Source organism: Malus sylvestris, chromosome 12 (assembly GCF_916048215.2).
Source record: "Malus sylvestris chromosome 12, drMalSylv7.2, whole genome shotgun sequence".
Classification (NCBI taxonomy): Eukaryota; Viridiplantae; Streptophyta; class Magnoliopsida; order Rosales; family Rosaceae; genus Malus; species Malus sylvestris.
Window position 1 is genome coordinate 15307688 of NC_062271.1, and position 64638 is coordinate 15372325.

Sequence of the window (64638 nt, forward strand, 5' to 3'; positions counted from 1 at the left end):
AACATCAAGCTGGTGTAGACTTTGGTGCCTAGAAATCTTTCAAAAACACTTCAGTTGCTACCAAAAATAATGGTGCATGTACCTCCATAGGTCTACGAGTTAATAAAGTACAACTTAAAAAGTGTTTCCTTTGTCAATCCACTAAGCATTTAAGGAAAAATTAGCCTGCATTCAAAATCTGGTTGGTTAAGAAAGGTAATACTAAAATTGATGTTTTTCTCACAGTAGAGTCTAACATGGTTTTTATTCCACAAAATTCATGGTGGTTTGACACTGGTTGTTCAATCCATATAACTAATTCATTGCAGGGATTTCAAAACCAGAAGGGACAAGTAAGGAAGTCTACAATGTGTTTGTTGGAAATGGGAATAAAGTTGTAGTTTAAGCTATTGGCAGAATTATGTTGAGACTGTCATCTAGATTTGTTTTAATTTTGAACAATGTATTTTATGTTCCTTCGATAAGAAGGAACCTGCTTTCTGTTACTCAGTTTGTCAAGGATGGATTTTCATATGTTGGTGATGTTAATAAAATTCAGTTTTTTATTCAAAACCAGCATGACAATCCAATTGGTTATGCATTCCCAAATGGAGATATTTGGCAAATCCAATGCATATATTATGAAGAGTGTCTCAATCTTGAACATTCAATCTCGAAACGTATGCTTGTTAATGAAAAATCTTCAATGTTATGGCATAGAAGGCTAGGGCATATATCAAAAGAGAGAATGTTGAGACTAATTAAGAATGGCATATTGTCAAATATCAATTTTGATGACTTTGAGGAATGCATAGATTGCTATAAGGGAAAAACTAACAAAAGAAAAGCTACAAGAAGCAATGATCTCTTAGAGATCATTCATACAGATGTGTGTGGTCAATTCCCAACGAAGACAATCTGTGGAAATTCATACTTTGCTCTCTTTATTGATGATTTCTCAAGATACACTTGTATTTGGTTTCAGAAAAAAACTCAAGTTTTAAACTGTTTTAAAGTTTTCAAAATAAAGTGGATAGACAATTGGGAAAACATATCAAGGTTATAAGATTCGATTATGGAGGAGAGTTTTATGGCAAGTACACTAAAAGTGGACAGCATATGGGTCCATTTGCCTTGTATCCACAACATGGCATTGTAGCACAATACACTACCCCAAGAACTGATAGGAGCATATTTATGTGACTTAGTTAGCTTTTTTTCTTGCGTTTTCATAGTTAGTTTGTGTTTATTATAGTAATTTAAGCTATTTTCGTGTGTTTGTAGGTCCAAATGGTTAAAGTAGCAAGAAAGTGCATTTTGGAGCATTTTGGAGCAGTTTTGGGCATAAAATGGATATCACATGCTTGGAGCCAAATGGATGGACAAATTTGAAGACCAAAGATGGCTAGGAATCTGATAAGGAGATGAAGAAATTAAATTCAAGACAAAGAAGATAAGGAATAAGCTCAAAAGAGGAAACATTATCCACAACCTTATCCAACCTTATCTTATCCAAACCAATCTTATCTTATCCTATCATATCCTAATCTTATCATGCCTTAAATCTAGCTGCAAGGGGACCTAAATATCTATTTCTAGAAGCTATTTCTAGAAGCATTCCCTTCTATAAGTCCCAAATCAGCCACAAAACACATTGTTTCTAGAAACCCTACAAAGGTGGCGCCTTCTAGAAGGCCTTGCCTTGCCTTGCAATCCACTCTCCTTTCCCTCCAATACCTGATGCACCTCTCTATCCCTTTTCCCTTTTAGAGTCTGATTTATTAGGCCTTTTCCTTGTGGATTTGGGTTATACAAATCCTTTGCAGAAACTAAGTGGGCCAAAACCTTTTCCTTGGTGGATTTACACATTGTGCCGCACCCTTTAAACCTTAGACCTAATTCTGAAGGTTTTACATACCTATATATATGTGTTTTAAGAGTTGGCCGAATTCACCATCCCCTTACCATAAGAAACACATCTTGCCGCACCCTTCATTCACCATTCTTGTGATTCATACAATTCCATACACATTCAGCTGCAACCTTTCACCCTCATCAACCATCATTCATCATTCTAAACAAGATTACGCCATCCATCACCCCCAAAACCACCAACCACACCTTGTGCCGCAGCAATGAAGAAGGAGGAGAGCCCTTGGACGTGCTTGCCATTCGAGTTAGAGTCGCTGGAACGTTTTAAGTGTAATCTTTCTTTTGTTTTCAATGTTTAAATTCAATAATCTTTGTTTTGTGAGTATGAGGAACAAAACCCCTCTTAGCTAGGGGGAATTTCGAAACCATGGCTATATTTGCAATATGATTTGATTACATCCAGTTGTGATTTCATGAATTGTGAATTCAATTTACTTATCTGTTTGAATTAAAACTTGTTTATGTATGTGAGTTGAGAGTGCACACTTAATTTGCATGTATAAATCTGATGCTAGGATATAAGAAAGTTTCACCTAATCGTTATGAACTTATATTCATAAGTAGTAAAGGTTGTTAGTCACAATCATGTTAAGTAAATTCCTGGCATAAGTATCATGCGCTTTCATAGTTACGAATGCCTTGTCAACACTTATGATTTTCATAGAATTTAATGATCTTTGATTGTTTCTCTATTATGCGCTTTCATGTAGGGAACTTTTGAGTAATAATTTGATTGCGATGAGCTATTTCCATTCAATTCAATGATTTAAGGAAAATCTTAGGGTTAATTTAAGCATACCTAATTAACTTGGGGTGTTGAGGTTCATGGTTCATTGAAAATGCAACTGGAAATTGTTTTGTATGCAAGTATGTCATGTGTGGAGAAAGACCTCTTAGCTAGCCCATCATCCATCTAATTCCACCAAATTCGTGCAAATCTGCCTAGTTTTAGTTCTTGTTTTGTTTACTTTATTTTCGTTCAAAACCAAATCCCCCTTTACTTTAGAGTGTCTAACTAGTTAGGATCTGTTTTAGATTGTGTTTTTAAGTGTTTTGAGTCAAGGAAAAACTAAAATTTGTTCAAATTTGTGTTTAGAGTAAGAAACTGCCCAGTTTGTGTTTTTAGGCAGTTTTGAGTGTTTTTAGCTTATTTTGAGTTTTGTGAACTTGTTTTGAGTCTTTTAAGTCTAGTTAAGTGTGTTAAAGCTTAGTTTTATCTATTTGAGTCAGTTTTAAGTGTTTTAGCAATCCCTCCTAATCCCCGGTTCAAGAACGATCCCTACTTACATATATACTACAATTGTCAAAAGAGGATTTAATTTGTGTGTTAAGTTAATTTTCGCATCAGGAAACCATCTCAGAATGGTGTTGCAAAAAGAAGAAATAAGACTCTCAAAGATATGGTAAGGAGTATGTTTTCTCATTCACATTTGCTTAAGTTCTTGTGGGGGGGGAAGCCATCAAAACTGCAAATTACATGCTGAATAGAGTGCCTACAAAGGCTATTGAGGTTACTCTATTTAAAGCTTGGACAGGAAGAAAGCCAAGCTTATCTCATTTTCACACATGGAGGTGTCAATGTGAGGCTAGATTATACAATCCAAATGAAAAGAAATTGGATTTGAAAACAACCAGTTGTTATTTCATTGGTTATGCAGAGAAGTCGAAAGGTTACAAATTTTATTGCCCTCATTCATACAATAGAATTTCAGAGTCATAATGCTAAGTTCATTGAAAGTGTTGGTGAAACCTATGTTCCAAGTGATCACTCCAATGTTTTTGAAGAAAGCAATGAAGACATTGCAGAACTAAAAAATGGTTCCGTGCTGAATCAAACACTGTTGTTACCATTAGCAGCTGCAGATACCATTGTAGCTTCATTTTCCAACATCAATTCCAATGTACCACTTGACAGTGGTAATAGGGCATCCTGCAACAATTTACAACAGATTCCAACAAGTATTCAGCCTTCATTCATTGTGCCCACTTGACAATGGTACTAGGGCATCCTGCAGCAATTTACAACAAATTCCAACAAGTATTCAGCCTTCATTCATTGTGCTTCCAAATGCTGCATTAACTTCTCCAGTACCAACAATTGTCCAACCACAAATAGGCTTGGATCACTCTTAACAGGTTATGAGAAAGTCTACTAGAATAAGAAAATCAGCCATACCAGATGACTATCTGGTCTATTTGCAGGAAATGGAGTATGACATTAGTGATGAAGATGATCCAACAAGCTACAAGGAGGCTATGGAAAGCTCTAATTTTGCTATGTGGAAGGAGACAATGGAAGATGAGTTAGCATCTATGTCAAGAAACAAATTCTGGACCTTAGTTGAAAATGTAGAAAATATGAAATCCATAGGCTGCAAGTGGGTTTTTAAAACCAAACGTGACTCACAAGGAAATGTGGAAAGATTCAAAGCTAGATTGGTGGCCAAGGGGTATACTCAAAGAGAATGAGTCAAGTACAATAAAGGATATGGGACCAGCTCATTATGTCTTGGGTATTGAAATTGTAAGAAACAACAGTCAAGAGTTGTGTCAACAATGGAGTCTGAATATATTGGTTGCTTTGAGGCAATGAGACAGTCAAACTGGTTGAAAAATCGATTGCATCACATAAAGACAGTAAGGAGCATTAAAAGACCACTGAAGATATATTGTGACAACACTTCTGCAGTGTTTTTCGCCAAGAATAAAAAAAAACTCAAGAGCTTCAACACTTAAAGATATCAAGTACTTGAAAGTGCAAGATCAAGTTAGAGATGGAGTTATAGACATTGAGCATATTAGTACTCATGAGATGGTGGCAAATCCGTTGACAAAAGCGCTCAATGTCACTGTATTTAACAAGCATGTGATGAAGATGGGATTGCAATCTTCAATGGATCTTGAGTAATGTGGGAGCAAGGTATTATGGATATGAATCTTGCTACTTTATGTTGTACAGAGTTGATTAATTTCATCTATAATGAATCTTTGCAAAGTTAATAAAGAAGAGATGTTCATGACATCTCAGGATCAAAAATGTGGGAGTCTGTTAGTATACTATTATGATCCCTAATAATGATGTTCCTCAATGACCACATTCACATTATATTGTATTTGTTTAGTGATCTTGGAGAACTAGTACATAAATTTGTACAACGCTTCTCCTAGGTCTGGAGATGCAATATTTTAATCAGTTGTGAAAGTTCTTAAATCAAGATTAGCTCAGTGATCACATTTACTAAGTAACTGTAGTAAAGTTAAAAGTTTTGACATCACTCATGTGGTAGAATGTTGGAATTCATGTGATTTCATCACATTTGAATTCCAGTGAGTTCATCAAAATTTGGACAGTAAGTAAACTTAGGAATGAGCTATAACACATTCGAACTTATAATAGTTTGAATCCGGACAAACTTAATACATAATGGAGGAAAAATGATGTGAACCACATGTAAATAACCAAACCATAAGGCAGTTGGATTGGAATTCGAAAACTGATGGTAACTGCCATGTTAATGGGATGAGGTAGTTACCAAAATCAACGGTGTGGATTAGTCCCTCTTCTCAGTATATAACCTTTGTGTTCATTATGAAGGAAAAGCCCCATTGAGTATCATGAACATATATGCACTGAATAGAAGAGAAGAGAAGACACCACCATAACAAGAGGCATGGCTACAAATTCTGGTCAGTGCATACATACATTTGCATGTCTCTGGGGTTTATGCAGTTTCTGTATTTAGTACAGAAACATATCAGGATGCATGCATGCATAATAAACTTGATGTTCATGTAGATTAACAACTTGGTTGATTGAATCCTTTTAATTAAAGTTAACAAGATGGAATAAGGAAGATGGATTGATGCTACAAAGCAATAAATTAAATCAAAATAAATTTTAGGACTTACTAATTGTAAGTTTACAAGTGTCATTTTTTTGAAACATGGTTTACAAGTTTCATTAAATAGTAAGTAAAAAAGCTACAAACATAACATTCACTAAATAATCAAAATCAGTTCCAGAGATAACTCTTTGGAAAAATTTCATGGAGAGACAATTCTTGGTTATATTTCACGCAGGGACAACAAACTTTCTAAATGCCAAGACTAGCCTTGAGAAAGCTTCCAAAAACTAATGCACAATGGTCTAAATGGTCTAAGGATGGTCCAACTTTTTCAACTAAGCACCTAACAACAAAAAGTAAATCCCGCAACATCAGTTTCCTCTATGCAGAAATAGTAACTCCACTACTAAAAGTGACACAAGTGGATCCAAGTCTTCTTCCACTATAGCCATTTTTTCTTAAAGACAACCTCAAGTGTATATAAAGAAAGTTGTAGAGATTGATTTTCAATTTCAAGTACCATCTTGATGGTATGGGTCAATTTCAGGGACCATTTGTGATAAAAACCCTATATTGTTTTATGTAGTCGCTGTTTTTAAGTTCCCTAAAACCCAAATTTATCTCAATATATAGAAAATAAGTTTCGCCTAAACAGTTGTGAAACCATCGGATATCCTATACATAAATTTGACTATGCTCTGCATGCTTATTTCATTCCAAACTATAACTAAAATAGTTTTATTCTTATGACAAACAAGTTATTTCTCAATCCGTTTGAACAATAGAAAACCACTTTAAAATCTTTTTCTAAAGAAAAAAAAACCAAAAAACCACTTTAAAATCTTTTTCAAGAGAAAAAACCAACATACATCTTCAAACAGTGTCGTACATGAACTATTGTTTTTCATGCATAATAATAGGCAATCATATAATGAAACTAATATCTAAGAGCGAGTGTGAGTTCCCCTACTTTGATTCGAAAAACATTTTCATCAAAGCAGGCGGTAGTTATGCTCCTATTGCCAACTGTGCAGCATGTTAGTTTCCTACTGCATTTGTTACGGTTTTAACAGGGCGTACTAAAAGCTGATACATTATTTTATATTCATCCCTTGCTTATAAGGTTTGGTGTGATTAAAGTTCTATAGGTATTATTGTGTTACAGACATTATAAAACGCAAATGATAGACTAAGTATTGAATTTAAAGGAATCCTTTGAGTGGAGCCACACATAAAAACTTCCAAGTCCTTAGCTCTCTTGCTCTCTTTGCATTGCCCTCTTGTAAACACTCATCTTTGTAAACATTTGTATATCAATAAAAGTTCAAGTGTACAAGTAAGCTTCCAAGCTTAAGTAAGTTCCCTTTTTTAGTGTGGTTTCTTTAAGTAGACTTCCGGTCCAAAGCAGGAAACACTATTATGGTTATATTATTATCTTGCTAAACTAATGATCATACTTTGTTTGAACACTCCGTTATAGTTGAATATTGGTCATATAATTAACTAGACATCAATCAGGGAACCTCTAAGTTCTCAATAACTCTGAGTACATCCCTTCTGGCCTTATACATGCTTTGTGAGTGGCCTTCATATTGAAACATGTCAAGTTCTATGTGCAAGGTTATATGTTTAGTTGTCATAATGACCATCCCATTATTTAACAGAGACCCAGCTCGAATTTTTGGTATCGGAGCTCAAGTTTAGTATTTTAGTAGTATAATTATAATAGTAATGTAACTTGAGGACATTAAGTCATCAACACAGCTAATATCACACACCCACTTAATTTGCATGAATACTGTATATTATTGTCCTTGTCTACCATTTCAGAACCATTACCAGAGTTTATTGTCCTAGACAACCTGTTATCACTAGTATTAAGGGATATGTAGCCCATATTTGTAAGAGAATTAACAAGGTTCTTAAGAAGCAAAAACTTTATGGTAGGGTTCTTATAAATCCCAAGTCCATTAGTAAAGAAAAAGAAATTCAACATAATTTATTAGAAGCAAATAATCATACTTTAGAGACTCTAAGAGGACAAAGAGAGTATTTAAAAAAATCAACTAGTAGTAATTTTTGGACAATGTAGACTTTAGTTCATGATGGATTGTCTTAGTTTAGAAATGAATGAGCATCAAAAAGAAAATTTACTGTAGACCAAAATAGTTTAGTTTGTTATTTTTCACTTAGAAAGCATAATCATATTTTGCATAGTGAAGAAAATCCCAAGCAAATAGTATTTTAGACCTTATTATTTGTCAAGCAGGAAAATATAAATTAGAAAATAATAAGTATAATAATTTATTGGGTAAAGTACAAAAAACTACCTCAACTATTGGTGTCACGACACTTTCATACCTCATCTTTTTAAAATAACAATGTCATACCTCATCTTACGAATTTGTGTCAATGTTGTACCTCTGTCAGTTTTTCTATTAATTTTTTTGTTAAGTGCCGACGTGGCTAGATAGAGGGCCACTCACTAATCCAACTGGATTAAAATATAATATTTTAATAATTAAAAATTTTAAAAATATTATTATATCTCTCTCTTATCTCTCTCTCTCCCCCATCTATCTTGACTCTCTCTCTTCTCTGCATCCCCAAAACCCCTTCCCACCCGACCCCCCCAACCTCTTCCCACATGTCCCCTTAACCTTCCTCCACCACCCTCTCTCTCTCTGTCTGGACACCCACCTGCATCCTCAAAACCTTCCAACCCTTCCCACCCGTCCCTCCCAACCTTCATCCCCTCACTCTTTCTTCCCCCTGCTCCCATCTTCTTTGCGCATTCTCTTCCTCCAAAAACTCTCCCTTCTAGAGCCCCTCGACCTCTCCGTCTTCCACCTCTGCTTCGCCACTTTCCCGCCCCGCTGCCCCTCCCTCTCAATCACCTGCCTCGCCGTCAACCACAACCTCTTCTACGTCGCATCAGGCCACGAGAAATGCCTCTAGATCTCCGATGCGTTGAGCCTGAAGATTTGGCTGGACTCGGATCTTCGCTGCGTCGAGTCGGTCAAGGTGCATGAGGACGCCGTGAATGCATTGGCAGTGTCGAACGATGGGACGGTGTACACCGGGTTGACGGATTGTCGGATCTGGGTGTGGTCCAAACCATTTAGGGAAGACATAGAAGATAGGAATGGGGTGGGATCTGGGTTGGGTGGTTCTAGTTTTGAGTTTGGAACGGGGTGGGATTTGGGTTTAGTGGTTCTGGTTTTGAGTTTAGGGAAGACGGAGCGAGGGGAAGAAAGGGTAAGGGGGAGGAAGGTTGGGGGGGACGAGTGGGAAGGGTTTGAGAGATGCAGGTGGCTGTCCAGAGAGAGAGAAAAGAGAGAAAGGGTAGTGAAGGAAGGTTGGGGGGATGGGTGGGAAGAGGTCGAGGGGGTTGGGTGGGAAAGGGTTTTAGGGATGCAGAGAAGAGAGATGCGAGAGAGATGGGGGGGGGAGAGAGAGATTTAATAAATAAAAAATTTTAATTTTTTAATTTTTAATTATTAAAATATTATATTTTAATCCAGTTGGATTAGTGAGTGCCCCCCCCCGTATCTAACCACGTCAGCACTTAACAGAAAAATTAACAGAAAAACTGACGGAGGTACGACATTGACACAAATTCGTAAGATGAGGTATGACATTGTCATTTTAAAAAGATGAGGTATGAAAGTGTCGTGACACCAATAGTTGAGGTAGTTTTTTGTACTTTACCCTAATTTATTAAATCATTTATTAGATAATTTAGAAGAATTCATGGAGGACAAACTAAAAACTTTCCCATAACAATAAGGTTACACCAAGGTTCAACTTTAAATCCTTATCTTTTTGCATTGTTACTAGATGAGCTAACATGAGTGCTAATAGCTAAAATCCAGGAGGGAGTAGATTTGAAGCTTAACCTTTGACAGGAAGTGTTGGAATCTAGCCGTCTTGACCTAATGTAGGGACCATATTAAAATAACGCAATTCTAGGAAGTATAGGGGTCACCATATTGGCAGATCAGCAAACATGTGAGACTTGTGCACCTTCAAAATGTTGGACATCTCTTAAGAATAATAATTAATAATAGTTTTCCTAAAGGAATCTCTTAATAATACAATAAAGACTCTTTTATCGTGAAATCGATGGTACGTGTGCATTCTAGGAAGTTTAGGGGTCACCGTAGTCGCAGATCATCGGATATGTGAGACTTGTGCACCTTCAAAGTGTTGGACATCTCTTAATAATAATAATAATAATAATAATAATAATAATAATTAATAATAGTTTTCCTAAAAGAAATTCTTAATAGTACAATAAAGACTCTTTTGTTGTGAAATCGATGGTACATGTGCAGTAAATAATATAAAATAAATAAGACAAAATATTTACAAGGTTCGACAATTGTGCCTACATCATCAGGACAATATCAGTATTCTATCTCATTATCAAACATAAATTACAAAGCAATGAAAACAATAGATTGTTTATTTTCTTCTCTACAACAGTTGTGATCTAATAGGCCTTTATACAGGAAAATATATAGTTTCCTGCTAAGGCCAAGAAATGTGACAGTAGTACATGCTACATGTGACTAGCAGTATACCCTCAACATTTGCTGGCTGACAAGAAGCGGTGAGACGGTGCTTGTTTCTTCATGTTGGCCATCCACTTTTATAACACTCCCTATTGGATGACCACAAGTGTTTGGTTGATTGTCTCTAAAATTTATCCAATAATAACTCATGAGATGAATGAATGGTCTAAAGGAAACAAAAGTACTTTGCTCATATGACCAATATAGTATACTTTTAGACACTCCCCCCGATGATATATCCCTCTTATCAAAATATTCTTGGATTAATTAACTTTATTAGGCTAATGCATGTTGGTGCAATCCTTGAATTTCTGAAGGGAAAACTTTGGCAGATAGTTAGTAAGGTTGTGTACCATATTAGCTTTGAACTTGTTTCTCCAGTTTCCATTACTTAATTCTTTCTGTGAGTGATCTTTATGCAGGCGAGAAAGATATTCAGATTTTGCTTGCCCAATAAGACCATGGCTATTAAAGAGTTCATTGGAATAGAACAAGCTCATGTCTATAATTTCCCGAAGATAACAATAGATAAACTTTATTTCATTCCCATACCCCCATATGTTGGTATTGTATTTCGCAGGAAATATAACATTTGATTCACTGTATTGTGCTAAATAGTGTAAGACACATAACTAAGATATGGTACTTCTGAACCAAATTTAATTTATCATTTCCCTCACAATGATGAATGATTTTCTTAATATCTAACTATTGATTAACCATTTGAATGTTCAAATCATGATCTTCAATCCATATAGTTCTTTGATACCCATAAGCCTTCTGATGGATAAGAATCACGTTGGCATATCGCTCGATTTGCAGCTCGAGACAATATGTCATTCAAGGATTTTCTACACTTTATGACACATTCTTCTTTGGAATTTATACAGAGCAATTCGCTTCTATGTATGTTTGAGGGATTTATTTGTGGAGATATGTTTTGAGCATTTCATAAACCTTCGCATAATATATAATTCTCCATAGAAATGAACAAGTTTCACAATGAGACATCATGTTTGCAAGAGTTTACTACAATTTCAAGTTTCGACTAGATGTTGCAGGGATTGAAGTCTCAATAAGACAATCCATAGACTTGACACTACTAAACTATTGCATGCCCGAAGCATGACAGTCGCCATATAGTTTTAACCCCTAAAAGGACAATTCATGGACATGGCAATTTTAATATGTCTTATGCATGAAGCATAATAGGCGAATATATTCCAATGAGTCAACTCCCCAAAAGTGGAGATTAAAAATTCAAACTTTATAACGCTTTAGAGGAGATTATGATGCAAATTCTCCAACTAATTCATCTGATAAGATATGATTGTCCTAGAAGAGACAATGTAAAGTCCCTGAAGAGGTAAGGATATCCAAAGCAATGAAATGCATATAAATTATGCATGTGCATACACATGAAAATTATGGGATAACAAATTGATGATAATCAATGTTCATTCTGGTTTTATAGTAACTACTAGAGTCATCCATAAGTTGTGTTGATATTCAGCCGCCTTCTTTTGTTTGTTAACGAAAAGAAAGATTATTCGTCAAAATGGAGAGAGACAACTCCATTACTATTTAGTAAGAACGTGTTGTAACTTGCTAAAGCATTTAGTAGTTTATTACTAATCCTTAATTACCTTTTACACATCATTTGAATGTTGAAGTCGTTCTTGTCTCCTAGCCGTCATAGACTTAAGTAAAGTTTGTTGGGCCTGTGAGTAAGATTCTCATCATTGAGCTTTGGTCTTCCATTCACTTAGTCAACCACTCATTTTCTCACTTTGAACTTCTTAGGGTGATTGATCCTTCAGCTTCAGCTTCCTGCACAACAGAAGTGGTGTGCAACCTTTGCCCTTGAATGGTCCTTAAAAGCATAATTTTTTAGTGTCTCATCCATACTTAGCAGCTTCGGTGTAATGAGCCAACATTTAATCAACTATGCTGAGGTGTTGGTGACTTAAAATCTTATGCCAACAACAGTTGAAGATGACTACTAGAGAGTAATGCAAAGTAAGCAATAATGCAAGGTTTCAGGCAACAACATTACATACCTCATATTTCCTTTGTTCTCATCGTCCTTGATAGAAGCATATTTATGCAACTTAGTTAGCTTGTTTCTTGGCATTTACTTAGTTTAATTCTAGTTATTTTAGTACTTTAAACTATTTTCGTGTGTTTGTAGGTTCAAATAACAAAGTTAGCAACAAAGTGCTATTTGGAGCATTTTGGAGCATTTTTGGGCCAAGATTGGATAGTGCAAGCATGGAGACATGAGGATGGACGTTTTTGAAGATTTAAAAGCTAGAAATCAACATGTGTGTGTGCAAGTGTGTTGACCTACAACTACAAACATACATCCATTACACCCATTACATCCACTCATTACCAAACACTCACCCACTACACCCATTACATTCACTCATTACCACAACACTCACCCACTACACCCATTACATCCACTCATTACGAAACAGTCATCCATTACACCCATTACATCCACTCATTACCAAACATTCATCCACTACACCCATTACATCCACTCATTACCAAACATTCACCCACTGCATCCATTACATCCACTCATTACCACAACATACACCACTACCACCTTAATTAGATGGTGGTCCTCTCCCTAGCCTATAAATACATCCACCCTTCACCATAATAAGGCAGGGGAGATCCATCCAAAGACACATTCACACGGACAGTTTAGGGAGAAGGAAGGAAGACACATTTTGCCGCAAGGCATAGTCTTTTCTTCTTAACCATTCTACACATTCCCACAACAAAAACACAATTTCGTGCACCTTCATTTCCCTTTCCTTACCGTGACCTCTATCCAACCTAAACACATTCAACCATTCCCTTCCATATATCCATACGCATCCATCAAACCACATTGTGCCGCAACAAAGAGAAGAATGAGGACCCTTGGACGTGCTTGCCATTCAAGTTGGATTGTTGGAGCGTTTTTAGGTGTTTTCATGCTTTTGTTTTCAATGTCTAAATTTGTTTACCTTATCCATTTGAATTAAAACTGATTTGTGTATGTTGGTTGAGAGTGCACGCTTAATTTTCATGCATAAATCTGATGCTAGGATATAAGGAAGTTTCACCTAATCATTATGAACTTATATTCACAAGTAGTGAAGGTTGCTCGTCACAACCATGTTAAGTAAATTCTTGGCATAAGTTTCATGCAATTCATAGTTACAAGTGTCTCGTCAATACTTATGATTTTCATAGAACTTAATGATTCTTGCTTGTATCTCTATTATGCAATTCATGTAGGGAACCTGTGGGGAATGCTTTGGGTTGTTGTATGCAATCATCCAATTCAATGAAATTTGGAAAATCTGAGGGTTAATTAGTGCAATTCACAGTTAATCTGGGGCGTTGAGAATTCGTAGTTTATTGAAAAGCAACTGGAAATCGTTTTGTTTACAAGTGTGTCATGTGTGGGGAAGAACCTCCTAGCTAGCTTTCTATCCATTCAATTTACTCAAATTCTTGCAGATTTCATTAGTTCTTTAATTTACTTGTTTTGTTTTCAAATTCATCAAAACCAAAACCCTCTTTACCTTGTTGAGTCATATTAGTTAGAAACTGATTTAGTTTGTGCTTTTAAGTATTTCGAACCAAGTTGAAACCAAAATTCATCCAAAAGTGTGTTTAAAGTCCAAATCTGCCCAGTTTGTGTGTTTTAGGCAGATTTGAGTGTTTTTAGCTTGTTTTGAATTCTTTGAGTTTGTTTTGAATTCTTTGAGTCTAATTTAGTGTTTTTAACTTTGTTTATATGTTTTTAAGTCAGTTTAGAGGTTATTAGCAAGCCCTCCTAATCCCCGGTCCAGAACAATCTCTACTTACATTCTTTACTACAATTGATACAAGAGGGTTTAATTTGTGTGTTAAGTAAAAATTCGCATCAAATTTTTGGCGCCGTTGCCGGGGATTAGCAACTTTGATAATCCCTTGTTGTTTCTTTTTGTATTTTTTCGTGTCTTTTGTTTTTAGTTACTGACTTTGTTTCTGTTTGTGTTTTTTTTTTTTTTTTTTTTGTTTGTTTGTTTTACTTTTGATATTTGATTTAGTTTAGTTTCCTAGATTTCAGGTACTAGAGAAGTAAGACATTGATTTTGCTACCATTCAAGCTCAAATGGCGAAACTTACTTCTCAATTGTCACAACATGCCGAAAGGACCACAATGCAAAGTGTCCCTACATATGGTGTGTCCTATGGGCAAGGATATCCAACTCATCAATGTTCTCAATTTGCTGCGAATGAAGATGCTTAGGGTTATCAAGGCCATAGCCAATCATGGGTCAACATGTTTTCCAACGCTTACAATTCGGATTTGAGAGATTATTCAGATTACATATGGGGAGAACCTCAACAATTCCAACAAGATAGATATTGGCAGCAAAAAGAGGAGTTCTATTCAAGACCTATGCAGCCACCACAACCTCCTCCACAACAATTCCAATCAAATTCAAGTATGCCTTTGAGTTATGATGAAATTCTTGATGTACTAACCTCTTTGATACAAGGCTCACAACAAGAAGAATATTTGCCGCCGTCAGATGAGTTCTATCACTGGCCATATGAACCATCACAACCACCACAACAATCTGCCCAATTCAATTCAGGTACGTCTTTGGATAATGATATGTTTAATAAGTTACTCACCTCTTTGAACCAAGAAGTAGAAAATCGAAACAAAGAGATGCAAAATCAAGCCAAGAAGACAGGTGAATTGGAGAAGCAAATTGGGCAGATTATGGAGTTCATGGCACAAATTCAAGAGCAAAGTGAACTCTCTAACTCAACTATTGAAAATTTGAAGGAAGATTTTGAAATCCATGATGCTATCACTTTGGGAAGTGCTATGGAGGTTAGAGGTGAACCCAAGACATCCAAACCAAGCCAAAACATGGATGAACAGCTGCTGCTTGAAGAATAGGAGAATAACAAGGCCACGGCAAGGGAAGAACCACCCTTGCCGCAGCCTCATATGCCCTCTATGTCGTCCACTACAACCAAGGTAAGCCTAAATTCAATTTGTCCTGACCCCGTTTCACCAAATGTCCTTATTCCTTGCAGGATCATGCAATCCAAGGAAGAAAAGGGTGAGAAAGGCATCTTCGAAACCTTTCCAAAGAAGATACACTTGAGATGAAAATTCCCAAAGAAGTTGGATTTTATGACACGGGAAAAGTCATAACTCTCAAAACACCAAAACTGGCCAAGTCTCATATCCCTGCAACCTTCAAAAATGTGGTGTTCGTAATTGAGTTTGTGTTGGAGCAAGCAAGTAAGCCATCTTCTCCAACTTCGATTTTATTATATACTAACTTGCTGATTTTGATGATTCAGGCACCTACACTAGAATTTAAACCATTGCCAGATCACATCAAGTATCACCTTCCATTCAAGGATCAATTCCATGCTATGGGCCCTATCCAAGTTTAGAATGAGGTATCGTCCGGTTGGAAGACGTTAAAGCAAGCACTTTTTGGGAGGCAACCCATGTATTCAAATAAGGAAGATTTTTGAATTGCTCCACGATTGGTTTTGCGTTCCTAAAAACCTTCCATTTTCTGCAGTTTTATTTTGCCATGATTGTCATTTTTATTTGTTACTTGTTTAATTGTTTTTGGTGTGGGTTTATTTTTGAAACATTGATAGATATGCAAGGTATTTTACATTCATTTTCATGAAAAAAAAAAGGAACATTAAGCAGAAAATACAAGAGGAAGCCTTCACAAAGGCTGCTTAGGAGAAGTCTCAGTAGTCGATAGAGCCCCAAAAGGAGGAGGCATCGGAGGTTGATCATTTGGAGCTTCATTACGCGGTACAGCTCTAGAAGATGAAGGCAAATGCTGTTGGAACAAACCTACAAACCTCTGATGATCAAGTAAAATCTGACCATCAAATTTCTGCATCTAGTCAATCTTCCTCTTCATGTTTGTAGCATAGTTATGTGCGAGCTTGTGCAACTGTTTATTATCATGCTTGAGCCCTCTAATCCCTGTTTGAGACTCATCACTTCAGCTGCCAATGATTCAACTTGACGGGTTCGAGCAAATAGGTGTTGGGCTATATTGGACACAGAACCTGCACACTGCACACTGAGAGCCAGAGAATCCTTAACAGTCAACTCATCAAATCGTTTGGAAAGTATTCTGTTATCTTTGCGAGTGACAAGGTTCCAGGCCACCACCACAGCGGTCATATCATTCTTCATCATCGAATCCCAAACGGTAAGAGGACCAGTAAGGGATATGAAGGATGGGCGCCATATGTTGTCTGGAGAAGGTATGGCTGCCTCTTCACCAAGGTTCAAGTCAAAACAACGGTCGGAGGGGCCAGACATTTTCAAAGGTGTTGAAGAAAGAAAAGGTCGGACAAGTCAAGATCGTAGAAGTGCAAGAAGGGAGTTTCTACAAGCAGAAATTAAGTGTGCTTTGAAACATACTGCGCACCTTTATAAAAACCAGCACTCGATGGGATTTCAGAGATCGAAGAGGCGAGCTCAGAAATCGAATAGGCCAATTCAAAAATCGAAGAGGCGCTAGCTTTCTCAAAAGCTGGGCTTGCTCAAAAACCACGGGTCAATCTTCTTTTCCAGATTTGTTCGCACTTGTCACATGCAACCTCTGCACTCGACGGAGCTCAGAACTCAAAGAGGCGAGCTCAGAACTCGAAGAGGTGAGCTTAGAAATCGGAGAGGCGTCTGCTTTTCCAGACGTGTCAGCATCTGTTACATGCACACTCAGCTTTGCGGAAATCATGGGCAGTTTGCCTAAGCGCCGATTCCAGATATTGAAGAGGCACTTGCTTTTCCAGACATGTCAGCGCCTGTCATATGCACACTCAGCTTTGCAGAAATCATAGGCAGTTTGTCGAAGCGCCGATTCCAGATATCAAAGAGGCACTTGCTTTTCCAAACGTGTCAGTGCCTGTCACATGCACACTCAGCCTTGCGGAAATTACGGGCAATTTGTCGAAGATTTCTTGTGAAGTAGAAGGCACGTTAAGTTTACTGTTAAATCATCCAACGGTTGCCGACAAGAGTGAAAGAATAGTACCGGTTATTAATTTCTATAAATGTCAACCTTCACCCTCCATTGCAAGGCAGACATACATAACCTTTCTTCATCTCCGAGAATGCCTTCCCAACGAAGCCTCTCGAGTCACTCAGTGTTCCTTATTCCTTGGGGTACCTTTGCAAACAACTCATCTCAAGCAAAAGTATTTCATATCATGAAGGTTGAAAGCAAGATTATCTCATATCATGCTTTCTCCATGTCCTTCTCCTTGTCATTGTTTTCATTTGAGGGGACAAGGAGAAAGAGAGCAATTAGCCAGCACTTGGTATCAATCTTCCGATCTGGAACCGACTGCCTGGTACCCCTTCCTGATTGCTTACCTAGCCTTGCTCTCGAGTACTCATCTTCAACATCTTATGCTTCCTCTTCGTCTACCACATCTGCTTGGGAACAGATAAGGGAAGTGAAAATGATACCTCGAAGCATGTGGAGACAATGTGCTAATTCATCCTCAGCTAGGGATAAGGAAAAAGAAAGCAAATGGTGGGCACTTGGAAAGATTGAAGAAAGAAACAGACTATCACCTTTACCTCGTGCCTGCTTGCCGTGCAGAAGAAACAAGCAGAAAAGAATGCAGACTGCACAATCAAATCAACCCAGCAGAAAGAGTCTGATTTGAAACCAAGGAACTCTGATATTTCTCGCTCAGAATTCCAAACTAGTTCGAGATAAAAGCTGTGGAAATTCGCCAAGATCATCTATCTTCAAAACCAAATTTGCGTTCTTAAACTCTATTCTGTCTGGTTTTTACTTTACCATACTTGTCATGTTTATTCGTTGTTAGTTTGTTTGCTTGTTTTTGTGTGAGTTTATGCTTGAAACATTGAGGACAATGTTTGATTTAAGTGGGGGGGGGTAACCAAGTTGTTTTGCATGAAATTCGTATGAGTTTATCACCCATTACTTCTAGTGTTGTTACTTGCTGTTTTTAAGCTCTTTTGGAGTGTTTTAGTGTGTTCTGACATAAAAGTCCGAAAATCTCACAAAAATTTGAAAAAAAAATTGTTTTGAAAAAACCAAAAAGAGTTGTTTTTTGTGTGTTTATTTGTGTCTTAGGGTACCTTCCAACACAATGATTAGGATTTGGTTTTTAATTACATGACTGTTAAAGAGAGTTATAAACATGGATGAAAATTGATTTACTCTTTGGTGTATGCTTGGTTGTGGTTATAATTTATGAATTCACCTGCAATCATAAAGGAAAAATCAGTTTTTGTAACATGCTTGAAGGAAGGAACTCAAATGAACGCTACAACCTTGTGAGACTTGAGCCTAAATGTTTATTTGGAGAGTTAATAATATGTGCATCATTGTTTTCTAAAGTCGTTGCATGATCTCATTATTCTTTGCTTGGTTGCTACTTAGAAAGCGTTTCATCATTTAGTTCCAAATGCTAGAACTCATGCCTATTTCATTCAAAGCATGCTATTGATTTGCATAACACATATTCAAGATGAAGTTGTGTAGTGACCACCAAAGCCAAATTGTCGTGCCCCTATTTCATTATGTGTTTAAGTTTAACCCCGTTGAGCCTTGTTAAGCCTATGTTCTTTGTTAACCCACACTATCCTTACCTAGCCTAGTTTTAGGATCATCCATACCCTTGTTCTTGAAGCATAGTAAAGCATGACCTAAAATGAACTCTTTTTTTATCAATGTATTGCAGAAAGCAAGTGTGGGGGGAAGTGATTCTTGTGTGTGTGTGTGCCAAAGTCCTTAATAAGGCACGGGTAGAGAAAAGAAAAAAAAAGTATGAAAAAAAGCTCTAAAGTGTTGTTTGTTAAAAAAAGGTCCAAAACATTGAATTCGACCCTAGGTGTTGCATGAATCTTCCCTTTGTATGTAAAAGTTGATTCTGCATTCTAAAGTGAATTCCAAGTGTCTATTTTATTGCTTTGCTTGCTATCGCTTTAAGAACGTTTGTTATTCCTTTCCTTTCTTTGTTAGCCATTACCTCCAAGTCCTGTTACAACCCTTGACTTCAATCTTGAGTGTTGTGCGTTTCAATTTATGGAGTTCGAAATTGGTATGAGCATATGGTGTCACTGGTTCTCGCATCTAAGTAGTAGCATACCATTCATGAGGTCATATCTAAACATGCTTAATAACTCCAGAAAATTGCTTCCTTTGTTATAACATATGCCAGTCCCAGTCTCTAGTGTAGGGTGTGTAGTCAGAAAATGTGTGTGAAAATAAAGAGTATCTTGTAAGGAATTGAGCAAATTCTCTAAGGCATGTTACTACATTCAAAACATTGTTTTAATTGGTTAATTGTGAACTAGTAAGTAGTGACTGTGATTAAGTTTGTGCTCAAGTGTGAAGATAACCAAAATCTGTGGGAATAATGATTTTTAACATGTCATGTGCATTGGAAATCCCTGAGGCAAATGTTGGAAGGTTAGGTTGTGTTTTGTTTGTTTTGTTTCGTTTTGTTTCTTTTGTTTTGCTCGAGGACTAGCAAAAGCTAAGTGTGGGGGAATTTGATAGGAGCATATTTATGCAACTTAGTTAGCTTGTTTCTTGGCATTTACTTAGTTTAATTCTAGTTATTTTAGTACTTTAAGCTATTTTCGTGTGTTTGTAGGTTCAAATAACAAAGTTAGCAACAAAGTGCTATTTGGAGCATTTTGGAGCATTTTTGGGCCAAGATTGGATAGTGCAAGCATAGAGACATGAGGATGGACATTTTTTAAGATTTGAAGGCTAGATATCAGCATGTGTGTGTGCAAGTGTGTTGACCTACAACTACAAACATTCATCCACTACACCTATTACATCCACTCATTACCAAACATCCATCCACTACACCCATTACATCCACACATTACCAAACATCCATCCACTACACCCATTACATCCACTCATTACCAAACACTCACCCATTACATCCACTCATTACCAAACATTCACCCACTACACCCATTACATTCACTCATTACCACAACATACACCACTACCACCTTAATTAGATGGTGGTCATTTCCCTAGCCTATAAATACATCCACCCTTCACCATAACAAGGGAGGGGAGATCCATCCAAAGACACATTCACATGGACAGTTTAGGGAGAAGGGAGGAAGACACATTCTGCCGTAAGGCAGAGTCTTTTCTTCTTAACCATTCTACACATTCCCACAATAAAAACATAATTTCATACACCTTCATTTCCCTTTCCTTGCCGTGACCTCCATCCAACCTAAACACATTTAGCCATTCCCTTCCATATATCTATACGCACCCATCAAACCACACCTTGTGCCACAACAAAGAGAAGAATGAGGACCCTTGGACGTGCTTGCCATTCAAGTTGGATTGTTGGAGCGTTTTTAGGTGTTTTCATTCTTTTGTTTTCAATGTCTAAATTTGTTTACCTTTGCTTTGCTAGGGGGAATTCAAAACCATGTTTATGCTTGCAATATGATTTGATTACTTTCAGTTGTGATTCATAAGTTGTGATTTCAATTTACTTATCCATTTGAATTAAAACTGATTTGTGTATGTTGGTTGAGAGTGCACGCTTAATTTTCATGCATAAATTTGATGCTAGGATATAAGGGAGTTTCACCTAATCGTTATGAACTTATATCACAAGTAGTGAAGGTTGCTCGTCACAACTATGTTAAGTAAATTCTTGGCATAAGTTTCATGCAATTCATAGTTACAAGTGTCTCGTCAATGCTTATGATTTTCATAGAACTTAATGATTCTTGCTTGTATCTCTATTATGCAATTCATGTAGGGAACCTGTGGGGAATGCTTTGGATTGTTGTATGCAATCATCCAATTCAATGAAATTAGGAAAATCTGAAGGTTAATTAGTGCAATTCACAGTTAATCTGGGGCGTTGAGAATTCGTAGTTTATTGAAAAGCAACTGGAAATCGTTTTGTTTACAAGTGTGTCATGTGTGGAGAAGAACCTCCTAGCTAGCCTTCCATCCATTCAATTTACTCAAATTCTTGCAGATTTCATTAGTTCTTTAATTTACTTGTTTTGTTTTCAAATTCATCAAAACCAAAACCCCTTTTACCTTGTTGAGTCATATTAGTTAGAAACTGATTTAGTTTGTGCTTTTAAGTATTTCGAACCAAGTTGAAACCAAAATTCGTCCAAAAGTGTGTTTAGAGTCCAAATCTGGCCAGTTTGTGTTTTTAGGCAAATTTGAGTGTTTTTAGCTTGTTTTGAGTTCTTTGAGTTTGTTTTGAATTTTGAGTCTAGTTTAGTGTTTTTAACTTTGTTTATATGTTTTTAAGTCAGTTTAGAGGTTATTAGCAAGCCCTCCTAATCCCCGGTCCAGAACGATACCTACTTACATTTTTTACTACAATTGATACAAGAGGGTTTAATTTATGTGTTAAGTAAAAATTCGCATCAGCCCTCATGTTTGTTTATGGAGTGGCTGGTACAATCATCCACTAAAGTAAATGAGACACAATATTTACGAGGTTTGGTAAGTGTGCCTACGTCCTCAGGGCAATGGTAATATTCTCTCGCAATATCAAACTGAAATTACAAAGCAATGAAAATAATAGATTGTGTATTTTCTTCTTTTGTAACATTTGTGAGCTAATAGGCCATTTATATAGGAAAACATATAGTTCCCTGCTAAGGCCAAGAAATGTGAAAGTAGCACACGAGACTAGCATCACACCTTCAACATTTGTGGGTTAACAAAATGTAGTGGGATGGTGCCTATTTCTCCATGTGGGTCATCTTTTTTTTTTAACAAGCAATATTATCTACACTAAAGAGGTGCAGGAGTGGGCTAAGCCTCATAAGGGCCTACCAATAATGTGGTTCAAATTCGCTTTTGGCGAGAATCGAACCTAAGACCTCTCACTTAAAAGTGAAGATGAATACCACTAGATCGTACTACTGATTGGCTCATTCATTTTTATAACATCTTTTAGGATATTTCTTAATAATAAATTGGCTAAATAGGATTAATTGTCCCTGTGGTTATAGAGTATTCGGAAAGTAACTCTTGTGGTAGAAAAATTAGGATTTAAACATTCGTGGTGAAGAATGTTAGAAAATTTAACCCAAAAGTTAGATTTTTGTCAAATCTTAGTTAAAATGTAGGAATAAAAATGTCCAACAACTCTTTATTTTTGTTACCCTTTCTTCTCTTCACCTTTCTCTCTTTTTGTGTACCTCCACGGCTCCCTTACAAAATAACATGGCATTGGGCTCATCTGCTGCATCTCCCAGGGTTGAAGACTCAAGGAAACAGCTTTTGGGTCCATTAAATTCGGGTTTTGAATTCAAAGCAAACGGTTCGAGTTTAAATTCCACTTTGGTAGGGCAACTTGTGGGAGTTATTGCAAATACACCTGAATATGAACAAAAATAGAATGGAGAAACCGATAAAAGAAAAGTTTAGGAACTTTGGTGGTGTAAGATTTGTAGCACTATCTTTTTGTTTTGCTGAATCAGAGTGATTTTATTTTTAGCTAAAAGAAATGTTTAGTTGAGTTCCACAATGGAGGTATTGTGTTTGTTATGATAAAAATGCGATGGTTGAAAGTGACAAGATGAGGAATGGGAATAGAGATGCACTCATATCTTTGAGGAAGATACCTCGGACGACCAAAACTTGTGTTCTATCTATTTTTGAGTCAATAATGGAGATTGGGGGCTACAATCAAGACCTCTGGTGAAGGAGGTATGCCATACCTGTGGCAACCATGACTCAAATGAGCGCACTTGGCGAGCCGTGAAGGTACACAGAGAGAAAGAGGAAGAGAGAAGAAAGGTTAACACAAAGAAAGAGTGATTCAACATTTTTATCCCTACATCTAATTGAGATTTGACAGAAATCTAACTTTTGGGTTAAATTTGCTAATATTATTCACCAGAGGGTTTAAATCATGATTTTTTTTTACAAAAGGGGTTACTTTTCGAATACTCTAAAGACCACGGAGATCTTTAAACCAATTTGGCCTAATAAATTCTTTAAGTTTGACTTTTGAGTTTAGCTGTTTTGCAACATCTTAACCTTAGGATTTACTCGCGCCTTGGTGCGTGTGGGATAAAAACGAAAGTGCACGACTTGATAAAAAGTGAAGGGTTTTTGTGACAAATGGTCCTTGAAATTGACTCATCTCATCAAGATGATTCATAAATTTGAAAATCAATTAATATAGTGCTTGGAAATAGGTGTTACAAATCAATATGGTCATTCCGTTAAAAATTTGTCAAAAAATTTGTTGTGTGCTGATTTGGCAGATAACTTGGTTCCACAAGTCTAATTAAATATTTTTATTTGAATGAAAAATATTTAAAAAATTAAAAAATTATTTTATATAATTAAAAACTTGAAAAAAAATAGGGAAGACGATGTTCTTTCTTCCCACCCCAGTTGTCGCACATAAAGGGGAGATGTCATTTCCCTCTATAAACCATAAAGATGCGTTTGTTGCATCGGACTATCTCAAACTAAATTAGCTTCAGGGACTAAGCTAGATTGGCTTAGACTAGACTAACCTGGACTAACTTAGTGAAGCGTTTGTGACAGTGTCGGACTAAAAACAAGATAATTAATAAATTCTAATATTATATTATTTAATCCCTTTTTATTAATATTTTATTATTAATTATCTCTTTTTTTTTGTCTGAAAACTTTCATCTTCGAAAACCAATTACACAATTTGAGATCAGATCAAAACAACTCCAATTCCACAATTGCAGAGTGTCCCGTCGTCGAAATAGTGTCTCAAAACCAACTCCAATTCCGCAAATCAAAGCCTCTCAGGCTGCTGCCTCTATCTTCTTCGCCAATCCCAATGTCCTTGCATCTTAGGCGGTGACCCCAAGCCGCTTCGTCGTCGTGGACACCGGCATTCTTGGCTTTTCAGATTCCTCCATTGCAATCATGTTCCTCACCCACTAATGGGTTCACAAAGATCTCATGATTTGGGTTTCAATGAAACCCTCTGCGGTGATATGTGCCCACGACAGTCAGAGGCGGTAGAGGTTATGGGTCTTGTCAGATGAGGAATAAGTGGAAGATTGGCAGAGAAGGAAGACGAAAGAGGGGCTCTGGGACTTAGACGAGGAGAAGACAACAGAGAAGGAGACGGTCTTAGCAATTCGGTTGAAATTGGGGATCTTTGTTAAGAACACCTAGCAAGTTATATAATCCGAGCGAGTCCGACCTAAGCTCATTAAACATGATCCTTGTCCAGACCAAACAAGGGACTACACTAGCAATGAGTCTAGTCCAGTCCAGTCCAGTCCCCTAATCCAGTCAAACATACACACCCTAAAGTTCCTAATGAACGGCATATAATCGTCTCCCGAGAGTCCTCCGCTGGTACCCAAATGCCTCCCACGTCGATCTCACGCTCTGCCCGCGAGTCCTGGACGCCTCCCTCGCCGCCGTTCAAATGCCTGCAAGTTGAGCCTCCTTTCGATAGATCTTTCGCGGTCGAATTGCTTTTACTGAACTGGGTTACTGTGTTTGGCTGCCAATTGCTAGAATCTGGTGGAGATCAACTTGTCGAACGCCACCGAGCTCAGAGACTCCGCGGCCGCGGCTCTGGCTGAGGCGAAGAACATTCAAATGCCTGCAATTCATCTTCGTTATTCTTTTTTCTTTTTTTAGCTTCTAATTATACAAAAAGAAAAATTGTTTTTTATTAATTAAATATTTTTAATTCTTATATCAATATTTAATAAGATTTATAAGAGGAGTAATGTGACACGTGAGCACACGTTGATTTGCGACATTCAATTTTAATTTCAGGAGCATGTTGGCCCATTTCAGAGATAAAAACCCAAAACTGAACAAAACAAAGGGGAAAACCAGAGTTTGAGGAAACGGTCACGAAATATCATCGTCGAAGAGAACTAGAGAAGCGAAAGAGATCGAAGAAAAAGCTCGACTTCCATGGACAAGCGAGGCAAACATCAGGTACTACAAATTGCTTATTCGACCCCACAATTCATTTTCTTTTTGTCCAATCAATCGAAACTTGCGATTACATTTCTCAGAAATTTGAAAAATTTGATTCGAAATGGCGATCGGATTGCTCAGGTTTCGTTGAGAGGAGCGAGCGCCAAGGAGATTACCAGAGACGCGCTTCTCGAGAAGGTCTCTCAGGAACGAGAGCTCCGTCAGTACGCCCGACGGGCCACGGTTGCTGCGCTCTTCATTCAGGTGTTTGCTTTTCTTTTTTTCATTAGTTTTCAAAAAAATTTCCGCTTTTTCATTTATAAAATTTGAAACTTCTGCATTTTGGTGTTGATTTTTGGCTAAAGTAAGCGAATTTTTTATGTGGGCAAGAATTGAAGTTCTAAAAAAATGAAAAACAAATTAGAGTTTAGATTCTGTTGTGGAGGGCATATAAGGGTTTTTCTTGTTCATATTTAATTTTGTGTTTTCAGAGAGAGTGGAGGCGCTACAGGGCCGTGAAGATGGCCGCGTTGGAGGTTCGAGGAGAGTGGGAGAAAGTGGTGGAACAGTATGCTGAGTTAGCCTTCACTGCAACATGGATTTCCAGCAATGTAGTGAGGCCTTTTCTTTTCTTTATTACTTGTTTATCTACTTGGCATAGCAACATTCAAACTACAGAAATGTGCTCTATGAAGACCTGCTTTCAGATTCTACTGGAAAGCGTGAATTCTACTGGTATGCTTCTTTTTTACAGTTGACTAGTTTTCTCTGTGTGTTTTAGCTGTTGGGTTGATTTCATTTTTCATATGTAGATTCAAAGAAGAACTTTTGTTCATTGGCAATCGGCACTCTTGAAGAGAGAAGAATCTGGAGTTATCAGTCAAGGAAGCTGATTTCTCTCTGCATGTTTGTTCTTTCTAAGTGTGACACGTCCCGTGCACGGGATCAAGTTATTGTTGCTCTCACCTCCTTAGCAATGCGTTTTGTTGTTGTCTTAACTGATTTCAAAGGATGGAAGAGCGTTGCTGAGCATGACTGCCAGAGTGCAGATGCGGCAGTGAAGTATTTAGTTCGATTTATGGGGACTGGTGAAAGTGGTCTTTACCTATCTATTAGAAGATACATTAGTACTTTGGATGCTCCTGGATTTTCACGGATAAGCAGTAACATACAAAGAGATGATAGTTTTCTGATTACAGCAAGTACAATAACTTTAGCTCTCAGGCCATTTCATCTAGCAAAGTTTGATTCAGATGGCCCTGGCTCATTGGATGTCCATTATGTTGCCGAGAAGTACTGCGTGTTTCTACTTACAATTCCTTGTCTTACCCAACGCCTTCCAGCTGTGCTTATATCTGCTATGAGGCACAAGTCCATTCTCTCACCTTGTTTCCAGACATTACTGGTAAGGCTCATTAAATTTGAACCTACTAAGTGCAAATTCATTTTTAGTAAGGTATTTCCTTTAATATACACTCTCATTAGAATATGTCTATCATTAGAATATGTCTGTGTAGATTTATCAGTGGTTATGATAACCCTTCTTTTGGATATGAAGAGCCAACTTGCTTTTAGGAATCTATATATAACTAGTGAGCAACGGTTGCATAATTCCAATCTTAATCTGGCATTTCATGTTGAAATCGTAGCTATCTCTTTTCCATGTAAAAGGGATCTATTCCAACCAATACGTCGAATTGATGCCAATTTAGTATGAGCGGGCTAGTTTAGGGAAAAGTAAAAAAATTAATCTTATTAAGATTTTGGGAATAGCATATCTCTTCTTCTGAAAACAATACATGCTTTATCAAACAATTATATTGGATGGGGAATTAATTTTATTAATGGTTCAATACTTTGTGACACTTATTAATAGGTAAATGTGAACATATTGTGGAAGGTACCTTGCAGTTGCTAGTAACAATGACTCCGAACATTACTACATAGGAGACAACCTTTTTCATATATTTTATTTTGACATTCTCAACTTGGGTAATCCGTGAGCAGATTCATTATTAAGTATGTATGATATTGGTTCTGTATTTTGTTCATTCTTCATAAATTGCATGCATCCCTCTATATGTCTTTCTATCTATGTTATGTGAATTTTCAAAAATTTTGTCATCATATTTGGGGTTGTAATCGCACATAAGTGATTAAAACCTAAGTTCCTTCCTTTTTGTTTCCTTTTAAATATAACTTCTCAGTCCTGTGTAATTCCGACATGTGGAACCTGATCAAACTTTTTCAGGTGATGGCAGATTTTGAAAGACAAAATACTAAAGGAGATGTTAGATGTGGATCAATCAAAGGTTCATTTTCTTCCGAAGGTGATTCCCCCAGTTGGTTGGGCTCTTGCAAACATTATATACCTAGCAACAGTGACAGAGAGTGATTCCGTTGATCCTGGAGGGTTCAATCAAGATTTGGACTCTGTCTCATATGTCTGTGCTGTTAACACTCTTGCAGAAACCTTATTGTCTATGCTTGAGAATGTTGACTGTGTCAAGGATAAGCAGGCTCTCCAAAGTGATGTTGAAACCCATGAGAAGCCCAATACAGTTTTATGTGAGGGTGAGACGGGTTCCTTTAAGATGTACTTGGATATGTTTAGGCCTATTTCCCAGCAGTGGCATCTTACAGATCTCTTGGCAACAATGAATAAAGTTGGTGATATTCAAGGGTCTGAGACTCTGACACCAAAAAAAATTGAACGTTTAGGGAAGTTGGAACTGCTAGATATTGTGCATTTATATTCTTACATGCTCAGAATATTTTCATTCTTGAACCCCACAGTTGGTTCTTTTCCTGTCCTTAACATGCTCTCTTTTACTCCTGGGTTTCTTGTGAATCTGTGGAGAGCCTTGGAAACTTACCTTTTTCCTGGGGATGGTCACACTGCTCCTGAGCATTATGATTGTATCACTAAAAAGTCTGGTGGTGTAAAAAAAGATGAGGCTTTTGAGAGAAAACTAAAACACACCAACAATGATGGAGTTAATAAGTGGGTCACTGTTCTTCATAAAATTACTGGCAAGTCGCAATCAGGCATTGATAATACAAATTTGAGTGATAGTCAACCTAATCCTAGATCTGTTCATGAGGATTCTTCTGATGTTTGGGATATAGAACCTGTGAGGCATGGCCCTCAAGGTATTTCAAGAGACATGTCATGTATGCTTTATCTTTTCTGTGCAAGTTATTCGCACCTGCTTTTGATTCTTGATGATATAGAGTTTTATGAGAAACAGGTAAATACTTTAAGGTTTTTCTAATTTTCTATGTTTTCACTGATTTCTTGGATTAGTCAATTCTAATCATTTGAGCATTTCAATAGGTGCCATTCACACTGGAGCAACAACGGAAAATTGCATCTGTTCTCAATGCATTAGTTTATAACGGATTTTCTCAAACTATTGGACAGCAGGATAGACCCCTTATGGAATCTGCAATCAGATGCTTGCATTTAATGTATGAAAGGGATTGCAGGCACCAGTTCTGCCCCTCTGTTTTGTGGCTTGCACCTGCTAGAAAGAACCGCCCTCCAATTGCTGTAGCTGCCAGAACTCATGAAGTTTTCTCAACAAATGTAGGATCAGATGATGCCCCAGTCGTTCCAAGTATAGGCTCTGTTATAACTACAACTCCACATGTATTTCCATTTGAAGAAAGGTATGGAAATAATTGACAAACCGAAAACTCAATTGATTGCATAGTTCAAGTTGTTTCTTCTTTCTTAACTTTGGAGAAGCCTGGGGGGGGGACAAATAAGCAGTGGCGGATATAGGTCCTCATGGAATCCCATTTTTTATTTTTTTCAATTTTTCTAAGTGAGCCATTTTGTTGAGCACTTGACAAACCCATAACAAATTGTGTGCTTAGCGTACATCCCCAACCTTTGTGCCGTATTAATTGTATATTTAGGTCAATATTGTTATAGTGAACAAAGAGATAAATCATGTGTATAGGACCGGCAGGTCAAGTTTATAAGACATGGGAGGAGGGAGGGTTAGTGGGCCTTTTATTATTTTATTATTTTAAGAAAAATGACTAATTTTAAACTCTTTTCAAAATGGTGTCGTTTCCTTGAAAACTTAGACTTTTTCTTTGTTTCTTCATCATGAGACATGAGCTGCCATAACCAGCTTTGCAACTAATTAAACTTTTGTGTTATATTCGCCTTCTGGTGGGTTTGGATGAGGAACGAATGATAGAGTTGGTGGTGTTGAGTTGATTATTATTCGCCATAGTCCGATTCGACTTTGTATCATGTGACAAAAGGCGGCTACGATTTAAGCAGGACCCTGATTCTTGCTCAGATCGACTACCATTTTTTTAGGCCACAAAATTTTTTTTTTTTTTTTTTGGGGGGGTTGGGGGGCTGTGGGGGCCCTGGTCATATGCCTTGGGGTTGAACAGGTTTGTCAACTTCAATGTTTGGTTTCTATATGTTTGCAAGTGAGAGTGCGGAAGTTCTTCAATGCAATATGCATATGTGGCTTCTCTGGCTTGTGAGGTTGAGTGAGCACTGGTAGGTGGGTGGGTTGGTAGGTCTTGTTCAACTCCGATTCTTCATTGTCCATATGATTCTTCACCGCCTTTAACAATATCGAATTATGTTCCTCACTACCAACTTTTTTAGTTTAAACTTTGACATTATTATTTGAACTTTGGTTTCGAAAATCTTAAAGATGTCTGCTCTGATTTATTCTATATTTTATTATCCCGGCAGAGTTGAGATGTTTAGAGAGTTTATCAAGATGGACAAAGCCTCCAGAAAAATGGCTGGTGACGTTGCTGGACCTGGTTCACGATCAGTTGAGATAGTAGTTCGCCGTGGTCATATTGTTGAAGATGGATTTCAGCAATTAAATTCCCTGGGTTCAAGGTTAAAGTCATCAATCCATGTTTCATTTGTCAGTGAATGTGGCCTTCCGGAGGCTGGCCTGGACTATGGTGGATTATCTAAAGAGTTTTTGACAGATATATCAAAAGCAGCCTTTGCTCCTGAGTAAGTTTCAGAGTTTAAATAGATAATAATCTATCACGAATTTGGCTTTCTTACGTGGTAGCGGCGTTTTTTTTTAAGTCAATTTTCTAAGTTCACCTTTCCGATTATCAGTTATGGGCTATTTTCCCAAACCTCAACATCAGACCGACTTCTAATGCCTAATGCGTCCGCAAGGTTCCTAGAGAATGGTATCCAGATGATTGAATTCCTTGGAAGAGTTGTTGGCAAAGCTCTTTATGAAGGAATTTTGCTAGACTACTCCTTTTCACATGTTTTTGTACAAAAGCTGTTAGGTCGGTATAGCTTTCTTGATGAACTATCAACACTGGATCCAGAGCTTTACAAGAATCTCATGTATGTGAAGGTAAACATTGTATTTGTTTGTTTTGTCTTTGTCTCCCTTCTCATTTACTTTCTCAACCATTGGTCAATATTTTGACGATCATGTAACTAAATTGAATTGATGTACGAAGTTTTAAGATAACATGGTAAGACTCTTCAGGATTTACCAGACGTTTTAAGAGTAAAACTTGGATGAGAAAGTAAGGAACTAATGTGCCTTGCTCCTTAAGGGGCTATATAACACCCAACAAAAGAAAGGCTATATGATGCCAAGACCACTTAATGTAAACTTCATAGGGTCCGTATGGTGGCATTGCTACCTAAACTCTTTGAAATAAGGTGAGTTTGGTTGCTTTGTCTGAAATATTTGAGATAAATATATTGGTTCATGTCCAGCTTTAGGTATCTGGAAGTTTCCATTCCGAATTAAGTTTGTCTTACATGTATTGAAATGCTTTGTCGCGTATTTCATCTCTTGAAAGATTTTGATCCTTACTTGTGTGGTTATTGCAGCACTATGATGGTGACGTGGAGGAACTCTGTCTTGATTTTACAGTAACTGAAGAATCATTTGGGAAACGGCATGTCATTGAGCTTAAGCCTGGTGGAAAGGATACTACTGTGACAAACAAGAACAAAATGCAATACATTCATGCAATTGCTGATTATAAGCTTAACCGACAGGTTTATATTTCATTCCGGTTCAACTAAGGAAAAGATATTGTTTTTGAATAATTTACTATTACTGGTGAGAAAAAATTACCTTGTTTCAATGTTGAACTGCAGATATTTCCTTTTTCAAATGCATTCTATAGAGGGTTAGCTGATCTCATATCACCATCCTGGCTAAAATTGTTTAATGCAGGTGAATTTAATCAGGTAACTCCCTCAGTGCATGGGTTTGCTTGTAATTCTAGTGAATGTGAATGTATGACTGCTGGGTGCATTTCTCTATGATTGTACTCATATAAAATATGTTTCACTTGTAACCTAATGTGCCAATTAGTCTTATGCTCAATATATTGATCATCTTAAAACGTGTAAGTTTAAGTAGTCCCTTTTTTTTATTCCAAAAGTAGAAAAGTAAAACCATAAAAATGGACTATCATTTTTTGTACTTTGTTCTGTCTTTGGTTTATATCTGGCTGATAATGTGATAATTTGGAAAAAAATATCAATATGAATGGCTTTAAAAAGGGTAGTAGAATTGTTCCTCACTTGCAGCGAATTTGAAGGGGAAAACCAGAGTTTTATTTGTTGATCAATGTTGGAAGGGGGGTCGAACTTGTGACCTCTTCCAACGTTGGGAAGAGAAGCCATTAACCAAGAGCTATTTGGCAAGAAGAAAAATGTTGAAATCTGACAATAGGGACCACTGGAATTAAAATATAATAGTCACTTTAACTAAAGGATCCCTCTGTAGAGTTATTCTATCCCCAGATTTTCTGGGTGGGAAATAATTATAAGTTTTCTATCTTGATTTTACCTTTAAAATATGTTCATAATGGCAGTGTAACTGGTCATTACGGTCCAGTATTAAGTCCTCAAATTCACATTTCCTGTAAGATTGCTGAACTTTCATGCACATGAGTTCAGTTGGTGTCAAATACTGATCTATAATTACTTTATGCAGTTGCTTTCAGGTGGAAACCATGACATTGATGTTGATGATTTAAGGAAGAACACAAGGTACACTGGTGGTTACTCTGACGGGAGCCGAACGATTAAAATCTTTTGGGAGGTATTGACTCATCTTTTGAGGTTGAATGAGCCTATATAAATTCGTGGAATTAGGTTTCCTTGTTTTAGGAACTTACACTAGTGGTTTCTCCAAAATGGTTCTTGTAAAATACATGTTCCCTTTTGTTTTGAATGAATCAATATGGAGTTCTGTATTTGTGGCCTATTATTTGTTACACATTCAAGACCCCATATGCTCATATAAACTTATTATGCTGTCTCTCTCTTCCCAACATCTCAGTGCTGGTTCATGTCTCACTATCAGAAAAGAAGCAAGTTAACTTTCATCATTATCTGATTTTTGAATGAACAGTCATATTATTCGTTTTTCATAATTGAAGGTGGTATTTGTTGTTTAATAGTGCCCATTTGTTATTTGAGATGCCTACAATCCTTTTATGTTTTATTGAGTTTCTTCATACCATTACCACAGGTAATGAAAGGTTTTGAACCTAAAGAACGTTGTATGCTTCTAAAATTCGTCACCAGTTGTTCTCGAGCTCCATTACTTGGATTCAAGCACCTGCAACCTACTTTTACAATCCATAAGGTATCTTAATTGATCTTACATCTACATATATGTATGAGTATATACAATCAATTTATCAAACTTCCTCAAGAATTTGGTCTTATATAGGTTGCATGTGATATCCCTGTCTGGGATACAATGAGAGGACATGATGTTGAGCGGCTTCCATCAGCCTCAACTTGCTATAATACTCTGAAGGTACAATAAGGGAGAAATACCCCCTATCCCTTCTAATTTATCAATAACATTACAAAGGACGGGGTTCAGAAATGCTACTAGACTGCAACGTATATCTGTGGGCCCATTATGCTCTCTTTTTTTCCAGCTACAAATAACACTTATTTTTTTCATCCTATGTGATGCCTACAGCTTCCAACTTACAAACGTCCAAGCACTTTGAGAGACAAACTTCTATATGCAATCAGTTCCAATGCAGGATTTGAACTTTCCTAAGGTCTCAGCTAATACCTTTTTCTTCTTGCCTTACTGAACCTTAATCCTATCTTGTACCAACAGTATTTCTCACCAGTTACATACTGAACTCAGGTGAATTTTGATTTTCCTTGATTGTACGGATTTTTAAAGGCATAAAATATTACATATAGGTCATACCCATCTTGGCAGAGAATAACCCATAACCTCATATTCTTGTCCAGATTAGTCATTCCAGAGAATCCAGACAGAAGATAGAAGATATTAGAAACGGAAGAGAAATACTTTAAATTATCTGATAAGATGATAACTACACCCAATGATTGCCTTATAAGTTTTCATTTTTCCTTTTCATGTATAAAAAGGTTTGGCAAATCATTGAGTAAGCATCAGTTATGTAGCTTCATTTTCATGCACGGGATTTACCTTCACTAACTTAGAATCTGTTTACAGATTACAGAACTGCTTCACGATCTTATTAACACTAGGGATCTAAACACATGAACTTTCATAGTGAGAACATCGAGTGGCATTCTTACATGAATAGCAAAGCAACTTCACATTATGAGGAAACTAAATTCCTGAACTAAAGCCACTAAGTACCAATATATTATCATATTACATTATATAAGATAAAAAGAGTGCAGTAGTATTAGATTATGCCACTTTGGAAATAGATTCAAGATATGAGGTCAAAACCCTGTTGAAGTAGATCTCCAGCTAAGACCTCATTAGCAGCTTCAGAGGGATGGAATCCATCCCAAAACACATAACCAGTCGCATTGGTACATGTTCCTACAGACCTAGAGTTGCAAAGCACAGAGGTCTCTAATATACCTGTTCCACAACAAGCTCTTCTAGACTCAAAGAACCCTGTCACATTACATCACAGAAATATTAGAAAATCACTACGTTTAGCTCAAACAGATTTTTTATTATATTCATGTAGTGGTCTTGCTTTGTGAATGCTGATTGCTGAATGATGGTTTAATGTGTAAGTTAAAGAGGAAATGTATTTGTGATAGAGGAAATATATTTTACAAGATGCCAAAGAGGAAGCTGAGAATTTTTCCCTTAATATTTATTATCTAGAACTACTTTTGTTCTTAAGCAACGATTTGGATGGGAGGGGAGAGAACTTTGTATTCAGTAAAATGTCAAAAATTAAACATTAACATCTTTTATTTTCTCTAGATAATGAAATTTTGTAACTAGTATAGTTTTTATTTTGTCGATTGGTTTACTAATCAACCGAGAGGTGCTTTACCATTATCACCAGGATTCATAATCATATCCAGAAGAGGCTGGAAGATATTGAAGACCACAAGCTTGAGGCCTGGAAGCCTATTCTTCAAATCTTGAGATGTGCTGTTTAGCTTATTGTTGAAATAAATGGCATCTTGGTTTAACCTTGGGACACATTCGTTGGTTCCAGAGCCAAACATTGTGATTGCTGCTGGCAAACACCCAATTGGTGGTAAGTTTGTGACTCCAATCCTTCGTGCTCCGAGTGCATACAAATTCTGTCAATGTGCTGCTTATGTCATGAGTGTATTTAAAGAAACAGATAGACTGATGTACAATTTGCTGTATCAAACATATCCACTATTATCATCATGCAAATCTATTTCTATATGATCACTATGCATTTAAATCGGTTCTGTTTCACATACATTTAGGTTTGGTCAGCAAACATCATTCGGTAATGTGATTATTTCTTCTTTTTTCGGGATCATGGACAAGACCAATAACTAGATATAGCAAAGATCTGACCAGGTTTGATACTAATTGTTACGTAAAAATAGTTGAGAGGGATGCAATATGATGTTTTGTTTAGAAAAAGCGCTTTTCCATTTATTTCCAGATAAAGAGAAAGTAAATAGTATATAATCTGAGTTGTGGAGTGACCTGAATGAAAGTGGAGTATGATCTAATGAGAATGTTTGAGAACTGGTCAGGTGAGTAGATTCTAAGAAGGGGATTGATATAGTAGTTTTGAATGAAATCACTGGTCCCTGCGCTTAGAAGGTGGATGGCACCAGAGAATATGGCACTGGTGTTGTTGCTACCCACCATACTCACCACTTCATTCTGATACTGCCTATAGTAATTCAGTTGCCAGGTCAGCGAAAGTGTATTCTGCAAAACCAACAGTGATCAGCATGAGAGAGAGAGGGAGGAGGGGAGAGAGTTTTTACTGCTTACATATAAGAAAGGTGTGTAATCCAAATAGCCAGAAGCAGCTGATGCAAAGTTGACTCCGGTCAGGAGGTTCTGCCCTTCGGCTTCTGGGCTAAGGTAAGCAGGCGGGTATGAGGTGAATCCTAGATATTCAGCTGTGAAAGGCAGTGCTGAACTAATTATCTTCAAGCAAAAGGGAGGATAAAAAACAGTTGGTAAAAAGTTTTTTTACCAGTGAAGTCTGTGGTAAGCTTTCCATTGCAGAATCTTCCAGTTGGTCTATGAGTCACAAAGTCTCTTCCATAAGGAGGGAAGTTTGCCTTGATGGGTGTAGTGAGGTTGTTGTTGTTGCCCGCATCAGCAACAGAGTCCCCAAAGATGATAAGAGCAGGAACCAGAGGGTCTGCCCAAGCCGCTGCGAAAACCAGCACAAGAATGCTCAAGAAAGCCAGGAGTTCACTTGAAATCCCCATTTGCTTTTGTATGTTCCAACAGTGAAAAACTCACTGGCCAAACACAGAAGGGATATGGAAGAAAAGGTTGGGTTGAGTGAATGAAAAATGAAGAGGGCAGGTGGGGGGCAATTTAAGGAGAACAAACAGTACCTACATATCTCATTTTATGAAAGTTGCTCTCAGGTTTAAAAAGCGGTACAAAGCTGCCATTTTCTGGTAAGTAAACACGTTTAGTGCTTATGATATTTGTCCTATTTGTTAGCCTGTTGCAGTGAAAGTGCCATCATTTTGTCCATTTTCTGGGTTTGTTTTGAGGAGGGACAAATGGTTTAGTTAAAGCATTAAAAACTTTAAGAAAGCTTATGGAAAAATATTGGCCTCTTGTAAACTCCTCACGTTATACATCATTCAGGTGCCGTGATCTGGTTGTATCGATGAATCTCTCTACCTTTTGAGAATCTATCAGTGTCCAGAACAAAAGTTGGTACACCAAGTGTTGTAATACAAGCGGAGGGACAATGAAAAATATATTCTCTCTACTTATACTATGGCAAGTGGTGTAATGACTTGTGTTTCGAGTTTCTTGTCCATTTTTAGCGAAGGGCCTAGTCTTATAGAGACAGCTTCCTCATCAACGCTCATGTCCAAACTTACGGTAGCTTTTCTCGACATCCTTAATCTTCATAGATGTTGCAAGAGATGTGTACGAATTTACAAATCTTATTTGCTGAATTGATCACTTTCTAGTATTTGATCGATATGCTGTCAATATTTAATTTTTTTAATGTAAACAATAATAACCATTTTAATCAATATGCTAGGAACAAATTTTTTTTAATCACGAGAACAGATTTTTGATCAATATCCATAAATCATTTTAATCCTCAAAGTTCAACTGGGAACAAATTCTCCGGTTGTAAGATGTGATTGTAAGATAGAGGTTCATGGGCAAAGGGGTAGAAGAAGATCTAGGAAAAATTGAAAATAGACCTTAAAAAAAGATTTGGACTACTTTGACCTAACGGAAGACATGATACAAGACCGAGCGCAGTGGCGTTCTAAAATTCATATATCCGACCCCACTTAGTGGCATAAGACTTTATTTGTTGTTTGTATTTTTATTAATCACAAGGAAAGATATAGGAAGAAAGGGTTATACACCACGTTTCATGGAAGTTGCCGTCGTGTTTAAGAGGGGGTAAAGCTTTTGTTAGAGCACCTCCAGCGGGGGAGGTTGCTCGGGGGCTGTGGATCAAACAGTAGCAAATTGCTGGGGGGATGAGCTCCAGCGTATGGAAGCCCGAGCAACAGGCGAGGCTCGAGGAGCAGGCCCGTCGAGGATTGCCAGCCCGAGAGCCCGAGGGTTGCGTCAGGCGCGTGCGTTTCACGCGCGCGTGGGCGCGAGTCGTCCGACAAAAAAACAGGGCTGGGGCCCGCGATTTCAGTTTTGAAAAGTAACCGTTGGGGAAGCCACGTGGCTTCCCCATGTCTGTTCGATTGAAACGGTCATATTTTATGGACCGTTGGATTTCCAACGGTAAAAAACATTTAAAAATCTCATTTAATTTCATCCGTTTGATCTAAAATCAACGGTTCACGTTATTAGGCTTTGTAAATTATATATAAAAAAAAGAAAAAACTGTTTAAAAATCTAAAATGTTACCGTTGTGACATGTGGCACAATCTGAAGTGTTGGAATTAAAATTTTTTTAAATCCAACGGCAAAGATTAATTAGGTGAATAAAAATTTAAAAAAAATGTAAAAAAATTCTTAAAAATCCGAAAAAAAATTATGAAAAATTATAAAAAAATTTGATTTCACTTCACCTATAAATACCTTCTCATTATCTTCTACCCTACACCACAATTTCATATTTTCTCAACTACTTTCAACCACATTCCTATCTTTCTTTCAAAGTTTCAATCCAATTTTTTTTCCAACAAAATGACTACTCAACCAGGTACGAATTGGACGCTTCTTGAAGATGTTGCGTTGTGTACTAGTTGGGTTCAAGTTACTCATGATTCGATTACGGGTAATGAGATGCAGTTGCGAGAAATGTGGAGTCTTATTCATACCAATTATCTTGAGAAAATGGGTGGGCAAAGAACTAAAGAATCGATGTCCAGTCGTTGGAAATTACTTAGTCAATCGTTTAGTACGTGGAGAGACGCCTTGGCACAAGCTAGTGGTAATCTTCGAAGTGGGGAAAATTTAACGGATCAGGTAACAATATATTATTTATTTGTTAGCTACTTTCATTATATTTATTTGTTTGTATTATTTATTTGTTATCTTCTTTCATTATAATTATTTGTTAGCTACTTTCATTATATTTATTTGTTTGTATTATTTGTTACCTACTTTCATTATAATTATTTGTTAGCTACTTTCATTATAATTATTTGTTTGTATTATTTATTTGTTACCTACTTTCATTATAATTATTTGGTTGTATTATTTATTTGTTACCTACTTTCATTATAATTATTTGTTAGCTACTTTCATTATATTTATTTGTTTGTATTATTTATTTGTTACCTACTTTCATTATAATTATTTGTTAGCTACTTTCATTTATAATTATTTGTTTGTATTATTTATTTGTTACATACTTTCATTATAATTATTTATTTGTTACCTATTCTCATTATAATTATTTGTTTGTGTAGGAACTTCAAGCACAAGCTTGGTATGGTGCCAAAACCAAAAGCAAAAACAAAACATTCACCCGGTTTGAATGTTGGAATATTGTCAAAGATTGTCCTAAATTTAGAGTTGTGCATGTCGGTCCAGAAGTTTTCATGAACAGCACCCCTCTACACTCTACACCTGAGCATGCCTCGCATGATCATGATGAAGATGATGAAGAAGTGCCTGAAACGCCCCCCGTTGAACAAGCGTCGGGGTCGACCCGTTATCCAATTAGGCCTCAAGGTAAGAAGGCTTCAAAGAGAAAAGGTAATGCTTCCAAGAATGATTATGCAAAGTATATGGAAGATCTTGCCCGCCAAGGTGAATTGAATTTGGCCCGGGAAATGGCTAAATTTGAGGCTGATAAGGCTAGAGAGGATGCAAAAGCTGCAGCTTTTGAGAGAAAATTTGAAGCTGATGAGAGAGAAAGAGAACTACTTCGGCAAGAAAGGGAACATAGAAGAGAAGAAAGAATGGCTGAACGAGATCGTGACATTATGAAGGAGCCTTTAGAAGGGAAGTCTCCAGACTCTAAATATTTTTGGAAGTCAGAGAAAGCGGATGTGGTGCGAAGGATGCGTGCAAGAGAAGCGAGAGCAAGAGGAGATGGTCCTAGCACCACAAGAGAAGATTATCCTAGCATGACAAGAGAAGATCATCCTAGCACCACAAATTGGTTAGGTGATGGTTATCATCCATTCACGAACCCATAATTTTCCAATCAATTCGGGTTGTAATTTCTTATTCGGGTTGTAATTTCTTATTCATTGAATAGAGTACTTTATGTTGTTTCCAATTTATTGAACTTAGTACTTTATTCAAAACACATTTAAACACACCAAATAAAATAACATCAACACACCAAAAAAACACACCAAATAAAAACAAACACCAAATAAAATAAAATTACATTTCAACTCACTAAATGAACTAAAAAAACACACCACATAAAATAAAATAAACACACCAAATAAAAACAAACACCAAATAAAATAAAATTACATTTCAACTCACTAAATGAACTAAAAAAACACACCACATAAAATAAAATAAACACACCAAATAAAAACAAACACTAATGAACTTAAGTATCGTCAGCACCCCTCAATTCCCACTGGTGCTCTATCAAGTCAAGTTGGCGGGCATTGTGCATATTTGACCTTTGAAGTGCAGTATATCGTTGGATGATCCTTTCATTGTAACATCCATCCCTTTCTAATGGCTCATGTTGCACGGGCTCATCGGTGGCGTCATGAGCACAATATATACGTGTTCTTGAATTGTTCATCGTGTCTAGCTCATATTCATCAACGGCTTCATAATCGTACTCATCTTCCACAATCATGTTGTGAAGAATGATGCACGTCATCATGATGGATCGAAGCGACTCTACATCAAACAATCTGGCAGCATCCCTGATGATCGCCCAGCGAGCTTGGAGGATACCGAAACAACGCTCCACATCCTTCCTGCACCCTTCTTGACATCTTGCAAAGTGTTTTTCCTTTGCACTGCGCGGACGTGGCACTGTTTTGACAAATGTTGACCACCTTGGGTAAATGCCATCAGCTAGGTAGTATGGCCCGTCGTACATACGTCCATTGACTCATACGTGACTTTTGGTGCCTTTCCTTGCAGGACATCGTTGAACACTGGGGATTGGGCAAGGACGTTGAGGTCATTTTGAGCTCCCGGAACCCCGAAAAAGGCGTGCCAAATCCATGTATCAAAAGATGCCACCGCCTCCAAAATGATACTTTTTGATCCTTTTCTGCCCCCATAAGCGCCTTGCCATGCACTTGGACAGTTTTTCCAAGTCCAGTGCATACAATCAATGCTTCCAATCATCCCTGGAAAACCTCGCATCTCGCCTTTCTTCAGAAGCCTTTGCAAGTCCATATGAGTAGGTATCCGGAGGTACTCTGCGGTGTAGATAGATTCGATTGCCGAACAAAACCTCATGAGGGACTCAAGAATGGTTGATTGTCCCATCCTCGTTATCTCGTCCACTTGGTCTGCAGCTGCTCCATATGCAAGCATCCGCAAGGCAGCAGTAATTTTTTGCTGAGGCAGGAGACCCATAGCACCAAAAGCATCCGGCTTTTGCACAAAGTAAGAATCATGGTTGCAAACAGCGCCCATGATTTTGTTGAACAAATGTCGTTCCATTCTAAAACGACGTCGGAAGTATGTATCAGGGAATGCACTGTTACGGACAAAATAATCGTCCAAGAGCTCCTGACCTCGTCGTTGCCTGTTTCTATCAATGTTTACAGCACGGTTGGGCCTGTAGATATGAGCCACAGCTTGGACGACTCGACGGGATTGTGAGGCTCCTGCCATTCTTGATTCGTCATCTCTCCGTCTACGCTCGTCATCCTCTTCCATCTCATTTTGGGCCCAATCCCCAACATTGAACATTCCTTGTGATTGGTTAAACAATTCTTCCTCTTCTTGCTCGATTTCCCACATCATCTTTGAAGAAGAAGAAGAAGACATTGTAAGAAGGAAGCAGAAACTATGAATAATGATAGGGATTTTGGTGAAGAAGGAAGAAAAAACTATGAATAATGATAGGGATTTTGGCGAAGAAGGAAGCAGAAACTATGAATAATGATAGAGATCTTGAGAAAATTGGTGTGAGATTTATGAGGATGAATGGGGGATTATATGGAGGATTCAGAAGGGATTAGGTTGTAGATAATGCCACGTGGCATGCCGTCATTCGTTAAAAATCTGGTGGAAATCTATCCTCAAAGATTGTAATCGGATTGTGACACGTGGCACGACGTGATTGGTTAAAAATCTTATCAGAAATCCATCATCAATAATTGTCTTTTCAGATAATGACATGTGCCTTGACACAACGATTAAAAATCTTATCGGAAATCCATCACCAATAATTTTCTTTGCGGATAATGACACGTGGCGCAACGAGAACGATTAAAAATCTTATCCGAAATAACAAATATAATTATTTTGAATTATTTTATAAATACAAAAATACAAAAATTTTATTGCTATTGGCTTTTCGGATAATGACACGTGGCGCAACGAGAACGATTAAAAATCTTATCCGAAATTACAAATAAAATTATTATGTATTATTTTATAAATAAAAAAATACTAATATTTTATTGCCAATTGCCAGGGCTATTCAGTGCAGGGGTGGAGATGCAAAAGGCAATTGCCAGGGGAATGCACTATTTATTAAGGGCAGTTACTGTTCACTAGGTGGATTAAATAGTGAATTGCCTGGGGGGAGGGCTCCTACACTGGAGTTGCTCTTAGCCTCCTCTTGCAGGGATGCCATCATCGTGTCAATAATGTAGGTTTGTTCTGGAAGGGCAAATGATATAGTTAAAGCATCAAACACTTTTGAGTGTCACGAATGAACGAATTGCTGGTGGTATGAATGAGTTTGTGGTTAAACATGTCCCAACTCAATACCTTGAAAGCCAATTATTGCTTCAACCCTTCAGGTACACATTTGTCAATGGCAGGCCTGTAGACTCGTTGGGATCACTGGTCATTGTTTAAGTGTGGAAATATTCCACTTCAACCATATCTGTGAGAAAAGAAGAGTTTAAATATCCTAAACCCCACTCCAACTAACACCGAGGCTTTTGTGATAAAATCTCACACCTGACGGATGGTGGTAATTAACAAGTTGGGCACAGTATTAGTGTTGTTGGAATTGGGCATTTAGCTAGTCTCTCTGATAATTCTACAATAAGTATGGATACCTATGGTGTGGTTTGGATCCAACCAAGGTTGATCGCGGTGGTGCTTATATTGTAAAGCAGGCAGCAAAGGGTGTAGTATATATTGAGGTTTCTAATGCAGTTGGCGTCCCAGAACCAATATCAGTGCATGTTGACACCTTAAAAACCAATATCAGTGCATGCTAGATATTATTAAGGAGCAATTTGACTTTAGGCCGGGAACGATTGCCACCAACCTTGGTTTGAAAAAGGAGGCAACCTCAGGTACCAGAAGACTGCTACTTTTGGTCACTTTGGTCGCGATGATCCAGACTTTACTTGCGAGACGGCGAAGCTCCTCAAGCCCAGGGCTTAAAAAAGAAGCATAATTTTGAAAACTGTACACGTGAGATCAAAGTTTCTCTCATCTTGTGGCCTAAGGGGTTCTATTCATGCCAAGAAAACTTCACTTGAACGCTTTTGTTACTGAGATTTATAATTAAAGCATCTTTTACAAAGACTTCATATGAAGGTAGATATCAGTACAATTTACAGGTTACTGATTTCAGTTAAAGGAGAAATTGGCCCTCCCTGAGACATGTTATATGTTAATTCAAAGTCGAATATTATGTGTTGATGCACTAGAGCAAGACTTCCTTGGAACGTGATGCTCCTCTGCATAATCCGAAACAGAATTTCTTCCAAAACACGTAACTTGTCCATGCCTTTCTTTCTCATCCAATCTTCCTCTTCCCTTCTCATTCCCTTCCACCCATCTCTTAAGCCTTCGGAATAACTTTTTTCTTTTCGGATGCTCTTGATCGCTGCTCATATTTCCAAAGCACTGCTCACACTTTCCAATTTCTGCTCTTCCTTCCAAATTTATTTCCAGATTATTATCCTTCTCTTGAGCCTGCTGCTCTAGTTGCGCTTGATTTCTCATCAACTCCTGCCTTAAGCAAGCATTGCTCCACCTCAAGTAAATCAGTTCCTTAATTTCAGCTGCACGATCCTTTTTCAGATTCTCCAACTCCTTTTCGAGGCCTGTATAGTCCTCGATTTTGACCCCTTCTCCTTCAGTCTGCATTTTTTGATACCTCAAAATGGTTAGACTATCCATTTCCGGGAAGCAATATATATGTTTGTTCTTTATTCTTTTGACAGGTATTAAATTATTGCTCATCTAATTGCAATTAGCTAAGTTGTTTGATTATTATAAACCAAAGGAATCTGAACTTTTGCAATCTAAAGTGATGCATGCATTAGTAACTGTGATCTCTATGCTTTGAAGAAGAGTGTTTTCACCTTGGAGATTGAAGCCGCCGATTTTTCTGCCAAGGCAAGCCTTGCCAAGAGCCCCTTTTTCTCATCTTGCACTCGCTCCAAAACCGCTCTCAATTCCCCAGTTTCATACTCCAATTTCTTGATAACCTTTGCCTTTGTTTCTTGCGCATCATGGATTCCCAAAGCTTCTGCTTCCCTAGCTTCAAGTTTCGAGTCTTGTTCGCGTATTACATGATATTGCCTTCTTGCTTTCCTCAAAAGCTTCTTTACCTTCCTCTGAAGCAATCCATTTTCTGATTTCCAATACTCCATTTGCTCCGAAGCTCTCAAACATTCTCCAACCAATTTCTCAAGCCCTTGGCTCTCAGCCTCCATGGATGAAGCTTCTTTCTCCAAGAACTCAACACGAGCCACTTCCAATAACAACATATTCGAAAGCTCCATAAGAACAGATTCTTGCTCTTTCAAGTTGCAGTAGCGTATAAACTGCATCTCCAAATCAGATTCTCTTTTCTGAAGCTCATCAAGTCGGAGTCTTAGGCACGAAATCTCTTCTTCCAATACGTGTTTATTATCTTGAATCTCCAAACATTCCGTTGAAAGCATACATGCAGAGCTGAAACTATGAAAAACATCCTCATCTCTAAACTTCCGAGAATTGGCCTTGAGGTAACTCACCTGATCATCAGTTCCTGTTGACGACCCTTTCAGATTAACGCTTCGGTTAGCCATAATCTTGGCACAGATGAAACCAGCCACTGACAAAGCTAAAGGAATCACAGCTGCTTTCAGCACTGGCTTTATGATGATATCTGCCTTTGATGTTGAGCTCTCCATCCTAAAAAACCAACTTGATGCTCGTGCTAGGCTGTTGGATGATCGAATTCAGATCACGATATGAAATCACAACGAAACTTGATTAGTTTCTTGAATGTCAAGGCTTTACTTCTTATGGACGTAATCAAACAATGTGAGTTTTGTTATATAAAGCTGTTAGGATTATTCTTTAGCTTTGTGTTTTGTGCTTAGCCTTCCGTAAAGAGAGGTAGAGGGGGCTTTCTGTTGCCTTTCTATTACACTATCAGGCCTTTATCTCACTTTTATACAACTTTCTTGGTGGAGTTTGGATTTGGAATCTAATTCCTTCTCTAGTATTATTTCCGCGAATGCACACGTGGGTGTTTAGTAACATATGTTTCTTTTTTCCTTTTTGGATACGAGCGACATGGGGTGCGACGTAATTCCCAACTCGGAACTTATGTACAAGGCTGAATGCTCTCTAACAAGTTACACCCCCCTTGCCAAGGTCTAAAATATCGGTGATATCGGAAATATCGATAGTCCAAAAACACGGAAATTTCAATGGAAATATCGGGATATTATCGATATCGATAAAAATTGAATAAAAACCACGGAAATTGTAAGAAAAACTTGGAAATTTTTATTGAAACTTTGCAGGATGTTTATTTAATTAATTATCTATTAGTTTATAACAAAAAATTGGAAGGAAATGCATTGCATGATGGATTTAACTGATTTAAGTTGATTATATAGCGAGCTGGCAAACATTGTAGAAAATATGTAGTAATTAATGAAAGAAGTTTAAACACACCATAATCATTTATATATAATCAATTAGTACAATATTTAGAGCAAGTCCACCGGAGAGGACATTGCCCAGCACACAGTCCAAAAAACAGCCCAGCACCATGTCCATTACCTCCAGCCCGCGCAACAGCCTGGGGCCCAGCCCATGCTGGTCTCTGGGCCAGCTCAAAATTGACTGACCAAGAAGCTGGGCAAGTGGCCACGTGGCAACTTTCTAGCTCTTGGATTTGAATATTTTTCAAATCCAACAGTCCAGATTAATTAACTATATTAAAATTTATTAAAAATTATAAAAAAATATAGAAAAATTATAAAAAAATACAGAAAATTTTTAAAAATGTTATTTTTTTTTCTATAAATAATAAAGTTTGTGGTTGAAGAATAAAGTGTATTTGATGAGTTTATGTAATTTCATTTTAGTGTGTTTTTTTTATAGTTTATTTGATGAGTTTATGTAATTTTATTTTAGTGTGTTTTTTTTTAAGTTTATTTGATGAGTATGTAATTTTATTTTAGTGTGTATTTTTTTTTTTAAGTTTATTTGAAATTTTATCCGAAATTGATTAAAAATCTTATCCGAAATAAACTTAAAAAAAAAAACACACCAAATAAATGTGCTGGGTGCTAGCGCATTTTTTTAGGGGTGGAGATGCCTTGGCCTATTACTGTTCACTCCAGTATATTACTGTTCACTTGAGTAGATAAATGCGCTGGGTGCTGGCGCAAAGTCCTTAGGGGTGGGTTGCTCTTACACTTTATACATTGCTTGGTAAGATACATGAGTGACTTAGGGCTGGTTTGGTATTCTGTGCTTTGAAAAAAAGCTGTTGTGAGAATAAGCGGCTGTGAAATAAATCAGCAGAGTGTTTGGTAAACTTTTTTGTAAAAGTGCTTTTAGAAAGAAAAAAAAAAACAATTTGATAATTGGTCTTTTCATTAAAGGAGCATTGTAGCTCCTTGTGCTTTGAAAAAAAAAGTCAGTTTTTTAAAGCTGCAAATAGCAGCTTCAGCTTTTTTCTTTGATTTCAGCTTATTCTCACAGCAACTTTCAAAATAAGCCCTTTTTTTCAGTTTACCAAACACCTAAAACCCTCATAGCTTTTTTTCATGGGTGCTTTTTTTTAAGCACCTCACTCCCAAACCACCCCTTAGTACCACATAGAGTTTCTATCAAGGTCTAAAATATCGATGATATCGGAAATATCGGTAGTCCAAAAACATGAAAATTTCGATGGAAATATCGGGATAATATCGATATTTTAGACTATCTTGCAATACAATAACATGTTTGATAACATTTTGTAAAACAGTTTTTTATTTTTCAGATACAAAAATATGTGTTTGGTAATTTTTTATTATTATATTTTTTTTTTAAGAAAGAACACAGAGAACAATATTTAACTAAAATTATGTAAAAGATCAAATTATGCAAAAGAAATTATAAAGAACGTAAGAAAAACAAAGCCAAAGTTTTGGGAAAAGATCAGAAAAAACTATGTACACCACAACCACCTTACCATGGCCATCACAACCGGCATTCCAACTATAAGTATTGTCGCCGCCAACACTCTACTACCACCATGATCACCCCGCCACCTCTATCATCACCTCAATCCCCAACCACCTCCCAACAATTATGCCACCTACACCTTCTAACCATCATTGTTAACAACATCCACATCCACATCACCATCTCCACCGCATTTCCCCCTTCCACCACCACCACCTCCCAACAGTTCCATTCCCACGACCACGCTCACCATCATTGTTAACCCCCCCTCTGACCATGGCCACCACCACTTTCAACATCATTGCCACCATTATCCCCACCACCTTTTAACAACTCCATTACTGGCCACTACCACACTTATTGTCATCACCACTCCTGCCACCATCACCAACTCCGCCGCCTCCCAGCACCATTGCCAATGCCCCGTTTTCTTAATCTTGGGACCAAAATAGGATTTTACAAACCGTGAACACAACATGCACAACAATATGACAGAAATCCCCTCAACCATATCACTCTGCCAATTGACATGTAAGAAAGATCAATTAACAACAACGATCTTGCCACCCCCTTCGCAAATCCACTAGAAGTACGATGACGTTACTGTCATAGGCGAGATGTGGGAAAACGTCATGGAAATCTGTTTATCTCTAGAAGGAGTCCAACGAAGCCCACTGGCTAGAGAACCTATAAACTTGCCGACATGAAGGCATGTATCAAAGACCTCAAAGAAGCTATTTCTTGTTTTGAAGAGTTGGCTACCCGAATGACGAAAGTAATTGATCTAACCTCCGAGGACCCACCTCAACTTCTTATCCCTGAGGAACATTGTAGGAAATCCAAGAGGCTTATGGGTCTCCCAGTTTATTGTTGAAGTCCATCACCAAGACTAGCTAGCAAATGTAATGTTGGTGCAAAAGATGAATGGAAAGTGGAGAGTATGTGTAGATTTCACGTACTTGAATAAAGAATGCCCAAATGATCTGTATCCACTTCCACAGATCAACCTCTTAGTAGATTCAGTCGTAGGACACAAGCTCCTAAGCTTCATGGATGCTTACTCTGGGTACAAGCAGATAAAGATGTATGAACCGGACATGGAAGCAACAGGTATGTACTACTATAAAGTTATCCTTTGGACTTAAGAATGCAGAGGCAACATACCAATGACTCGTTAATCGGATCTTTAAGGAAAAGATCGAAAACACAATCGAAGTCTACGTAGACAACATGGTTGTCAAAAGCAAAGAGAAGAATGACCATATGACACACCTCCAAGAGTCATTTAACTTGTTCTGAAAATACAACATGAGGCTGAATCCATAAAAGTGTACCTTCGGAGTAACATCATGCAAATTCTTGGGTTACATGGTTACTAAGCATGGAATTGAGGCTAAGATGCAACCAAGAACAAGTACAAGTCTTCTCCATCGACTGGTTTGGATAGCAGCGAGGTTTGGAGATGTATTCTTTAAGCTTCGTGAAGGCTTCTTCGCATTCATCTGTGTATAGTAGACCCTTGCTATTCTTTATTGTCGTAAAGAACCGTTTGCACTTGTTAGTCATGAAAAGAATTTACTGAGGCTACCGCTTACTTTAGACTTTGTATTTTCTTCATGGTTATGGGCGATCTCATCTCTATGATAGCCTTGATCTGGTCTGGAATCCTAAAGACTGATCTCAACTTTGCAGAGGAGCATCAAGAATGCGCTCAAGTTTGACTAACAGCCTATCAACAGTAGATCCGATCATATTACAACAAAAGTGTCAAGCCCAAAAGTTTGCAAATCGAGGACTTGGTCTTAAGAGAAGTTTTTTAGAATACCAAAATCACAAGAGAGGGCAAACTCGGGGCAAACTGGAAAAGACCATACAAGATCACTAAAGTATGAGGCAATAAAACCTATCACTTAAAGCACATAGATGGAACACCGGTCACCAAGAACTAGAACATTGCCAAGCTCCAAAAATATTATCCATGAACACACCATCCTAACTACACGCAGTTTGATTCCCTCCCCAAGATGTGAAGGCAGTCCACTTCGGACCCAATCGCAAAGCCATCGTCTACACGAAGATAAGTCCATGGAGAACTTGTCTCCTCACGCCCCACCATAGACTTATCGTCAAAAGTGATCCCTGGTGTAATTTTTACATCATATCATCTTTTTCTTAGAATTACACCGATGATTTGATTCTCCATCCCGAATATATGTAGTCAATCATTTCCAAATTCAATCATACCCCCTTTTTCAATCAAGCCTATTTTGATTATGAATTAAAAAGTCTTCTTTGAACGTTTATTTCTTTTTTTCTCTTTTACGATGCATGGAACATCTCGTAAGCTTTGAAAACTTTGCACGAATGCAAGTATAAAAAGTTCAAAGTAATATTGTCAGAGGAACCTCCCTTAGCCCAATCTGTCTTGAACGGTTAATAGCTTGATAGACTTGAACCGTAATAAGCACGATAACGGTTGGTTGGCTATAGGCCCAGGCACATAGTGTCCTAACCTGAAGTCCAATGCACCATCCAACCTCTGGAAAGTTTATACAAATAGTAAGGTTGTGGGTTATAACATTCAAACCCGAGCTCTTCGCCAGTCGACAGAATAGTTGAAAGGGCGATCCGGAAATCATTCAAAGGTGGCTCTGAACTCCAACCCCGAGTACAACTACTTCTATCATGAACCAGCATACTAAGCCAAGTATGTTCTGCAACATCATATGTTAGTAGGTTCGAAGAAGGCATCTAGACTAAGTAATCCCTAAGAGAAATTTTATTCCAATGGAGTTCCGATATGCGAAAAGACTTTGGCCAAGCCAACCAAGGTGGTTCGATCAGAAACACTTATGCCTGACACATAGGCTCTAACCAAAGGATTCGAAAAGTGTTTTTTACCCACATGCTGATGACCAAGTTTCCAAAGAACTTTTATTTAAAATTCACTGGAAACGGACATGCGATCTAGTCTAGAAAGAAAATTCCCTTCTCTGACTACGTTGCAAGTAGGCTTGACAAACATGTCATGTTTGTCGTTTTTGTGTAACACCTGCTATCTTAATGGGTTATATTGTGTCACACCCATTATCTTAACCGATTCTTAACAGGTTGGGTCATTTTACCCAACAAGTAAAATGACCTGACTCGTTATGACCCATTAAGAAAAAAAAAAAAAAAATATATATATATATATATATATATATATATATATATATTTTTTATATAAATTTGAACATACCACAATGCCACATAAACATTACTTCAAAACATAAAAACACATTTGTCGTTAAGTACTACATACTCCAAAATAAGAGCTTAATAAAAAAGCATCAATACACTACTACAAAATATCAAATGTCCAAAGATATGAAAAATGAAGGAGTTTTTCTTTTCAAGGTTGTGAAACCTTTCTCAAAAGTTAAAACCTTGCCAATGAAACTCAAAGCTTGCATGTCGTTCTTTTTACAAAATCCTTCAATTTTCATTGATCATCATGGGAAAATAGTATTGGAACTTTGATTTGATTTATTGTCTTCAAAAGTTATATTGATAAGAGAGAGTCCAATTTAGGGTTGAGAAAAACATTGGGCGGCCAAGATTAAATTTCAGCCGATCCAACAATCATCCATTTTCTAAATTTAATTTATATATATATATATATATATATATATATTAACTTTTAGTTCGGTTAGGGATTTAATTATACTGATGTTAATTATACTATTTTTTTTAGTGGTATAAAATTATAATTAATATTTTTCTTATCGTGTAACGGGTACCCACGTGTATACCTATATCGGCCCATTATTTCAACTGGTGCTTATCGGGTTACCCGATAACGACGCGATTCATTATTATGTTGACCCGAAAACCTGTTAATTTCGTGTCGTTTGGTGTCAGATTAACGGGTCATGTCAAAAATTGCCAGCCAAAGACTAGGGCAAGGTAAAAATAGTTGATTATCATTTAATTCTTTCGCAAGTAGCTTCAGACTTAAACTTCTTCAATCCGATAAATGTATTGATAAGCATGGAGTAAAGGGTCCTTCATGAGTTTAATGCTCAATTCCTAGTACCAGAGCAAGGTGGTTCTCTGACTATTGTGATGAGGATCCTTTACTAATGCTAAGTTTGGGAGGTAATATTTTTTCCGAATCAACATTATCAAGGAAGCTTTTTGAGCCATGTCCCAGACCCATAAACTTATTTGCATTCTGCTATGTTGCTTATTTATTTCTTGAAGTACGTTTACTTAGAAAAAATTATCGAATTAAGAATCTCCTCACATATACAAAGACAAAGCAGATAGTCACACAAGCACATGCTCATTGTCCAATTCCCAATAAGAGGGACCAAATAGTTATAGTGTTTGGGGGAGACAAGCTCTCACCCCTAGCAAAAGGAAAATCTTAAGGACAAGGCAACATGTTGGACCAAAATCATTAGTGTTGAAGAGGATACCACTATCAGATCAGTGGCATACTATGCCCATCTTGCTGCATTTCGAGCACGACACTACATTGAGGGCGAGCATTCAGATGGAGATCTGCCACCGTCATCGTCTATAAGCAGAGGAAGAGGAAGAAAGCGTTGATGGAAAACCCCAATGTAACCTTAATACCTCAAAGAGATTGGACTCAGATGCAAATCCTGCATCGTGAGTGCCTGAACGGGATGAATGTTATGGAACAAATCGCAAGAAGTGAAGGACGTTAAGATAGAACTATGGCTAAATAAGGAAACATTTAGCTTTGTTGGACAAAAATCGACAAACAAGAGGAAGGATTTTGGTTGGAGGATTCTCGACATCGAAAGATCAAAGAAGAAATTGACAACGGAAGCATTGGTTAGAACACAAGAGTTCAATAATGTAGAAACGAAAGTGGTTGTGAAACAACTATTTAAAAGCAAATCATTAGAAGATTTCACCGTTGAAAACAAAGAGTTGTGTACCTTGGGATCAATACGTGCAAAGATTGAAGCCAATTAATGAAAAGTGTGGAAAAGCCTGCACACGAAACAGAGGCGTTCATCATCATTGCAGTTGATTTTTCACGATTCTAGAGGTTGAGTTATGGAAACCGAAGCGACTCAACTACCTCGCTTTAATGTTTGAGAACCAAACTAGCTCACAAAGAATCTGAAAACTAAATGGTGCATTTTCCAGCTTACTCCGTAAGGTATGGTCTTTGGTTAACAATTCATCCTTAAAAGGAACGGGTTACCTCTCAGATAAATGGTTAAGGGCAACCGTGGGACCATGACTCTCCTGGGCCGAAGTAAGCCTAATCTGAATACAGTTACCTCAGAAGTCCTGTCATGGACTCACCAGCTTCAGGGCGGAGCTATATCAGACGAAGCAGCGGTGCCATCATCACCAACTTTAGGGCGGAGCTGTATCAGACGAAGCAGCGGTGCCACCATCACCTATTCCGAGACAATACGTGGAGTCCTAGCGACTCCGCTGGATGACCATGCTTGTCCCGTAGGACACGCAATCTAATCCGAATATAGACATAATTAGATCATTTGAGTCTTGGAATTCCTATAATCTAAGAATTGGTGTGCGCTATAAGTAATCATAATTGCTAAGAGGATGCAATATCTACTGCTAGATATCCTCTAGGAGATTCTCCCAACTTAGAACGAGGATTCTATTCTATAAAGGTCTCTTTCTCCACATTGTAACACACCCATCTAGGGTTCATCTATTGTATTGCCAATCTAAATACTTCAATTCACTAATCCATTGCTTGAGTCTAAAATCAGTCACTAACTTGACCGTCGGAAAGCCTTTGGCCAGCACAACCCCCTCCCTCTGAGCTAGTCTCAGGCTTGCTCACGGTTGTTTACTGTTTTGCAGGTTACTCGAGTTTGTGCTTAATCACCACTCATTGTGGTGCACGAATTTGGTTCCAACAGAATGGTTCCGTCGCACAAAGGCCTTTTCATCTTTATCAGGACAAGAGCTCTCCATTTCTTGCAATTCATCATTTTCATCAAATTCACTTTCTTTCTCTTTCTCCAAAATTCATCCACTGTAAACTGATCGGCTACTCTTTAGCATCCACCTACAACATCTCTTCCCAAATTTCTACATCTCTCATAGTCCCACAAAGATATTACATTTATTCTTAATAATTTTGAAGTTGTGAAATTTGTAATTAAATCCTGTGTTCTTAGTTTATGTTGTGAATTTGTTATATATATTGTGAATTTGTTTTATAAATATTGTGAATGTATTCTTGATTAGTATGTTTTAATATTTGTGAGAATTTTGTTTAAAAAAATTGGGGAACTTGTTGAGGGATAGGTTTGGAATGTTGAGATATGGGTTGTATGGCCGAGTTGGGGAGGGGGAGAGGTGGTGAAGGGGACAGGTTTGGGGATGAAAAAGGGTTTGGGGACAGGGAACGCTGGAGAGGGGTACATGTTTGGGGAAGGGGACGAGTAGAGAGGGAGATGGTTGGGGAGGGAGATTAGTGGGGATAGAGACGGTTGGGGAGGGGGACAGGGTGGGAGGGGGTACAGGGATTGAGGAGTGAGGGTACGACGATGGGTGATATGGTCAAGATAAGTTTTTGTTATATTACAATTTTTTAGGAAATTTCTAGAAATTTTTTAGATAGATACCTAGGCGCCTCATTGTCGTCACCATTTTTCTTGGCTAATGACTCATGGTTGAATATGCACAAGTCATGGGCGTCCAGCATCCCCACAGGTTCGTTCAATGTTGAATTACACAATACGTGTACTCATATGCCTTAATTGTCTTTTGACTACCCATAAATGGAGGAACATCTCCTCCGAAGTGAAGCAAGCCCTAATGGTAGAGCTCTCATGAGTTATTTTTTTAAATTTAATATTTTAATTATGATAATTACTAAATTACCCTACTTTTATGACTAAACTTGTTTTTGGTCTATTTCAAATCAATTTCAATATTAATGTAGGAGACTCAAGTACGTTGGACTACGTTAATCGGTTGTGGACTAAGAGATTTCAGAGAGTGGATGTTCAAGCTACACTCCCAGTACAAGAATTTTGCAAGTCATGAAGAAGCTCTACCCATCCACCCCATGAATTAGCAAATAGGATGGACTAGTGAGAGTGGCTTTGTGGTTATTTTCAGAGTTTATAAATTCTAGCATCTTCCATGGAACGAGTGAAGCTGTTTATTATCCGGAATAATATTTTCTTTCCAATAATGTTGTACGAACTTTGGTATTAATTAAATAAATTTGTTTAATTTTATGATATTAATATAATAATAGTTAATTATTTTTTTAAATTAATGTAGACGACCATTTCCGTCGGCCAACGACATCAACTAATTTTTTATCTTCAGTTAAAGCATGTCGTCGGGCAAAGTTGACAAAAATTATTTTTATAAATATTTAGTTTTTGCGCAACGATAAGTTTTCGTTGAGTGAAACATTGTCCGCAGGGCCTCGACGGTCAGCAAAAGACTCGCTCGATGAAGTTTAGTCGCCATGTTCATCAGGCAAGACCTCGTTGCCTGACAAAGTATTTTACGACGGCTTTTGCTCGACGACTTTTACTTGACAGAATTCCGTCACCTTATCTTTTCGTGACTAATATTGTCCTTAGGAGGCGTAACAGAATTCATCTCCCAAGTCGGTTTTTTTGTAGTGTATATCTACTGATTTTTTTTAATGGAATTCCCTTTTAATTGATAGTTATTCAATCCTAGTAACCCAAAAGCTACACACATATCTTTTTGCTTACAGTTGATTTTAACAAAATCCCAGCAGTCTGCATAAATTTTCTAGAATACTCGATAATGATCTCTAGCAAGAATGCTATATTTTTCACTTTTACTTACCAAAACGTAATGAAAGTTCAGAGAAAACGGGTAGAATGATTGAATGCCTCAATAGATCACTTGAGCCTTAATTTTGTATTATATATTTGGGAAATGATAAGCACACATTTTTTTCTTTTTTCACCCACTCATGTTTAATCATGTCTGTCACAGCCAGTCCCGAGATTCTATATATCGAGGTTGTGAAATGACAAAATTACCCTTGACGGTTACTAAGGTATGTGTGTGACATGTTATTGATTATGCATATTTCCTAAGTTTTGGAAAAATTTAATTGGATTAAAGGTTATATGTATTTTTGTGGTTAGGGAGTTAAGAAAAATGGATGGTGATGGTTTTGGGATGGACCACACACACATACACACGGGTCAAACCTCTCTCTCCTTCCCTTGCTCTCTCTCTCTCTTCTCTTCTTAGTTCACTCTCTCCCTCTCGAAAACGTACGGACGAGACCAAATTCCCTCTAAACATCGCGGATCGACGCCAAAAAGGTAAGGTTCTTCATCCTTTCGACCTCCTGAGTCGTTTGGTACTAGTTTTAGAACGGGAAACCTTAGAAATCATGTTGAAAACCCGAGGTCCGATTTGAGTATTGTTCATGCATTCGTGATGTGTTGATTTTCAGGGAATTCTAAGCTTATAGTGAGCTTAGTGAGGTCCTAAGGAAGCTCGGAGTGCTTAGTTTGAAGGTTTTGGACGTCGGGATCGTTGAGTTCGAAGTTGGCCGGTTTTCTTGGAATTTCTCCGGTGAGATTTCGTAGTTTTTTTAGCCTTAAAGTAGTGTAACGTGAATCTACATGCTTAGGGCTTCATTTTGATATAAAATGCGTGAAAAATGGTTGAGAAATGACGGAGAACAAGGAGATTGAAAAATCTCCAGTTTTCCGGCGACCGGCGACTAGAGGTTAGGGGTGATGCGCGTAGACCCGTGCCCATCCCGGCGCGTGGGGGCACGTGCAGCCTCGGAAAATTTTTCTAAAAATATGTCGACGTCCGTGACGTCGAGTAAGTCACTATGGTTGAGCTACTCCTCATATCGCCAATTAATTTTTTTTGTAGAACCTCGACGTTCTTCAAATTTATTCAATCTAGTGGTCAAAAATAAAAAATATGTGGGTTAGAAACTAAAAATGTATGTCAAAATCAGCTCCCTGAAAATTATTGTACAAAAAAAAAAATGTAATCCCCAAACTTGGATTAAAGTCTATCAACTAATTAGATGAACATTTATCCTTTCGGTGATTATATTTGTCATCACTTGAAGGGAAAGCAAACATGATGAAGAAAGGAGTTGCTGTGTTTTTCTTTCTATTTTGTTTAGCATTGACACGATGTATTGCTTCTTCCGATAGTCATGGCAGAACCCTGATCCTAAGCTTGTCAAAATAGAATGTAGAATTATCACATGTTGTTTTCAACTTGGTAATTACTATATGCACAAGCATTCAGGTGTGGGGTCTCATCACAAAAGGTCTCGGCATTAGTTGGAGTGAGGTTAGGATATTTAAACTTTTTTTTTCTCAGAGATACAATCAATGTGGGATATTTGAACAGTCAAGTGCCTTCGAACTTACCACACTGCTTCTGCAATTTTTTACCATGAGATTTGCATACTTACTGGACTCGCAAAGTCGCCATTCAACAAGATTGCTGCAAGACCATTGTAGAAATGGACGACGATTGAGCCAACTATGTTTTCTACAAGTTCAACAACTATTTCTTCCATGCTTTGTTAAAGAATCATTGCTGCAGTAAAGCTTCCCCGGCACCACCAAAAGCTTAAGATGGCTAGTTAGTTTTAGGACAACTAAAATATATAGCTCAGAATAAATTAGTACTATTTTATTTCCCCTGATGTTAGCACTTATTAGGTTTTTATTCCAGCATTCTCCCTTGGGGCATGTATATATTATTAGATAGTTTTAGGATTTTAATAATTTTTTTAACAAATGATATTATTTATACTAAAGGAATAGGGAAGTAGGAAACCTCATAATGGGCTAACAATAATGTGGTTCAAATCTGCCTTTGACGAGAATCGAACCTAATACCTCTCACTTACAAATAAAGAGGAACATCACTAGACTATAGTACTAAATGGCAAAATTTTAGTAATCTTTTAAATACATGGTAAGAATTGTTGGAAATAAAATATAAAGAGAAAGAAAGAAAAGAGAGAGATTAGGAGGAGAAATCAAAGTATCTTCCTTCTTATGATAGTGCCTATTTACAGGCCTAGTGTTTACATCGAAAATGTCTTAACTAAATACATATTACATATTGATCTAGAAGATGAATAGCCACATGATAAAAGTTATTTATAACATTTTTCCTTGGATGTTCACCAATTAATGGAAGTTGCCTCGATAAACCTTGCATGGAAAACAAGTGGCGTAGCCAGAAAAACTTTGAAAAAGGGTCAACTTTAAATAACTATAAGATTAAAAGATAAAGAAAAACTCATATAAAAATAATAATCCTTAGTCTTAATAAGTATTCATAAAACATGATGTCATTCATCCAAATATCTCCCATTTAGTTTCGCAAATCACTTCCTAATATATTCATAGCAGAAAAAGTTATTTCGACATTAACTCTATGAATTACAATTTTTTTTATTAAACAAAAAAATAATTCTCACCTATAACCAACAAAATCACAAAGAAATTCTAACTAAGAGTTAAGAATTACCCATTAATTACCTATCTTGGAGTTGGAGATGCCAGATTCTCTAAATAGGAGAAGTTTAAAAGTTTTTTTGATGATGGAGGAGAAGTTTAAAGTTTAATGCTAATTGATTGATTACCTTTTCAATTTTTGTAATTTCTCTAATTTTTTAAGTATTTTAAATGCATTAAATAATGAAAGAAGACAAAATTAAGAAATAATTCTTCCATATTAGGACTCTTCGGTCAACTAACAAATAGGAATTAAGTTGTTTAGTGGGCTACAAGGGTCAATATATAACAATACAGCAGACCATTAATAAATTATAATATAATACATATTATTTTAATGAGGATCATTACAATTTCACTAGAGTCAAATGACCACTCTAATCACAAGGCGGCTTAGGCCCCATGAAAAACACAGTGGAAAAAAACCTAAGCGAAGGAGAAAAATCGGGCACCACGATTTTGAAATAATTATATGGTGTTGGACATGTTAAAACCTTGACAAGAAAAAGCCAAGTGGGATACGTCCATTACAACATATTGTCGAAGACTCCCCTTAATGAATAACTCCGCTAAATAAGTGACTCCCTAATGATAGCAAGTCTTCCATAGACTAGTCATCATTGTCAAGTTTGAAGTAATGTGCTTCAGTATTAAGTTTGAGTGTGATTGACTTAGGGAAGTGCAGAAATTTATTGGGAGTTGACAACAGGCATTTGTGTTCCTACAAAGAACAAATACAAACTAAACTCTAGTATTTAAAATAAACTAGGAGAAGTATAAAGTTCCATTGTAAATATAAACCATATATACAAATAGCCTTGTTGGTTCTTCAAGAGTCATAATAAAACTATTAACTCTTTTAAGAGTATGTTGCAACAATATAACTCAGTTCGAACTAACAAAAGTACTCGTTGAGGGAATTTATACTAAATTTATCTAGATTAGGTATTGAGTATATATTTTGAGCTTTATGCTCTTCATTTGAAATCTTTGATAAAGAATTTCATGGCATTCTCTATTCTTTATAAAATTGCTTCGAGGGAGATCAACACTTAAAAATCTCAAGTAGTTGCAGTCTCCACATGCTATGAGTCTCACGTTTAAAATAACAATGTACTTATAGAAATGTGGTTGCATATATGACAAAATAAAAATACTCATGTCTCTACTATGAAGCACCATGCCATTTAGTGAGTTTATTTCATTACAAACACACAAGAATGACGTTGGGGTATAAATTATATGTTCTCTTATTCCTCATTTTTTAATGGCTCTTAAAATGAAATTTTCCTCTTTCCAATTTGGCCAACCATTTTACAATTGTATAAGGGAAAACGTGACTGAATAGCCCTTGATGACGTGAGTAGCTCATCATTTGTGATCCAGTTCTCATTTGCATGCGCATGCTTAATTTATAAGTACTTCATTACTTGGGTACAATTGTGACAGTCCGTCTCGGAAAATATTGATTTTTTTTATAATTTTATTAAGTGATTTTATGAAATTGCCTTTCGAGACACGTGTGTTGACTGAGATTATTTACGGTGTCGTGTCACCTAAGAATTTCTTTATTGGCCTATCCTCGTAATACTCGTCACTACGGACGCGTGGGCGCAAGCAGTTCGTGATTTGGAGCTATAACGAATAAGTTATTAAAGTTTGAAATTTGATCAATTTTATTATTTTCAGAAAATATGGATTCTTCCTTTATAAAATCTGGTGTGCTATTTGGATGGCCCAAATTTAAAGAAGAAGAAATGGATGGTGCGGATGGAAAGGAAAGAAAGAAAAAAAGAGGAAGAAGAAGAAGAGATTGGGCAAGCTGCCCAACCAGAGGAAGAGATGCAGGAGCTCCGAGAGAGAAAGGAGAGGGATCTGGCCGAATTGGGAGAAGAGAGAGAGAGAGACTGACCAATCAGAATCAGGGAAAGGAGGAAAGAAGGGAGAGAGTGGCGCGGGGGATCGGCTGGATCCCCTTGGCCCATTCTTGACCCAGTCGGCACCCATGTGTAATTTCGATGATTTCCACTCGTTTTTCTGGCGAATTGCTTCAAGAAACCTCATGGGAAACACTCTAGAACCCTTCCTCTATCCATTCCATCTCAAATTTGGAGAGATTTGGTTTTAAAAATAGTGAAAACCGCAAGAAAAGGGTGCGGCAGAGTTGATTTGAGGACGGATTGAGCACACCCAAAATCTAGGGTTTCCGACGGGTTTTGTTGAAATTGGAGGCCTTGCCGACCTAATTGGCCTTGTCCACAAGTATGAAAGTTTCTCTACTCATTGAGATCTTCATTTCTGTAAATTTTGGTAATTTTTGGAAATAGTTGGATTTTTCAGCGAGCCGGGGCGGCCGACCGCCACCCACGGCGACGCGTGTGGTGGCACGTGGCCAGTGGGCCACCAATGTTATTTTTAAGCTATATTTGATGTCCTGAGTTCAGTTTTGATAGTGGCTTAACGTTAGTTGATCATTTGGACTTAATTTCCATACGATTCATGGTTAGGCCAAAAAGTGAATCGACGATCCAACCGTCGGATCATCACCAAAATTTGATACGTAGTAGTACGTAATATTTGAAGAATTTAGGAACTTACGGATTGGAAATCCGACGTATGGATCTTCCCGAATTGGATTTGTAAGTTCATAAAATAAAATGTTAACCGCCACTCGGTTTTGGAAATTGGCGAAGATCCAACCGTTGGATCATAACGAAATTTTAGTATGTTGTTCTAGAAGCTTAATTTGTATCTTGGGAAGTGACGGATCAGAAATCTGAGTTGTGGATCTTTCAGATTGAGTTATGTGGGTTTATGACCCTACCGTCGAACTTAGTCGACGGTTGACCTTTGATCAACGGGTCTCGCATTATTCTTGAATACCCTTGTGGATGTGTGTTATGTGAATTTCATATTCTATGGATAAGAGTTCTGAGACGTGGTTTGATAACTGTTTTTGTCGTCGAGCGTTCGGGACACCTTGGTTCTGATGTTAGGGAGTCGTAGCGCGGACCCCAAGTCAGTGGGTATTTGTTTTCTATATATACTTATATACTATTGATTTTTCCCAGAAATCGGATTTAAATGAAAGTATGTTTTAAAATGCCATGCATACATTATATAAATTGATAATTGATGCATATATATATATATATATATATATGTGTGTGTGTGTGTGTGTGTGTGTGTGTGTGAATTGGTGTTGTGGACGCACAGGTGAGTATCAGGTGAGTTTTATGTTAATCATGTGATTTATTGTGATGTGAATTGTATTGAAAGCTCAAACCTGCACCCCTGGTGTTAGTGCTTATATTATTCACCCCGCACCATACGCTCACCTTGGATCCAAGTAGGTGCATGTCGTACAGACCAATAGAGGGTTCCGACATGTCGTACAGACCATGAGAGGTGGTTCTGACTGTAGGTGACTTTAGATTATTATACAGCTGTTGATAAGAGAAGCACTAGAGCATATTCTTACACCATTCTTGTCGTACAGACTACTTCAGGTAGTTCCAATTTATGTGCAGAGTAGTGCCGTACAGGTCACAGTTGGTGACTCCGGTTGGATTGGATATTGAGCTATAGAATTAATCGTACAGGACCAGCTGCAGGGTCTCCGGTTGATTTATCATTTCACCTGATTTATATTGATGCATCCATATTATGTTTCAATGCATTGCATGGCATATTTTCTGAAAAGTGTTAAAGGATTGTGATTTGAGATATTTGCTGATATATATGCTGATATATATGGTTATATAAATTATTTTCTGGGAAAGTATACAGGTTTTTCAGCGAGGGGTTATGAATGTTGATAAATGAGATATTCTTGAAAAGCTTTATTTTCGCCCACTCACATTTTCTGTTTTGCGCCCCTCCAGGTTCTAGTAGCAAAGTTCCTTATCGACGAGGATTCGTGGCATGTCCTTGTTAAGGTGGCTATTTTTGTGGGTATGGTTTCTACCTACATTGCTGTACTTGACTATGCTCTGACATCACCTGTGATTTGGGTTCATACCCACGCACAGTGCACTCGGTTTTTTAGGCACCTTTAGGTTTAAATTTATTCGCATCTTTCCTTATCATCACTTTATGGCTTCGTCACCTTCTAGGTGGCGGCCAGCACAGCTCAATTCGGAGTCCTAGTGAACATTCCGGATCGGGGTGTGTCAGTTTGTTATCAGAGCATAAGTTGGACAGTATTGCGTTCATCACACGCGTGATGTGAGCATTATTTGGTTTTGCCACCTCGTCGATTACGAGAAAATGTAGTAGCTTCTCTAAGTTTTTGTGGTCAGGTCGATTTCTTGATGTTTAAGAAGAGCACTCTGGCGAATGTTCTCATAATTAAAGAGAAGAAATTCTCTATCAAGGGGCGAATTAGAGGAAAGAGGATGGCCTAAATTAGGGTTAGCGCATCATTGGGTGTTATCAGATACTCTGCCAATTAATTCGATACTTATCCTCTAGCCATCGGCATTAAACTGTTGAGATTGGAACTCCGAAATAGTTTGATTCCTTGACAGTATCTATTGGATTATTACCTATTGGAATTCTTGTGAAGTCTACCTTGTTAAGATTCTAGGACAGTCTCGTGTGACGATGGTGCTAAAATAATAGCATTTAATGGAAAAGCACTTTGGAAGTATCACTTTGGGTGTATGATTGGACTTGGAAAGTGATATTGTACACCCTTAGTGCGGAGTATCTTGTATGTGTAAAGGATGTGAGAATCAATAGCCATGGTGTTGAACCTAAGCTATGCTCATGTGATGTTTCAATTATTGATAGCCTTACTTAAGTAGAGAAGTTGTGTTCTTCCAGCCCTAAAGCTTAGAGTATTGATGATGTTTTATTTCCTTTAAAAAGGGCGTTAGAATTTTGAATACAAGCATTGGTGGATCAGCTAAGTTAGAAAGGTGAGTTGTTATTAATTTCTCTCACTTTGTGATATAAATGTGATATAAAAGTCCGTGTTCATGATCCAATCAAGTGTGGAGATATAAAAGGAATTAAAAGTCGAGGCTCCACTTGATGTGATTGAAGGAAATTCTCAGTCTAGGCGAGCCTGCCTTTGGTTAGAGCAGAAGAATGTTTGAGGATATACAATTCAACTTCCTGGGCAACCACAGTTTCTTATTGGTTGTTTCTAGATGATGATGGCATTATGAGAGAGCTACTTTGGACTCTTATACTAGTTCGGACAATTAGAAAACGAACTAGATTATTATTTGGATATAATTGTAATTCGTCGTATTGCATGTTTTACTTCAAGAATTGAAAAGTCTTTCCTGAGGTTATGAGTACTGGATAGTACGTGAATTGCGGAAGAGCATCGTAATCAGGTATTTGGAGGATCAACATTGTGTCATAGAAATTTTATGATTTTGACACGATGTTTGAAAGGTAGTACGTGAACACGAGCAAGGCTTTGTTCAGATGTTGCGTTCTAAAGTTTATCGATTAAGGAATTTATTCAACCAAGTCTCCTGCTTATGGAACTTCGAACTTTGGGATTTTACTTAGATTTAGTCACTTCCTTAAGTGACGGTTGGAGTTATTTTCCTTATACACCAGTTTTATTTAGATTGATACTTATCTTGGAAGGTGTGATCTTTATAGATGGTATTCTTTTCTCATTTCAAAAAGAGTTATAGGGATGAAGGTTGAAATCCTCACAAAGTGTCGTGAGATTTAAGATATTCTTAGTCTTATTGAGGTTATCGACTATTGATCAGCGAACTTACAGCTTTAGTGTTTTGCATCACTTTTGATCAAAGAAGTTGGTTTAGTGTGTGATGTGAGTTATGAATGAAGATCTCTGACAGATTAAGTGTTGCCTTTTCTTCATATGATTTTTACATCCTTTGGTAGCAGCGAGACATTTTGGAATTTAAGGTGACGTCTCTTCTCGGATGTTGGTTAAGTAAATGCATCGAGATGGGATAACACTTATGCTTCCTAGCAGTGGAACCAATAAAGATGAATCATTTTATATGTGTTTGGAGGTAACAATGGTCATTTTTCATTTGAAACAGGTTTGGTACTTCTTTGTGGAGAAGTGTGTCCAAAATCTTCATTAACTTTGGAGCTTTTTAATTACACTTACCTTTGGACAGAGTAAGTTGCTAGCAACAGCATTGGAGGGATTAAATTAATGCCTATGATTGCACTATCGTGTATTATCCTGGTTGTGCAAATGTAATTACTGAGCATCATAACACAGATGATTTTTATCCTAAGTATTTTAGTCTCCCTCATTCCTTTATAGTTGACCCTTGAATATCGTTGCGACGTTATTTGGATTCTCCAAGAAATTGTCTAAATGAGTTACATCACTTACCATATCCAGATGCAAACGGGATAATTACTATAAGCTTCTGGTAAGAAGTATTTTGGTACATGTGGAGTGATAGTGATGCCTTGATGTTTATGGATTGACTTGGCAATCAATCCATTCTTCCATTGATTCTGAGGGAGCTACAGTTGGATCATTTGTTAAAATTACCTATTCTCGAATTTTTTGGTTAGTTGGCATTTTGGTCAACATCATTTCTGGTCATGACTTCATATTCATTCCTTGTGCTGAGAGTGTATTTGGTCAACTTTGGTACATGCCTACCCTATTGCAGTTCACACTATTTTCAAGGACAGATAGTCATTCGGGAAGAATTGCTTGGATATTGAAATCTAGTTGGAATCATTAATTCCTCAATCACCTGTCGATTACTCTGTGGATTAGATCATTACCATTGGTGATTAAGTATTCTGGAAGTTGTTTTTGGTAAGGGTAAGGACAACCAATCAGTTGGATATCATGAACTTTGAATGTGATGACCTTGTTTGGAGTTCTCAGATTTTCGAGTATGCTTTAGTCTTCTTGACATGATTTTTTTCATTCGATCGATGAGTAATTCGATACATTGTCTCGGCGAAGGCGTGCGCCAGTTTTATATCGATGCGTACAAGAAATCTCGAAGTGCAATCTCCTCATGAGTTTATTGGACTTACCAAAAAGGAATTTCATGTGGTATTGAGAATTGAATGGATTTCAGCTTAGTATTGGGGAAAGTATGAAGCCTAGTAATATTGACGACACTCTCCATGTAAGATTGAAATTACAATTATCGCTTGAATGTTGTCGATAAAGATTTGGATTCTCAAATTTTAGATTTCAAAGGTTATATTTTTTATTTGGTGAGCAATGCTAGTGAATAGTCGCGAAGGAAATATTTGATGATATATGTTCTTCTACACGCATCTTTCAGGAC

The 64638-nt window shown here is 37.3% G+C and overlaps 4 protein-coding genes across 6 annotated transcripts; 2 read left to right on the forward strand and 2 right to left on the reverse strand.

Moving 5' to 3' along the window:
• Window positions 1-24106: 24106 nt before the first annotated feature.
• Window positions 24107-35055, forward strand: LOC126592602 (E3 ubiquitin-protein ligase UPL7-like). Of its 3 annotated transcripts, XM_050258354.1 has the most exons (15): window positions 24111-25365; window positions 25489-25611; window positions 25839-26082; window positions 26160-26752; window positions 27609-28598; window positions 28685-29019; window positions 30080-30358; window positions 30470-30722; window positions 31214-31384; window positions 31487-31579; window positions 32334-32441; window positions 32874-32990; window positions 33078-33167; window positions 33339-33423; window positions 34681-35055. In XM_050258354.1, exons 1-14 carry the CDS (start codon window positions 25342-25344, stop codon window positions 33420-33422), a joined length of 3504 nt encoding a protein of 1167 aa, XP_050114311.1. In that variant the 5' UTR covers window positions 24111-25341; the 3' UTR covers window position 33423; window positions 34681-35055. The 3 variants fall into 3 exon arrangements, 1 of the variants encoding a protein (XP_050114311.1); XR_007612718.1 differs by lacking the exons at window positions 33078-33167; window positions 33339-33423; window positions 34681-35055 and having other exon boundaries at window positions 24108-25365; window positions 31487-31565; window positions 32874-32989; XR_007612719.1 differs by lacking the exons at window positions 32334-32441; window positions 32874-32990; window positions 33078-33167; window positions 33339-33423; window positions 34681-35055 and having other exon boundaries at window positions 24107-25365; window positions 30470-30712; window positions 31487-31565.
• Window positions 33937-36124, reverse strand: LOC126592606 (GDSL esterase/lipase At5g03820-like). Its single transcript, XM_050258359.1, has 5 exons — window positions 35815-36124; window positions 35607-35737; window positions 35310-35540; window positions 34669-34924; window positions 33937-34274 (listed from the first exon to the last, which is right to left on the reverse strand). Exons 1-5 carry the CDS (start codon window positions 36053-36055, stop codon window positions 34081-34083), a joined length of 1053 nt encoding a protein of 350 aa, XP_050114316.1. The 5' UTR covers window positions 36056-36124; the 3' UTR covers window positions 33937-34080.
• A 1599-nt stretch (window positions 36125-37723) lies between these two features.
• On the forward strand, window positions 37724-39528 carry LOC126592605 (uncharacterized). The gene is made up of 2 exons (XM_050258358.1): window positions 37724-38264; window positions 38711-39528. Exons 1-2 carry the CDS (start codon window positions 37983-37985, stop codon window positions 39443-39445), a joined length of 1017 nt encoding a protein of 338 aa, XP_050114315.1. The 5' UTR covers window positions 37724-37982; the 3' UTR covers window positions 39446-39528.
• Window positions 39529-42901: 3373 nt separating this feature from the next.
• LOC126592604 (protein CHUP1, chloroplastic) lies at window positions 42902-44779 on the reverse strand. The gene is made up of 2 exons (XM_050258356.1): window positions 43742-44779; window positions 42902-43517 (listed from the first exon to the last, which is right to left on the reverse strand). The coding sequence occupies exons 1-2, from the start codon at window positions 44555-44557 to the stop codon at window positions 43050-43052; spliced, it is 1284 nt and encodes a 427-aa protein (XP_050114313.1). The 5' UTR covers window positions 44558-44779; the 3' UTR covers window positions 42902-43049.
• Window positions 44780-64638: the final 19859 nt, after the last annotated feature.

What these genes read in the sequence shown, in the direction of transcription:
- LOC126592602 (XM_050258354.1), top strand. Translation starts at nt 25,342, where the DNA reads ATGGACAAGCGAGGCAAACATCAG. An exon ending in AGAATCTCATGTATGTGAAG is followed by an intron (nt 30,723 to 31,213) that starts GTAAACATTGTA and finishes TGGTTATTGCAG; the next exon opens with CACTATGATGGTGACGTGGA. An exon ending in ATGCAGGTGAATTTAATCAG is followed by an intron (nt 31,580 to 32,333) that starts GTAACTCCCTCA and finishes TACTTTATGCAG; the next exon opens with TTGCTTTCAGGTGGAAACCA.
- LOC126592606 (XM_050258359.1), bottom strand. Translation starts at nt 36,055, where the DNA reads ATGGGGATTTCAAGTGAACTCCTGGCTTTCTTGAGCATTCTTGTGCTG. An exon ending in ATTACACACCTTTCTTATAT is followed by an intron (nt 35,541 to 35,606) that starts GTAAGCAGTAAA and finishes TTGGTTTTGCAG; the next exon opens with AATACACTTTCGCTGACCTG. An exon ending in TATGAATCCTGGTGATAATG is followed by an intron (nt 34,275 to 34,668) that starts GTAAAGCACCTC and finishes GTAATGTGACAG; the next exon opens with GGTTCTTTGAGTCTAGAAGA.
- LOC126592605 (XM_050258358.1), top strand. Translation starts at nt 37,983, where the DNA reads ATGACTACTCAACCAGGTACGAATTGGACGCTTCTTGAAGATGTTGCG. An exon ending in GGGAAAATTTAACGGATCAG is followed by an intron (nt 38,265 to 38,710) that starts GTAACAATATAT and finishes TTGTTTGTGTAG; the next exon opens with GAACTTCAAGCACAAGCTTG.
- LOC126592604 (XM_050258356.1), bottom strand. Translation starts at nt 44,557, where the DNA reads ATGGAGAGCTCAACATCAAAGGCAGATATCATCATAAAGCCAGTGCTG. An exon ending in CGGCGGCTTCAATCTCCAAG is followed by an intron (nt 43,518 to 43,741) that starts GTGAAAACACTC and finishes CAAAAAATGCAG; the next exon opens with ACTGAAGGAGAAGGGGTCAA.